This window comes from Helianthus annuus, chromosome 14 (genome assembly GCF_002127325.2).
Source record: "Helianthus annuus cultivar XRQ/B chromosome 14, HanXRQr2.0-SUNRISE, whole genome shotgun sequence".
Taxonomy (NCBI): Eukaryota; Viridiplantae; Streptophyta; class Magnoliopsida; order Asterales; family Asteraceae; genus Helianthus; species Helianthus annuus.
Window position 1 is genome coordinate 106,749,285 of NC_035446.2, and position 72,089 is coordinate 106,821,373.

The 72,089-nt window shown below is 39.0% G+C and overlaps 1 protein-coding gene and 1 long non-coding RNA gene across 2 annotated transcripts; one reads left to right on the plus strand and one right to left on the minus strand.

Annotated features, from left to right (window-relative positions):
* The first annotated feature begins 20,143 nt into the window (after positions 1-20,143).
* Positions 20,144-21,888, plus strand: LOC110939256. Its single transcript, XR_002592111.2, has 3 exons — positions 20,144-20,298; positions 21,629-21,714; positions 21,796-21,888. It is a non-coding gene; the product is annotated as an uncharacterized LOC110939256 (long non-coding RNA).
* Positions 21,889-29,618: 7,730 nt separating this feature from the next.
* On the minus strand, positions 29,619-30,362 carry LOC110943739 (protein hunchback-like). Its single transcript, XM_022185472.1, has one exon. It carries the CDS (start codon positions 30,360-30,362, stop codon positions 29,619-29,621), a length of 744 nt encoding a protein of 247 aa, XP_022041164.1.
* Positions 30,363-72,089: the final 41,727 nt, after the last annotated feature.

Genomic DNA, 72,089 nt, shown 5'->3' on the forward strand with positions numbered 1-72,089 from the left:
ATCTAACCCAAGAGCTTCGCACTTGATCATTGTGAAAAGGATATTACGCTACCTGAAGGGAACTCCATCGTTGGGGTTGTGGTATCCTAGAAAAGGTGATTTTACGCTCGAAGGGTATTCCGACTCGGATTTCGGATGCTGCAAAGTCAATGCCAAATCAACAACTGCAGGATGCCAGTTCTTTGGACCTCGCTTGGTCACCTGGCAGTGTAAGAAACAAACGTCTGTGGCGCTATCCACATGTGAAGCAGAGTACATTTCTGCCAGCAGTTGCTGTTCTCAGATCCTGTGGATACAGCAACAGATGCGCGACTACGGTTTGCAGTTTCTTAACACTCCTCTTTTTGTTGATAATGAGGCCGCAATTAATATAACAAAAAATCCGGTACATCACGCTAAAACCAAACATATAGAAATTTGTCATCACTTTATTCGCGATTGTTTCGAGAAAAAGTTGATACGAATTGAGAAAATCCACACTGACGAGCAAAAAGCTGATTTACATACCAAAGCATTTGATAGATCACGTTTTAAATATCTTTTAAAACTGAATGGTATGATGCTGTTGTCGGTGAAGGATAGGATCGTTGGCATTGATGCGGATACCACTGTAGATGATGTTGATAATCTATCTGCAATGGTTTGTCGATTTTTTACCTGTTTTCGTCTTTAGGGGGAGATAGATATATTTGTATATACTTTATAGAAAATCCAAAAACATTAAAAAAAATCAAAAAGCCAAAAACATGATAAAATTTCAAAATCCAAAAACAATAAAAAATGAAAAAGAGCAAGTGTAAAAGGGAAAATGATAGTACATCAGTTAGACTGTTACGGTATGCTAAAGATTTGTAAAGTTTTAATAGGTTTAAACAGTCTCACTAATGATGTGTCGATAGGTTTTTGCACAGTTAATAGATTTATTCGGGATATAAACTTAAAAACACAAAACGAGACATAATTTGTGGGGAACACTATTTGGATATATAGGTAACCCCTGAAATCTCGTTTGATAGGTCCCTTATTCTGAGATACTAGGTCTTTATGCTCAGTGATATCTGGGGTATTATTCTGGGACTTCTGCTGAATGGAAGTTCTGACCTAGTCCCCGAATAATACTTTACGCAAAATGCTTGAAATATAGCATCACCCTCAGCAAGCTGATGAAACAATAAAATTGATAGTCGCTGCTGTTGAAATCAAAAGATCCTCTAAAGGGGACACACCAAAAAGTCGAAGCCGTCATCTCTTTGCATATACGGAAGTATCGACCTGAGCTCTCACGGCCCTCCCATTTAACCCCTTACAGATATCATCTGTGGTATACTCACCTGTAAGACTGAATATTGGGAACTTGATACGGGAGTATATTCAATAGGTGGGACACATAAATGAGTCAAGTTAATAAGACATCTAAATCATATCCTGAATAAATTGAAATCTGTGTGAAAACTTAAAATGGATCAGTATATCGACAATCGAGGTGAATTGTTTAATCCTGAATATGAAATGAAGCTTAACGGTACTTGTAACATGTCTAAGAAACTGATATGATTCCCTGACACGCTCATCAAAAATATGTTTGTATATAGATTTCTTTCTTTACATTCTGTTTTTCAGATTTAGTTATACTTTTATAGGTTAGAGTCTGCTTATAAAACTCAAAAAGATTTTACAATTCTGCTTTATTTTGACAAACCAAAGCGGAGGATTGATCTTTAGATTCACAGTCTGATGCAAGTTGCAGGAAGCTGTTCTGAACTGAAAAACAAGTTGGGAGCTAATCTTGATATAAACAAAGAAAATAAAAAGTCAAAATGCAAGTTCATTAAGTTGAAACTTGTAAAATTTTCAGAAAAATGTTTAAAATATCAGTGTGTTTTTGCTACGAGTTAACCAAGGTCATTAAGTTGAACTTGGTCGACAAATTAAGTACCTAGGGTCATTAGCTTGGACCTAGATACTTAAGTGGATTTCTCAAACACTGATAATGTGAAAAGGGTCAAAAAGTCAAATCGGTTTGAAAGTCAAAGTGCCATGAATCGAACAGGCCAGCCGATCGGCTAGACCAGCCGATCGTACTGTCTAGCTGATTCAATGACACACTATAAATAGGAGTAAACTGCTTCATTTGTTCTTTTTCACACTCCGATTGAACCAAAAGCTTTCTCAGCCGATTCATAATTTCATATTGATCTTCATCTCTTTGCAACAATATTTTTGATTTGTTGGCTTACTCATCATCTCAAATGGCAAAGGTATGTTTTTCAAACATCAAACTCTTTGAAATACTTAGTGTTTTTCATGTTCATATTTGTCGATGCCTTCAATCTCATATTTAGGAAGTTTTAAGATGTTTTGATGAAATCTAGTTATAGGGTTTTGTTCGCAATACAAAGATCTATAAGATTACCGGATCAATTTCTGATAAAATCATACTAAATCTTGATAGATCTAGGATTAAAGCATTACGGCAGTCGGTATGTTCATTGTTAAATTAAACTCTGTTTAGGTTGAATTAGACAAGAATGAACATAGGGTTTTGATCGCGACAACATGAGGAACATAGATCTGTGCTCAATTTGTGATAATTAGCATAAATTTTTGAATCAACTGTTTATGTTCTTCAAAACTATTCTTCATCGAAGATGCCAGCCGATCGGCTAGCCCAGCCGATCAGACAGCATTCATGATTTGTTATAGTTGTTGTTGCTTTAGGAAGTTCATGTCTTGAAAAATGTGCCTTGTTTGTGTTAAGTGATTGGAATGAGGTTTTGCATTGTGCTAGCCGATCGGCTAGACCAGCCGATTGAATAGCAATGTGCTAGCCGATCGGCTAGACCAGCCGATCGAGTAGCATTAAAGATCATGTGTTTGTGTTGAGATTTGTGGTAGTTCAAAGTTAATGCCTTGAAATGTGTGCATAATATTGTCAGCCGATCGAAGAGCATTTGCTAGTCGATCGGACACTGTTGGATCTGAGTTTCTTTTTGATTGTTTTATGTGTTTGAAGTTAAGATGAAAATGGATGAGTTGTGCAGCGGAATTAAAATGAAAACAAACTTTGCATACAATCAAATGAGAGTAATACTTTAATCAAACATCTTTTACACAATGAACCGAATGATTGAATTAATTTCAACAACGATTACAAAGATAGATGTATGAATGCAAACTCCCCCTCAGCCCGAGCTCAGTAGTTTGTTCATGCAAAGAAGACGAATGATGTAAAGAGCTAATAGAACAGTACAAAGTACTGAACTATTTATAGGCACTTGCAAACTACTGAGCATCTTTGCTGACGTCACCATGAAAGTGACATCTAACCTCCTAACAAACTCTAACCTCTGATCTATACAGACACTGCTTGTGTTAACTACTGCTAATACATTCTATTACAAAACAGACTTTAGAACAGCTGCTGCAACCTTCTACTGCTGTGAACCCAGCAGCACTTGTCCGGATCAGCAGTGCTTGACTCAAGGCAGTAGATTGAATCAGTAGGACTTTAGTCTTCCATCAGATCTTTAGTTGCGCAGCAGTTATGAGTCAGCAGTTTGGTAAGATCAGCAGATAGGAGGTTATCAGTAGTTGTAATCACTTTCAAGGGGAGAGATTTGTATATCAGTATCTGCTTATTCAGAATCCACTGTTCTGATCCAGTTTTGGCTTTACTTATCTGTTCCTCTGATAGGGTTCAATCCCAACAATCTCCCCCTGGAACAGATAATGCCAAAACCCTTCATTATTTGTGGATATTTTGTTGCTTCATTAACAGCTCCCTTATCTGACCTTTAAATTGTAATTCAAAGTCAAGGGCATCTGTATCTTCATCATCCCTGCTAAGTGGAAGATCAAGGAGATCCTGCAAATCTTCAAGACTCAGGCCAAGAGCTTGTTCCCTTGATATTTTCTCCACTTCTCCACCAGACCTGAGCAAAGTCAATACGCAGGTCTGTTTGTCAGTTGCCCACTTTTGTATTTTTGAGCCTGGTGGGTTTCTTGGGAGATGTTTATTTGCAGAAGTATTTGGTGAGGCTGGCCTGTTCATCACTGGCTGAGTAGTGGTAGCAGAGTTTTCCTATTCAAGTTCTTCTTTTAACGTTCTTAACAAGCCTATTTTTACAACAGCATTTCCAGTGAGAATTTCTTGAACAGTTTCAGCTCCTAACTGGCTTTGTTTCCTTCTTTTGTAGATGGCATTACCAGCTGGAGCAGTGGCTCTCCTGATTTGCAGCTTTGATGGTCCTTTTGAAACCGCTGCTTCAGGGTAGTCAGGTTTTTGAGGAATTTTTGGATCTTTCTTTCTTAATTCCTCCAACCTTTTGTAGGTTGACCTGACCACATCTTCTTTCCATCTAGCAACTTGTCTTTTGGTGCCAAATTCAGCAACAACCAATTCTTCTTTCATTCTTTTTAGTTCCAACTGCTTTTCAGGTACATTCTTTTTGAACCTTGCCCAATCAGGAGGAGTGTGAGTGACTTTCCTTTTTATCATATCTTGAATTCTGGCTGCTTCAGCTTCAAGCTCAGGAACAGTCCACTCTTTGTACATGTGTCTCTCTCCTTTGTATTTCTTGTAAAACATAATGCTTTCAATGTAGTCCTTCTTTAAAGTTTCAGCTGCTCTTTCTGAAATTTGTTGACTGGAATTTTTAGCAAAGCGTTCTAGGGAACTGACTTGTGTGAGCAGGTACTGGTAGTATCTTGAAACCTCTTTGTCAGATTTCCCTTGTGAGTTTCTTTTCGAGATATCCTCTGCTTGCTTGGCCTTTATCTTCAAATATTCTTCAATGTTTTTGGGCCAGGGATATCCTTTGATTGAAGGCAAACTCCTTTTGACAGGGTCATCCTCAGTATAGAAGGATTTTATCTCTTCTCTGACAGCTTCTAGTTCAAGAGGAAATTGAACACCTGCAGGAGGTAAGGGTTTGTGCATTGGAACTGAAGAAAGTGGAACTGTTTTGGTATATTGACAAGAGCTAAAGGTTTTGAAGATGTTGGGGATGGTGAAGTGACATCATCTTTAGGAATTAGCCTTCTCCTCTTTATTTGAGGAGGGACTGATGATGTTTTGGATGGAAAGGTGGTTGTAGTGGCAGTGGTTTGTGATAGACTAACAGTTGTTGAAACAACTGGTGTTCCAACTACTGTTGTCTTTACAGCAGAAGTTATAACAACTGTTGTCTTCTGCCTTTTGACAGGAAGTGATTGTGATTTTGGTGGTGATGGAGGTAAAGCATTGGATGTAGTGTGTGTTGAAGTGGGAACAGCTGTTGAAACTACTGAAGTACCAACAACAGTTGATACACCAGGAGTTACAACAGCTGTTTTAGGAGGTGGTTTTTTAGCATACTTTGAACGTCTGACCGGAATGGATTTGGGTAGCCTTACTTTTCTAGTAGGCTTCTTCTTTTCATCAATGAGATTTTCATCATCACTTGACCCTTAGGGTACCCTGATCCGGATAATCCACCCTGGCTTTCTTTTTGGCCTCTCTATCCCTTTTTACACATGCAAGTGCTTCTGCAAGTGCATTTGTGGTCACATCAATGTTCTTACTCCCATCTGGCAAAGGAATCTGTTTGGTCATATTGGAATTTTCTGGTGCGAGGTAGAGACCATCTGTTATTCCTTTCCTTCTCCATTCCTGAATTTTCTCCCCCTTTTTGGCATTATCTTCGGGGAGTTGATCAATGAAGAACACTGGTGGAGGAGCAGTGCCAGTGGAGTGCAAGATCTGAGTTTTGAGAGCCTTTAGATCAGCCTGAGTGTCTTTGTACCTAGACTCCATAGCATTTCTCAATTGTTGAACATGTTTTTCATGTTGCTGATCTGCTATTTGTGCTTGATGATGGAGAAAAGGTTGAAATAGATTCCAGAGCTCATTTGTAGCAGGTGCCTGTTGGAGAGCAGGTTCTTGAGGTGGAACAGCAGTGGATTGTACCTTTTGTACTTGTAACAACTGTTGTAGCATATCTTTGAGTTCTGCAACAGAGTTATCAAGTTTTTCAACACGAGCCGTCAATTTCTGGTACTTTAAACCATCACCCAATTTAATGGGATCATCTGATTTCCCACTAACAGTGGTTTTATCAGTGGTAGAAGTAGGGAGTTTACTCCAAACCTTAACCATTGATGCCCCTTTTTCTTGGTACTGGGGTCTTCTTCCTTCAACACTTGACAACCTTTTGATGTTGCCAGTAGGATAAATAAATCCACTGGTGGTTGGCAGAGGTGCTATAAAAGGAATTGCCTCCAAGGAAGTCTTATTGATGTAACCACTGTCCAACTGTAAACCTGTAGGTTCAACAGTTGTAGTGGCTGCTTCACTTGGATTACCACAAAGAGTTACTTGTAACTCAATGGGTGTAACCTCCTCAGGTTGTGTTGGTGGGTTAGCAATGAATGATACAGCAGACTCAATCATTTGTTGAGGCATATTCTCATTGATAGGTGATTGAGAAGGACTGTATAATGCCTGGTTCAAATCAATTGCATCCAACAGTAGTTGTGTTTTTGGTGGAATTGAGGATGTGATGGTGGGTGTAGGAAGCGGATTTGCTCCGGGCATTGAGCTGTGGATGATGGAAACAAGTGTATCCAGAGCATCATAATATGGTAGCCCTTTGTGTACAACCTGTTCTTTTTGTGAAGAAGCAGGAGGAGGTATGGTTATGGGTTGAGATATTTGTACCAACTGCTGTGAGGAAGTAGCAGCAGTGGTTTCTTGTGACATTTGTGTTGTCACTGGCATTAACTCTGGTATCTCATCCTCCAGAGTTGCCTTTTTGATTGGGTTGGGGGGTTTTTGATTTTTCTTTTTGAATGGCCTTTTGGGTTTGGTAGGTGTGGGTTTCAAAACAGTTGTTCTGCTGCTTTGATCACCTAGAGTAGTAGGCTCAGTAGCAGATACCTGAGGAGCAATGGTAACTGCTAAATTCTGCTCAGGTACCCCTGCTTGTGTTTTGCAAGGTGCTAACATTCGTGAAAAAGTTTCAGATGTTAGGCAATTTATTGCAGTTATTTCACCTTGGTTTATTAAAGCTAAATCATCCTTACTGAATTTCTTTTCAAAATAGTAGCTTAAAAACCTTGGGAATAGTAAGAATGATTTGCTTTCAACATTATTAACCAAATCTTTAAAGATTTCCCGAGAATAATTATAATTTTCTTCTTGAAGAATTGCATATCCCAGATTTTGAATCTTTATAGGGATCTCATTAAAAGAAGTGGTTTTGTTTGAAACACATAGGAGGAGGGTATGAAATAGAAATCTTGGTGCAGGAGGAATGAAATTTTGAAGTAGAGCAGACTTTTGAAGTAGAGCAGACTTTTGAACAATCAGTGGTTATGGCAGACTTTTAAGGATTTTAATGAAATTTTCATTTTTAAGCTATTTTTAAGGATGGATTTTTGATTTTCTGAAAACATTTTGTTGCTTTTATTCATAGAAAAACAAGATGTTGCTTGTTATTCCATGTTTAGCATCCCAATCCTAGAGACCAAGCTTTCAAAAGTGGCTGTATCAAGTGCTTTTGTGAGCACATCTGCCAGCTGGTCTTTAGTTGGGACATGATGCAGAGAAATCAAACATTTTTCATAGCAATCCCTCACAAAGTGATGTCTGATGTCGATGTGCTTTGTGGTAGAATGGGAAACTGGATTTTTGATGATATTTTCTGCTGCCTGGCTGTCCAACATGAGTGGTGTCTTTAAGGCAGTGATACCAAAATCCAGTAACTGATTTTGAAGCCACAGGAGTTGGGCTGTACAGCTTGCAGCAGCAATGTATTCAGCCTCAGCAGTGGATGTTAAAACTGCTGCTTGCTTTTTGCTTTGCCAAGAGACTAAGCAATCACCTAGAAACTGGCACCCTCCTGAAGTGGACTTCCTTGTGGTGTGACATCCAGCAAAGTCACTGTCTGAAAAACCTGAAAGCTTGATATTCCCATTAGCTGGATACCAGATACCAAGTGTGGGAGCACCTTTTATGTATCTGAGAATCCTTTTTACAGCAATGAGATTTGATTTTCTGGGAGCTGATTGACTTCTTGCACAGACACATGTTGCAAACATGATGTCTGGTCTAGATGCAGTTAGGTACAATAAGGACTCAATCATGCTTCTATAGAGTGTTTGGTCAATCAGCTCATCCTTTTCATCAGACATGACCAGCTTATTTGTGGCCATGGGTGTGCTGCATGGTTTACAATCATTCATATCAAATTTGGTTAAAAGTTCTTTAGCATATTTGCTTTGATGAATGAAAGTTCCATTTTGCAATTGCTGTACTTGGAGACCAAGAAAGCATTGCAGCTCACCCATTGCACTCATTTCAAACTCAGCTGTCATGAGTTCTCTAAACTCTTCACACATTTTGGTACATGTGCTTCCAAAAATAATGTCATCCACATAAATTTGGACAATCATTAAATCTTTCCCTCTCCATTTAAGAAACAGTGTTTTATCAATGGTACCTCTTTTGAAACCATTTGAGAGTAGAAAGTTGGAAAGAGTTTCATACCAGGCTCTAGGTGCTTGTTTCAGGCCATACAAGGCTTTGTTTAGCCTGTAGACATGATCAGGATAAAATGGATCCTCAAAGCCTGGAGGTTGACATACATATACCTCTTCTTGCAATGTACCATAGAGGAAAGCACTTTTGATATCCATCTGAAACACCTTCATGTTGTGGTTGACAGCAAAGGCCAGGAATAGTCTGATAGCTTCCAATCTTGCAACAGGGGCGAATGTTTCATCATAATCAATCCCCTCTTCCTGTCTGTAACCTTGAACCACAAGCCTGGCTTTGTTCTTGACAACAATGCCCCTTTCATTTGTTTTGTTCTTGAAGACCCACTTTGTGCCAATGGGACTAACCTCTTTTGGCAGTGGCACAAGCTCCCATACTTGTTGCTCTTAAACTGTTGGAGCTCCTCTTGCATGGCTTCTACCCAGCTGTTGTCTTTTAGTGCCTCTTGGTACTTGACTGGCTGATGAAGTGATAGAAAACCAGCAAAAAGACAAATGTTTTGGGTTTGGCTTCTTGTGAGCACCCCTTCATTGATGTTGCCAATGATTTGATCAGGTGGATGAGATCTCAAGAGGATTAAATCTCCTTGGTATGGTATGATGGCATTTGTTGGTGAAGGCTGCAAATGTGTATCATCTGAGCTAACCACTGCTGATGACTTTGATGACCCAGCAGTGGCTTCAAAAGGTGGTGGAATGGGTGGTAATGGAGTGGACCACTGCTGACTTTTATCCACTGTTTGAGGACTTTTGTCAGCAGTGTTTGAGGATGTGGAAGCAGTGGTGAATGGGCTACTTTGGTCAACAACTGTTGATGTAGCAGTGGTTGAGCTTTGACAGATGTTTTGAACAACTGATGCTTTTCCCTTTGTGGCAGACCTTTGAGGGATGATGATTTCATACCCATAGTCTGGTGTTGTATCCTCTGATGGACCTGCACTGTTAGACTTGACAGCAATATTTTCAAATGTAAATTTTCAAGATCAAACAGTTCAGCAGGATTTGCTGGGATTTTCATTGATGAAAGTTCATTGAACTTTACATCCAAAGTCTCCTCCGCTACCTTGGTCCGTGCATTGAACACTTTGTAGGCCTTGGCAGTGGTTGAGTATCCCAGAAAATAACCACAATCAACTTTGGCTGCAAATTTTGAAATGGAATCTTTTAAGTTCAAAATAAAGCATGGGCAGCCAAACACATTGAAGTATGAGATCAGTGGTTTGATTTTATACAGAATTTCATAGGCAGTCTTTTTGTGCCTGAGGTTTATTAAAACTCTGTTCTGGACATAGCAAGCAGTGTTTACTGCCTCTGCCCAGAAAGTTAATGGCAAACCTGAATCTGCAAGCATGGTTCTGGCAGCCTCAATCAAAGTTCTGTTCTTTCTTTCTTTCAACAACCCCATTTTGCTCTGGTGTTCTAGGGATGCTGTACTGCCTTACAATCCCTTTCTTCACACAGAAGGCATCCAACTCCCTATTTTTAAATTATGTGCCATTGTCACTCCTAAAGCTTTTCACTGGAAGGTCAAATTGCTTTTCAACTTGTGTCACAAAGTCTTGCAAAATGCCTGCAGTTTCATCTTTAGAGTGCAAAAAGAAGGTCCATGTAAACCTAGAAAAGTCATCAACTATAACTAAACAATATCTTTTCTTTTTGAGGCTCATGACTTGAACTGGGCCAAACAAATCCATGTGTAGCATTTGCAAACACTGGATTGTTTTGGACTCTTCAATGGACTTGTAGGAACTTTTATGCTGTTTTCCTTTTAAACAGGAAATGCAATGTTCAGGACATGAAAACAATTTTTGTGGTAGGCCTCTCACCAAACCATTTTTTGAAATTTCTGTTATTGTCTTAAGATTTGTGTGCCCCAGTCTTTTGTGCCAAAGTTCTGTCTCTTTGTTAGAGGCAGCTAAGAACGGACAGGCATCAGCTCTGGGACACTCTTTTGACATGTCAACAACATAAACATTGCCACTTCTTTGAGCAACAAGTTTAGTTTGACCATTTTTTATTATTGCTTCAATCTTTTTGACCATTTCTGGTCCAACAATCCTACAACAATCTTTTGTGAAGAATGACCCAAACCCTTTGTCACTCATTTGAGATACACTCAGAAGGTTGAATTTTAGATTGTCTATTAGATTGACATTTTCAAATTTTACATTGCCAGATTGCACTGTTCCAGACCCCAGAACCTTTCCTTTACTATTATTTCCAAAGGATATATCACCCCCACCATGGATTTTAAAGTCTTTGAGGAGGGCTTTACATCCTGTCATGTGCCTGGAGCCTCCACTATCTACATACCAAAGACTATCAAAGCATGCAGAAGCTCCCTGCACATGAAGTAAAAGGATTAGTTCATTAAGGACTCCAAAGCCAACAGGGCTTTGGATGGAGTCTCAACAGTGTCTGGTATGGATGCAGTGTGATGGACAGTGGTTAAGTCAGGGGTTTGGACAGTTTTAGTACTGTTCCTTGCTAACCACTGTTGAGGGTCTTGCCCAATCACCTGCTGGTAACCGAAAGGATGCCTATTCACTCTGGGTTTAGAGGGCTTTTTGTAGACCTCGTAAACGTGTGGAATCCTTTGGTAGGACTCTTTTTCCTTGCCTTTTCTGAACTGATTGGCAAGAGGTGCATCAGTAACCTGAACATCTCTTTTAACAGATGTTTGGTTCAGCAGTTTTGTGACAGTTGTTTGAACTGGCACAAACAGTGGTTGTTTCTTTGTGAATTTGACAGATGGTGATGCTGATGGACTCAAGGATGTTTTAGCAAGGTACTCATTCTTTTTGATGTCAAAGTTTTTGAGATACACACATGCTTGAGTTTTGTGGTTTGTTTTACCACAAACAATGCAGCTTTCAGCTGAAACTGTGACACTTGTTTTGTTTGTATCATAAGCTTTTAAGTGGAAATAATCTTTTGTTAGATGGTTCCTTTTCTCACAAAATTCACAAAACAAGTTATCAATTTTTTCTTTCTTCTTCCTCTTTTCAGACTCCTTTGCAGCAGAGGTTTTAACCACTGCTGGGATGTCCTTAAGAGGAATGACTTTAGCTTTTGGAGCTTTAACACCATCAGTTGATGTAAAGTCCATTGGCTTGAAATTTTCAAGAATATCACACTCATCAGACCATTTTGGTTTAAATTGATGATTTTCAATCTCCTCAAAAGCAGAGGGGCCCATTGGTCTGTCAAGTGTGATTTTGTTACCAAGTTTGTCAGTGATTTTCACTTCTTGGCCATTCTTGTTTGTGGGGATGTACTCAGCAGTTACATCAGTGGTTGAAACAGATTTTTCAAAAGCAGTGTTTTCATCATCATGTTTTCTATAACCAACCCCAAATTTCACATTGCTTTTTATCTGTTTCTCAAGCATAACCTCATACCCTTTGCATGATTCCACCCATTTCTCACATGTGATCTGGGTGGATTCTAACTCCTTTTTGCAAACTTGGTATTTTTCTACCATAGTTTGGAGTTGGGTTTTGGTTATGCTTTGCTCTTCTTTCTTGCTGCTAATCTCTTTCTCTTTTTCAGCCAATTTGTTTTTAAGTTCTTTTAAAGATCTTTCAAATTTGACTTCATCAGTTAAGATTTTGTTCCTAAGGTTTTCATTCACCTCTTTGATGTTAGCAAAAGCAATAATGCAATTGTCAGAACATAGTTTTTCTAGAACTTGAGGTGATACCTTGGCAGCAGCCATCATTGCACAATCACACTGAGTATTCTCTTCATCACCAGCTCTCTCTTCTTTTTCACCTGCCTTTTCTTCTTTCTTATCTTCTTCAGACCATAGATCTGTCAGTGGTTCAATCAGGGTACCTGAACTTTCTTCCAACAGTACTTCATTAGCCACAGCAGTAACCACTGCTTCAATCACCTCATCCACTGTTTCAGAGACCAGCTGTTTCTCTTCAGATTCAACACCTTCCTGTATTGACTCTAATGCCATCAAACAAAATTCATCATGAGAAGAAACATTAGAAGCATAGAGTGCAAAGTTTTCATCACTGAGGTCTTCAGGCATACTGCTCCAGTCAACAAACTCTTGAGTAAAGTAACTTTGTTGATCTGGTTGTGTTGCTACTAGAGCAGTGGTTTGTGGTGCAGGTTGCACTTGTGCCTGGGGAGCAGGGGTTTGAACATATTGAATCTGTGGAGCAGCTGTTTGGACATAATGCACTGGCACAGGAGCAACAACATAGTGAGCAGTGTTCACATGTGCTGCTGGGGCATATTGGGCATAGTGCACAGTGTTTTGATTTTGAGGTCTAGGATTTGAACTAGGGTGAGTGATTATGGGACCAGTTGTTTGACTCCTACACTCTCTAGCAAAATGTCCTAACCTGTTACACTTATAGCACTTGATTTTCGATTTATCCAACCCAACCCTTAGATTCCCATGCAACCCTGGGAATTTTTGCCCTGTTCTTTTATAAAATTTGCTAGTTATAACACTTAGCAAGGCCAGTTGATGCAAGATGTCCATTTCCTCTAGATCAGTGGGGTCAAAATGCTGTAAATCATTTAGTTCAAAAAGCTTAAATTGTCTGACATCTGGTTTTCATTTGCAGTGAATGCATAACCTGTAGAGTGAGGATCAGGGTTGTTAAAATTTGCACCAGCAGTTATGTCAATGAAGTGATCATAACCCTGATCCTTACCACTACCACCAGATTCTTCTTGACCCAGAAGAGCAGTGTTACCGAATGAATAATCATCAACGGTTTTCCCTGACTCTTGTAACTTCCTTTTCTGGTTCAACTCCCTTTCGTAGGTCAGGAGTCGACCATGGAGTTGGGTCAAGGTCAGATCCTTGAACTCAGGTGAATTTCGGGTGACAAACGCTATTGTGTCCCATTTATCTGGCAGTGACCTGAGGAACCTGCTGTTTTGAGTTGAGTTTGTAAAAAAGTGGTTTTAACAAGCCTCAGTTCACTAATGAGACAACTGAACCGCTCAAATTGTTGCGTCAGTGATTCACCTTTAACATGACAAAATGTTTCATACTGTTGGTTCAGGATTTCCCTATTGTTTTCTATGACCTCTTCGGTACCTCCAAACTGTTCCTTAAGCGCGTCCCACAACTCTTTGGCAGTGTCACAATATAACAATCCAGCATATATTTCGTTTGGCAGCGCTGATGCTATGATACTAAATGCTTTAGCATCTAGTTCAAACTTTTGATAATCCGTTTCAGTATAATTTTCAACAGGTTTTGGAACTTGTTTTTTAGCATCTTCAGCGCTTGGCACTGTAGGAACATGAGGACCAAAGATGACAGACTTCCAACAACCTGTGCTTTGTTGAGCGAGGATGTGACCCATCCTCCTCTGCCAGATGTTGTACTCATTTCTTTTTAGCATAGGTGGTTTAAAGAGAGAACCAATGTTGTTTTTATCGTCCTGAGATTGTGACGTCATTCTTGTTGTTTTACACGTACTGAGAAATCAACTTTAGTGGTGATTAATCCTTACTCTGTTTTTCAACGACGAACAAACGATCAGTATCAACTGTTTTGAGCTGAACTATTTACGTCAAAATGATTGTTAAATCAAATTTGACTGTCCAAGCTCTGATACCAATTGTTGGATCTGAGTTTCTTTTTGATTGTATTCTGTGTTTGAAGTTAAGATGAAAATGGATGAGTTGTGCAGCGGAATTAAAATGAAAACAAACTTTGCATACAATCAAATGAGAGTAATACTTTAATCAAACATCTTTTACACAATGAACCGAATGATTGAATTTAATTTCAACAACAATTACAAAGATAGATGTATGAATGCAAACTCCCCCTCAGCCCGAGCTCGGTAGTTTGTTCGTGCAAAGAAGACGAATGATGTAAAGAGCTAATAGAACAGTACGAAGTACTGAACTATTTATAGGCACTTGCAAACTACTGAGCATCTTTGCTGACGTCACCATGAAAGTGACATCTAACCTCCTAACAAACTCTAACCTCTGATCTATACAGACACTGCTTGTGTTAACTACTGCTAATACATTCTATTACAAAACAGACTTTAGAACAGCTGCTGCAACCTTCTACTGCTGTGAACCCAGCAACACTTGTCCGGATCAGCAGTGCTTGACTCAAGGCAGTAGATTGAATCAGCAGGACTTTAGTCTTCCATCAGATCTTTAGTTGAGCAACAGTTATGAGTCAGCAGTTTGGTAAGATCAGCAGATAGGAGGTCATCAGTAGTTGTAATCACTTTCAAGGGGAGAGATTTGTATATCAGCATCTGCTTATTCAGAATCCACTGTTCTGATCCAGTTTTGGCTTTAATTATCTGTTCCTCTGATAGGGTTCAATCCCAACAGACACCATTTATAAGAACTTCTTTGTCACATTGTGTCAGCCGATCGGCTGGACCAGCCGATCGACCAGGCATTGTCAATTTATTCTCAGCCGATCGGCTGGACCAACCGATCGACTAGGAAATGTCACTGTAATCATTCTCAGCCGATCGATCAGTAATGCTCTTCGATCGACCAAACCAGCCGATTCTATAGCGTTGTCACATAGGAATGTCAATGTGTTAGAAAAATTTTCAGAATTTTCATGTTCTTGTTTGAATAATTTTCACTGAATAATTTTTACATGGACGAGGAAAAGAGAAAGACAAGAGTCATAACATCCCTTGTGAAATTGATTCTGAATCAACCACTGGTACTGTGGTAGAAAGAATGGCAACATTTTTGAGAGAAAGCAGAGTAGCCAAAGCAATGTCTGATAAAACTGTGATTTATGAATCACATGTTAGAGCATTCTGGAACACTGCTAGATATGAAGATTCAGACAAGATGATACATGCAGTTTTAAGAAAGAAGGATCAAGCTGGAAAAGATGTTGATGTGGATTTTAAATTTGATGTTGGAGATGTGAGGAGAGTTTTAGACCTACAAGATTCTGATAATGATCCAACTATCATGTCCAAACGTCTTGTAAAAGGATTGTGGTGTAGAATGGGTTTTTCTGTGCACATAAATGGAAAGATGTACAAGAGAAGCTTCTCCAAAGCATATAGGTACTTGATGCACTGTATGATAAACTCAATGGGACATAGAAAGGGTGCATACGATGAGGTTGCTGATTACATCATGAATATGGTTACAAGTTTGGTGCTGAACAGAAGATATAATATTTCACAAGTAATCTTTGAATACATGAAGGAAAATTGCCAAGCTGGAGCAGATAAGTATATCATGTATCCTAGATTCATCATGATGTTACTAAATGACAAAATCAAAGATCTTCCGAAGGATTATGAATATGTGATGGAGATGAGTGTTGTAAATAAGACAACAATAAGAAGAGTTACAAAGGAAAAGGATGAGAAAACTAAGCAGTTGATTTGTAGAATAAAAGATAAAGCGTATGTTGCTCCTGAGAATGATAGATGGAGACATGACGATAGCAACTCAGACAATGAAGACTCAAGGATGAATGAGATGGTTGAGAAAAAGACTAGGTGGTGGCATGTTAGAGATGGAAAAAGGAAAAGGACACCTAAGTCATCCCCTGCGGTTGTTATTCCTAAAGGAGAAAAGGGTATAGTGAAAGGGGGAGCATTAAGACAGTTAGATCACATATGATTTAAATGTTACTAATCTTATTGTCTATGTTTGTCTTGTAGGGTCTTCTGGAGAGCCGCAGAAGAAGCTAGTGGATGAAACAGTTCTAGAGCCATCTGTGGTGATTGAACAAGGTGCTGATTTGTTAAAGCAATCTTTGGAAAGTTTTCTGAAAAAGAACGAAGAAGTTGCAGCTCAACAAACTCAAGAAACAAATGTTCATCCTGAAAAGGTTACAAAGTCTCAACCAGAAACAGAAGCTTTAAGGAGTTCAAGTGATGAAGATTCTGAAGCTACTCAATCTGAATCCGAATTAATTCCTGAAACTGTTGGTAAAGGAAAAGTTCAGTTGAAGAAAAGATCATCAAAGAAACGAAAGGGTTCAGATGAAGAAGATTCTCCTGCAATCCAGAAAAGTCAAAGAGACAGAGAAAGAAACGAAAGGCAGCTCCAGTGGGTGTAATTCCCAAAAACGTCAAATCAAAGAAATCAGGAGCTGAGTCACAGAAAGATAAGGAAGGAAAGGCAGCTCAACATGTTCAGAAAGAAAAATCACCATCTGTTGATGTTCCAGTTGTGGAAACAGAAAAGAAGACAGATGATGATGATTATGTAGAGATCACCGGATTCAGAGCTGCTAGTCCAAAACCTGCTCAACAAAGTTTCCTCAGTCATCACAGCAGAAAGTAGAAGACTTTAATTTTGATTTTGATAATATTGGGTCGGCTACTGGTATTTTCTCTGAAGATATGCCTGAAGGGGAAAGTGATATGTTTAATGATCAGGCAGTTAAAGATCTAACTAAGAAAGTTAAAGAACTAGAGAAAGAGAAAGTAAAAGCTGAGGAAGAACGTGATATGCTGAAAAGTGAAATTGATAAGTTGATGAAAGCACACAATAAAATTGTTGCAGCATTGGTTGAAAAGGAGAAAAGGATGAACCAAATGAAGGATGATGTCGAGGGAAATTCCAAAGTGTTTGATTCTTTAACTCAAGAGATATCTTCTTTGAATGCCAAGATAAAGGATCTGGAGAATGTAAATCAAACATTAAATCAACTTCTAAATGAGATGAGTGAAGCTTCGTCTAATGAAATGAAGGCCATGAAATTAAAGATGGAGGCCATGAAAGCTGATAAAGTAATGAAAGATCAACAACTTCAGATGCTGGTTGCTGTGGTTGAAAGTCATTTGAAGATGAACATTCATGCTGCATTTGATGAAATTGATGTAATGAGAGCTAATGAAAGAAGATTGGAACGTGAACGTCAAATGGCTGAAGAAGCAAACCTAAAGAACAAAGGGATAGTTGAAGAGGTTGATATAGTTGATGCATCTTCAAGTCAACCAGAGGTTGGAGGTTCTTCTTCGCAACTTGATATTGAAATGACTGAAGAGGTTGAGGTTCAAGAACAAGAAATTGTTGAAGATGATCAAGAGATGGTGGAAGCTGAAGCTGAAGAGCCCCATGAACCAGAATACTTAATTGTCGGTGAACCTTCTGAGCCTATTATTGCTGAAAATGTTCTTCGAAGAGTTGAAATTATTCAAAGAAGAAGAAGAGCAAGGGAAGTACTACTGCTTGAGTATACAACTGACAAATTTGTGTTAGTTGGAAATGCTTACCCTGTGCCTTATAATTCTAAAGAAGTGGCAAAGTTGCTAAAGTTTATGGATCTAAAAAGAAAAGGAAGGATAGCACGTGGAGAGGTTGTGGATGAAGATTCTGATAGAGAGTTGTTCGGAGATGATGAAGAAGAAGAGGAAGATGATTCTGATGATAAAGATGATAAAACTGATGATAAGACTGATAAAGATGACAAAGGCGATGACGAAAATGATCAAGGTGCTTCGGGATTATTAATCAGTGAACCAAATGTTCAAGAAAGAGTGGATGGGCTGATGAATAATGAAATAAATGAGCAGGAGGATGAAGTTGATCATGAAGCATCATCGTCTGGAAAACAACCTGTTGATCAGGTACTTCTTTCTAACCTTACTGTCATTTTCTTATCTGGAAAACAACAAGGAGAGGTAGAGGTTAAAAGAACTCGGGCTGAAATGTTAGAGGAGTTGGGTTTGGAAGATGGAAAATTTAAATTTGATATTGAAGATGAAATTCCTCATTCACCTGCAAAAGATTTCGAGCCTAGATACCATCATGAAGCTGATCATTATGATGAAGTGATTGTTGAAAGCGCATCTGATTCAGAAGAAGATAGGGTGGATTTTCATTATGAAGGTGAAGATGTTGCATTTCCTACTTTCACAGAGTTATTTCAGGAAAAGAATGAAGACGAGTTAAGAAGAAAGATTGAAGAAAGGGTTGCTACAGCAGATATTCCTGAACCAGTTCCTAGAGAAATAACAGCTGAAGAAAGAAAACGATGGTTCAAGAATATGCCGAAAGAAAGAAAGACTCTCAGGGCTCTTCAATACTTTACTCATAACAAAGATCTTTCTTGGGGAGATATTTTATCTTGGGGATATCTGGAAGACTTGAAAGTTTATGCAATTAGAAGGGAGCAGGGTGTACAGTACTTTGAATTCTTAGCTGACATAGCTACATTACCCTGGTGGGACGTAGATGAGTTGGTGGTTACAAAGAATATCAAGCAATTCTACTACAGTCCAGAAGTTCGAGAACGTGATCAGGATTTGTGGAATTACATTAAATGGCAAGCAAAGAATAATTATCCAGATTGGAAGCCACAATATCCGAAGCAGATTGTTACTTACTTGGAGAGTGGAGAAAAAGACATTACATTAGATGTGAAGCCTCCAAGATGTTTGAAGAATATGCCACTCAGAGCCATTGAACAAGATTTCTACGATCTATTTCAAGCTTGGCTATATAATCCCTCTACAGCTGAAGCAGTAATTTCTTTGTTTGACAAGACCACTGGAGAAGGACGAACAATAAGTATTTTGGATCCTATGTGGTTGGTCAACTGTTCGAAGAAAGACATAGATTGTTTGTTTGTCAACAAGATAATCAATGATAAGAAAGACAAAGAGATAGCCATGCAGTATCAAGGCGTGATAGATGTTTTCTTCGCAAAAGAAATCAACTCAGGGAAAAATTGGAAGACAAAATGGAGAGATCTTGAAGTTGATGAATTTCTGAAGGTATATAAGCGAAGTCAAAGACAGAAAGAGATAGCTAGAAAAGCTGCAGAGAGAGGAAGAAGAAAATTTGGGTATGTGCCGCCTACAGATCAAACGCCTATCGAATCTGAAGAGAATAAAATTCCAAAGTGGGACAGAAAGCGTGATGGCGACCCAGAATACCGAAAGTGGTGGATAAATGAGGGCAGGCATAAAAGAAGGAAAATGTTAGAGGAACGAGCTGAACAGAGAAGACAAAAGGCAAAGGAGAGGAGACGCAACATGAGGAAATAAAGACTATGTTGGAAGGAACTACAGCTACATCCGAGGGGGAGTCTGTTAGTGCAATAACGTCTGTAGCTTCCGTCAACATGTAGTCGTATTTTGTATAGTTGTGTATATGTTTTGTTTATGTGTATGTAAAGCAAGACAGAATCGGTGAAGTTTTTGTTAAGTGCTGTTGATGCCAGCCGATCGGCTAGACCAGCCGATCGGACAGCCCGGCCGATCGAGCAGGCTACTCGATTGGTTAGGATGTTCAGCCGATCGGCTAGCCCAGCCGATCGGCCAGCACTCTCTTATTCTGTCTTTGCCTATAAATAGCCGGTAGGTTAGTTTACTTAGAACTTTTTTTGGACACTTTCACTGGCAACCTACCTTTTGTATGTCTGAGTTCTTTCTGGTTCTTGTATACTTTCACATTATTCAATAGAATCTCAGACGGTGATTCAGAGTAGAATATTGTCTTTGTATCTCTGCTATGTGATTACATGAATTCCGCGCATTGATCACTTTACGATTCAACTACGTTTACGAACAGGAAGATCCCATCAGAGGGACCAACACGATTCTAGTTTATATGTTGTGTTGTTGGAAATTGACGTACTAGTAAAGTTAAAATAGGATACGAGTGTGACATGAATGCAATATTAGAATGTGCGTTATACTAATGAAGTATGTAACCTTGATGGTATGAAAGTATAGGATCATGTTTAGATGGGAAAGCATGGAAGGCAAACGGAAAGGATATGAGGAAGCATGTACGAAACGGGCACTCGAGGTAAGTGATTTCCGTAATCACTTCTTATTTTGTTTAAGTAAGGTAGCGTTAGTTTATCGAGCATGATGATGATTGAGGTTTGATATGGTTTTGGTTGTATGAAATCGATAACTTTTACTACGTAGACCGAACGGGTCAAAACAAGGTAGTATTGATATGTCGGAATAATGATTAAGTAATGGCTACGGTTTTGTAATCGGGTAATGGGTAGAATTTCATATAAGAATGTTAATCGAGAAATGGAGACGCTAATGTAGACAAAAGACTCGGTTGTGAGTACTTGAATGTGTTTGGAGTCGTGTTGATTTAAATAGTCTTATTGTTGACCCGGAGTTCTTTTTATAGTTAAGGTGGTTTGATACAAATTATTGAATATGGTTCAACTTAGCAATAGCGTATTGTCTTGACGATGTTTTGGGGGTTTAAACCCATCAAAAAAAAGAGTGCAAATTGTTAATGGGTCGAGATACCCAAGTGCTGAAAATTCAGCTTATTTCCATATTTTTGCTAGTCTGTAAAAATTCACAGAAAATCAACCGAATGTCCGTTCGGGGCGTATTTTGTATCCACGGAAAGGTCTCGGAGTCACCGTTACTAATAATTTTTGTTTGAAGTGAAATACTCATTGTAAAGAGGGGAAAATACTGAATTACTACAGTTGCGTAAAGCTGAGTGAAAAACATAAATTTTATAGTACTTGCATAATCTTAAGGAATTTATAAGGAACCCATCGGATGTGATTATGTTATTGTTTTAAAACTCAATGCAGTTATATATATTTACATGAGTTAAAGTGAGTGATTTCTTGAATATGGGATGCGTATGCTAAATTAAAAAAATCATGGGTGTTGTAACCTGTATATGCAAAAACATGTGTTCATTTGGTATTGCTTATGAACGAGTGACACTTGTGTCGTTAAAACTATATAACCTATTTGAGTATGTTATGAATACGTGTATGAATTACTAAGAGTATGTTATGTAATAGTGATTGTTGATAATCGTATATGTTGTCTAATGAATTTACAACATAGTTATGCGGCGGTTTACCATTTTATTTATATTGACCGAATCGGTTTGATAATGGTTTACTTTGAAGTGTCTTTGATTCTATATTAGCAGGGACATACATGAGATATGGATAAAAAAAGGTGCGCCCAGATTAGAATAGAGAAAGTCACGAAATGTGTGATTGGAGATAATGAAGTGGTGGCTCGACATTGTTTCGTTGGGTGTTATGAGCATTGAATACTCTGTTATGTTTGATACAAAATCATATTATGAGTCCTCACTTAGCAAAAGCTAATTATTTTTGGTGTTTTCAATGTAGGTAATAAGTCATGAGAATCAATGGGGTGGCTTGAATCGGAATCATGAAATAAGAAAAGAGCTCACAAGTCGTTCACCAATAACCCGGTTCAATCAATATATTAGTAATTATTATGCTTACCGTAGTTTCTCGGTCGACACTAATGATATGGTAATGTTATATGACAGATTGGGGTGGTAGAAAGGCGAAAGTGATCAAGTCTTGGAAGCTGGTCAACGATATGAGGATTTAGTGATATTTTGTTCACTAAGTATATGGGTTTCCTTGTTGGGACAATTAGACTTAATTATTTGTATTTTGGAGTTTAAGTCCAACGTTTGTTTTAGCAATATGCTAGTATGTCAATGTGGTATGGGTTATGTTTGTTTAAAACAAAAAAAGAGAACTTTGGTTGTTAAGCAGGTTTTGTTTTCCTAAGGATTGGTCGTTTTGCAAATGGGTCATGGCGAAATTTTTCTAAATACTTGTTTGTAAATGTCTTGTTAATCTGGTGACGTGGATTCATATATTTGGGAACAGTATCCTTTATTACGTAATGTCAAAAAAAACTGGCCCTATTTTCCGCAAAGTATTTTAATATTGGTTTTTAACGTTCTGGCGTTTCCAAGTACTAACATCAACTTCAAATCTAATCATGCATTCACTATTTCAAGTAGCTAGACACCACAAGAACAACAAGACATGGCCAATTTCATCTACCTTAATGAATGCATCAATTTTTCCATAAAACCTTCTTAACATACATAAGGGTAGTCATCAAATCCCTAATCTTTAACATCAATTCAACAAGTTTTTGACTAGGGTTTGTTTTCTAGACTGTAATTCAACAGAATATCACTCATGCATGCAACATTCTTTCCGAATTTCGATTATGAGTGTTCATCCTAAAATTCAAGATATCATCAACTTACAAAATTTGACATACCTTGTGATTTCCATGACTTGGTGATCGTTTATAAGCGTTTATTCATGAATTTAAGCTCTGATTTCCCTTCCAATTTGGTGATTTAAGGAAGAACTAGGGTTTCCCCTTGTTTGGTCGCCTGGAGATCGACACACACACACACACTGTGTGTGTGTGTTGTGTGTTTAATTTTATTAAATAAAACTTGGTTCCCTTTTAATAATTTTAACCCCTCAAATTTAATTTTAACTATTATGGACAAGAACTCCATGTTTTATTACTCATTTACACATCACTAACTAGGTTAATTATTCCTAGTTAACTTAGCGGATTCAGGGAGTCATGACCCGTGTTATTTTAAGTCCCGTTAACTCGGGCTCCTTATAAACTTTATCTTCTCAATGCGTTTGTTCCCTTTTATTTATTATTAAGCTTACTTGTTTGAATTCTAAAATTTTCCGGGTTAAATCTTTACCGCCAACGGTATTTTACCCGCTCTTAAATATTTACGTGGTTTGATTATCAAACCCGTTTTTGGGGTGTTACAAGTCTACCCCCCTTAAAGAGGTTTCGTCCTCGAAACCTTCTTTATGTAGTTCATTAATTTAGACCGAACGAACTTAGTTTCGTTTTTATGACTCTCATTTCTTCGGTCAAAAGTTATCATTCAGATTGACGCATACATTTTTCATGCGTGAGGCCTCGTGGGCCATTACTTTCAACTTGTATCCTTTATCTTTATTATATCTTCACCTTTTTTAAGGTGAGACCCTATAGTTTTATTTCTTTGTATTTGTGACCCGAGGGTCATTCTGGTCCCGTGGACCTTAATACCTCTTGTAGTCTCAGAAGTCGTGACGGTCCCGTAGGTTTGTCTTTTATTTATGTCGTTCTAAAAGCATACTTTTGGTGTCGATGCACCCTTTTTAGGTTTAGAACTCGTTCTTTTTCCTTCTTGAATTCTATGGACCTTATCCGTAGTCTAAGGCTATCTCCGTTTCCTTTTTGGATTGATCTCCCGACTCTACGACTTCTTACGTCATCTACACGTTAGTTTGTTTTTCGCTTACCGTTACCCGGTTCATAGCTAAACTTCTTTACGACCCGTTATCCGGGTTCTCTATCTTAATGTTTTTTTTACATTCTTGTTTCGTTAGTATCCATTTTTTTCCCTTTTCTATCACGCATTATTTGGGTAATTACTATGTTACTTAATTGATATATGTATGAATATACACATTTTTATGCATCTTTCGTTAACAAGCGGCTTGTCTTGCTTTTCAAGGCTAGCCCGACTCATTAACATGGTTGGTGCTATAGCACCCGTTTTATAGTTTCATTGTTACTAGGACTTGGTGTCCCACTTGTCATTAGTCCTTATATGTTTTCACTGTGGTGTTTTACTAAGGTTACTCCACACATCATTTGGTTATTCCATATCATCATATGGAATTTACCCGAATCATTCATCAACACATATAATGTTTCCTTTTAAGTTGGTTTGGCCAAGTCTATAACTTGCCTTAACCATTCATACTTACTATATTTTCTGGGTTCGAGTGTAATTACACTTCCTCCCAATTCGTTCCTTAATTGTTTTACATATATGCATTCTCCGGGTTCGAGTGTAAGTTCACTCCCTCCCAATGCATTTCTTAATATATTTGCATTCTCCGGGTTTGAGTGTAAGTTCACTCCCTCCCAATGCATTTCCCGACATCTCCCACTCAGTCCTTGTTACATAAGGAGTACTTATGTTAGTTATAATAAACTCATCGTATCATGTGTTTAACACCTACCTAGCCAGGGTAAGTAATCCGCACATGGTACGCATAAACTTATTATAATTAATATATTACCTCTCATGTAAGCAAGTTTTCAGTTTGCGGTTACGTCCCTTATTTTATTTGGTAAAACCCTTTTATTATTATTTTGCAAATATTAGGTTTTTACCTTTATTTATTCACAAATCTTAAGGTGTTTTCATTCTTAAACTTATATACAATCACATTCTGTGATGGGATTGTTACATATCTATACCGTGTCTCTTATAAAATACTTTTATCTGAATGGTTATCCCCACCCCAGTTTCTAAGTCTGAATTTTTACTTATGCATCAATTATTCACCATTGTGAATGATACCAATTACCCACTTAATTTCTCTTGGATCACCATCCTGAATGAATATTTTATGGCGGTTTCCAAAGCCTAAATTTCCTTTATGCACTATCACTCCCATGTGCATATAGAACAAATATGTAATAGCTTAGGATGTGCACCTGGGTAATACTCGCCCTGATGAACCTTTGTTGTTACTTGATCATTACTCTGAATAACCTCTTCATTCATGTCCTTGATGAGTGTGTTATCATGTCACACTTTCGGCCTTTCCACCATCACATCGGGTGGATCATCATATTTCCATCATCCTATGATGCGGTCACCATATTACTGAAAATATTCACAACAATTAGTAATATTACAAATTAAGTATAATCTGTATTGTCATACTAGACTTTCAAATATACTAATCACAACAAGTGACTAATTGTCTAAACCGGTCCTTGGTTAGGCCTTTGTCACCTATTCGTTCTATCTAGTATATTTGGGGAAACATGTTATCACACGATATCTCTGACCTTTATTTATAACAATCTCAGTTTAAACCAGATCGTCATTTAGAATACTACTTACCGGAATCCATGATCAAGCCTCGAACCGAACACCAATCCTTATCAAGAGCATACGGTTTAAGTCCAAGCATAGTTTTCCCCACCATACTTGAATCTCTTAAACCAAGGCTCTGATACCAACTTATAAGACCCTATTAATATTTAATAATTTTCATATAGTTTTCGATCATAAAAGTGTAGTTAGGATTACACATTCATTTAAAATACGAGTTTCTTAAAACTTTTACATTTCAAAATCTTAACAACATAACATGTGAAATTTTGTGCTTTAATATAACGTCAATACATAATGCGGAAGCTTGCAATTTGGTTGTGTTCGGTTCTTGTTGAGCTTGATCATCGTCCGTCACTCTAAGGTATACATACATTTCATAGACATGAAATGAGTTAGTCACACGTAGTCTATAAGTGTTTAATCAAATTCGAATACAAGAACGAATAAGAAAAACAGTTTTATTTTGCCAGATAATAAGCCCCTCACTGGACGTAATAGACATCTTCCTTGTCTTTTATAATCGACCACCATAAACATTAGTTACGATAGTTACATGTCACATATAAACAATTTCGCTACGCCAAATATCAACAAAACCACCCAATAGTAAAGGGTATATTAGGATCCTTAGGAATTGGCGAAATTAAAAACAATAAACGGAAACAGTTCGGAAAGGCTACAAATATGAAAAAATTGTCAAAACAACTGGGCACTACCGTAGCTTACGGTAGCTACCGTAAGCTACAGTAGCCACTGGGCATAAAAGGGTTGTCGTAAGGCGGTGAAGATCCACCGTAACAACTTCCTCAGCACCGTAAGCTACGGTAGTCACCGTAGCTTGCGGTGACTCTGTCGCGCCCCGCGTAAGAAGATAGCCAAGTTGTCGCGGCCCGCCAGGGAGCGTATCTGCAGCAAAAATGTTGCTGTATTGCCATTTTTGACCCGTTTGTTCCATTTCACATTTTCAGATCTCAAAACATGATACAAGACTTTCAAGAATCACTTGTGAAACTTGCACCTTATTTTCCTTAAACTTATTACGACATCGTAGCAAAATTTACAACAATATTTATCATTCATGATGGAAATTTATATATGATTTAACCTAAGACATTTTTACCAATTATGTCAAAAGCATCTAGTCAATTCACATTCCTATGCGTAGGACTCAATACTCAAAATAACAATCCGTTGATTCGTCTATTATAAATCCTTATTATAGACAAATCAAACACTATTACATCTCGAACTTTCGTATATCATCAATGCGTAAAATTTACGTATTAACGATTAATAACAACAAGGTGTTTAGTCGCGTACCTGGCTCGAGTCGATGTACAGACCCATTTAAAACTTATGACAACACAATTATCCAATTCGCGATTTGCTCCTATGAACAAATGACTTGCCAACCATACATTAGTCGATTTTTGTCAAATGGTGTTATCATTACCATTTGACCTGTTTAGTCTAAACGACCAAACATCGATGTTTATAAAAACTTGATATCTTAATTTAAATTTCACGCATCCGTCCCATTTTGGATTTTACCACGTTATTTCTCTTATTAGTTACGCTATAAGGTAGCTTTAACGAAACTAATTAAATCTCATTTATTTCATGACTAAATTACCAATTGCCCCTTTTACCATTAGCCATGATTTTTATCGTTTATAGTTATTCCGACACGTATCATATCGCGTCGGAAACCACATTTCGATTAATACTTTTATCGTATTTTATAGTTCATAAAAATAATTACGTATCGTACAAAAGGTGTAAGCTTTACTTACAGTTTGCGTCCGTTCGAGCTTTCCTTGCGCACTTGACCCGTTTGATCCATTCCTTGCCAGCTCCCACTTAGCTTGACGAGATCAAACTTAACACAATACCTACAAGATTTGTTAGATTAGTCATTATATAAAATGACCACAACATCTCATGGATTCACACATACTCATTTATTAATACATTAGTTTTAGGTCAGTTTGATTTTCGTAAGTCAAACTGTCCTTGTGTATGTGACTGTGCACTAACTTAGAACACGTTTGGCATACAAGTACATATTACTTGCATAAATCATGGTATGTATTTTAGATGCCTTTAATACACCCAATTTCATAAAAATTTGTTTGAAGCAAATACATGGTACACACCACACCATTCAAGTATGGAATAAAAGCTACTACGACATACCTCTTACCAAGTCTTACAATCAAATTATATTTCCACGTTAGACACATTGCCTCAAATTAATTTATTAGAATGCCATCATTATCACATTTCTCACAATTCATCCTTTTCTTGCATACAATTTTCTTAGATTAAGTTTATCAATACAATGTGCTGCTAATGTAGCTGTTGAATCGACTCTTTTGACCACTTTACGGTTTTATTTAGCCCTTCGTGATCAAAGATGAAATGTAGAATACTAAAATATCTTTCCAACCCAAAAAGAATCAGCTCAATCTGAGCTTCCTAGAATTAATTATGATTTTCGCAAAACCAGCTCAGAAGTCAAAATGCTTCCAATCAGCTTGCTGTCAAAACAGTTCAGCCGACTTGGGACACTGTTTTGACCCGTTTAACATCAGAATTTAACAAACATGTTCAAACATAAAACGTAGTATGTTTTAATAGCTTTCTGAGCATATAAGGCTCAACCTCACAGGTCGTTCCAGTGATTTTATATGATTTTTTTAAAACTGCAGCCCAATAATTTTTAATTCCAATCAGCTTTGTTATATTTTCTTGTTCAAGCATTTTATCAAGCACCTTGTGTGCAACACGAAACATCAAATTTCTCCAGCCCATTTAAGTGTTCTAAACCCTTAAATCTCAGCAAAATTAACAAGTACTAACATCAACTTCAAATCTAATCATGCATTCACTATTTCAAGTAGCTAGACACCACAAGAACAACAAAACATGGCCAATTTCATCTACCTTAATGAATGCATCAATTTTTCCATAAAACCTTCTTAACACACATAAGGGTAGTCATCAAATCCCTAATCTTTAACATCAGTTCAGCAAGTTTTCGACTAGGGTTTGTTTTCTAGACACTAATTCAACAGAATATCACTCATGCATGCAACATTCTTTCCGAATTTCGATTATGAGTGTTCATCCTAAAATTCAAGATATCATCAACTTACAAAATTTGACATACCTTGTGATTTCCATGACTTGGTGATCGTTTATAAGCGTTTATTCATGAATTTAAGCTCTGATTTCCCTTCCAATTTGGTGATTAAAGGAAGAACTAGGGTTTCCCCTTGTTTGGTCGCCTGGAGATCGACACACACACACACACACATTGTGTGTGTGTTGTGTTTTTAATTTTATTAAATAAAACTTGTTTTCCTTTTTAACAATTTTGACCCCTCAAATTTAACTTTAACTATTATGGACAAGAACTCCATGTTTTATTACTCATTTACACATCACTAACTAGGTTAATTATTCCTAGTTAACTTAGCGGATTCAGGGAGTCATGACCCGTGTTATTTTAAGTCCCGTTAACTCGGGCTCCTTATAAACTTTATCTTCTCAATGCGTTTGTTCCCTTTTATTTATTATTAAGCTTACTTGTGTGAATTCTAAAATTTTCCGAGTTAAATCTTTACCACCAACGGTATTTTACCCATTCTTTAATATTTACGTGGTTTGATTATCAAACCCGTTTTTGGGGTGTTACACAATTTAAAATTGAAATGATATTTGCATGGTGATGTAATAAAATACATATATAAATTTCAAAAGAAATTCCACTAAATACTAAACGATTACAGAAAGTGCCCTAAACGGGTCTTTGAAATAAACAAATTGTCCACGTAGGGACTAAAGAAAAGAAACAAGTCCACGCAGGGACTAATACTGAAAAGAAATGTCCACGCAAGGACTTAACTGAAATTACAATACAAAATAAAATAAAATTCTTCTACTTCTTCTTTCCCTTGATGAAGTTCGCAAGACCCTTTAGGAATTTATCGGCCTTTCTTTCCCGTTCCTCCGCTTTTTGTTCAACCTCGTCCAACCTTTGTAAGATTTTTTTGCGTTTGAGAATGTTGAGGTGGAGGTTGAGGTTGTTGGTAAGGAGGGTATTGATACCCTTGCACGGGATACCCAGTTGGGTATGCTGGTGGAAACGGTGAGGGATAAAGAGCATTAAAGTGAACTGCCTCAAGATATAGATCATGGGAAGGGGCTTGATATTCATAACCCGTAGGAGCTTGATATTCAAACGGGTTGTACCCAGACGAACCTGGGTAAGTAGGTATTGGGTTTTCATAACCCATTGGCGGTGGCGGTGGTGCATAGGTGACTGGCGGGGGATCATTTTCCGGCACCGCGTGAGAAGGTCCACCCATTTGTGGATCTTCGAGGATTGTAGGTTAAGTGCTTGTAGCTTGTCGGGAACTGAATCTCGGTCCCCCTCGCACGGACATCCGTGCGTTCCTCCTCCGCCTTGGTGGCTCAGGAGGTGGTTGTAGTGGTTGTTGAGGTGGTTCCTCAACTGGCAATGGTGATGGAGTTACCGCCTGAAAGTGTGGTTCCTCCATTGGAGGCTGTGGTGGAGAGTTATGAAAAGAAGGGGTGTATTCCCACTTATAGGTGTTCCACCTTTCGTCCCATGAATCGGGGCCTTGGTATGGCGATCCTGCATATGAAGAACCGCTGGAAATCCTGATGGGATGCGTAGGCGTCCCAGTTGGTGGCATTGTTGGATCTGGATCACTATCCATATCCATGTCCTGCGAGAAATGATCTTCGGGGCCCAACGAGTTATAACCCGGTGGTTCATTGATATAATCATTTGGGTTAAATTGACCCGGTGAATAAGAATGGTGAGAATCAGAATGGTGAAATGAATGTGAGTGTAGCGAGTGATGTGAGTGGTGAGAATGGTGAGAATGTTGGGGCTCGTCTTGTATAGGCGGCCCAAAGGAAGGGTGATATGAGGGTGATGTACTTAGTGAGACGGATCGCCTCATGGGTTGTAAAGATTGCCTCCAATCATCATTTGAATCGGAGGTGCTAAATGACGCTGATGGCGTGCGTCTGTGTGAAGGTCCTGCGTGACTAGATGGTCCTCCCCTCATAGGACCTTTTCCTTTTCCTCTGACACCTGGCGGCATTTTATAAAACCTGTCAAAACAAGAAAAACAATATATAAACGACAAAAGGAAAGTTAAGAATAAATCCTAGGTCATTTGCCTAGACTCGGAAGTCTAAGGAATGTGCTATTGTGTCATTGAGATTAAACACAAAAGGCTAGTGTTTAATTCACTCAATGTTGGCTCTGATACCAACCTGTCACACCCCGATATTTCTACATATTACCGGTGGGCCCGGTGGGGAGTATCGTGACGTAGTTGATATCATCATAGACAATTATCACAATTTTATAGCACAGCGGAAGTGTAATACCCGAAAAAAAAAACAATATATACATAAAAGAAAATATAATAAATTAAATAAAGTTCTAATTAGTTTGATTATATTTGGAAAATTTAGTAAAATTTTCCCTTAATTAAATGAGATGCATATGTACATATTGAAATTCTTTTTATTTGATTTCTTGCCTATTTGAAATAGATAATTTCCATGTCTCGTTGAAGAAGAAATAAATAAGAAAACAATCTAATTATTATTATTATTATTATTATTATTATTACTATTATTATTATTATTATTATTATTATTATTACTATTATTGAAATTTTGATGAACGCATGGATTAAATGGAATTTAAATGTGGATATGTTAAAAGCAAGCATTCTTATTAGTAGTAAAAAGAATAAGAAAGATCAGTTAGTTTGACTCCGCAAATCTCATAGACGACTCCCCCGTTAACCCCATCGCTATATTGTTATCTTTCTGTTGATCTTTATCTTTGTATAACAAATCGGCCGAAGAATGGGGATGTGATCGCTAGTTACCACCAACCGTCAATCCCCTATAAACACTTGCGATCTCATTCCTCATCGTTTTTTTTTATCCGTTGAACTCGTTGCCGCACATCCACACCGATCCGACGCATCTGATTCTAAGCGGTTGATTAGCATCTCCAACTCACGTCATCAGCCACAACCGTGTACCACCACCGCTGTCTAAATCTCCGGTTCGTTTTCGCTCAGCTATTGAGGTAGCAGTCACGCTCATTTACTTATAGTCTGTTCATGGTTAAATTGTTGAAATATAGTGTTGGTGATTGTTGACTTGTTCCGGCGATGGAAACATTATTTATTGAACATTCTTTTTGGAAAGATAAACATTCATATACATGATGACGATGCAGAGGAACAATGTTGAATTCTTTGTTGCATCTTATCGTTATTTATTGAACATTGATGCTTCTGCTTGTTCTCTAATTCACCAACAAAGATGAACCTCCAATGCTTATATAGCCACATGTGTTCGAAAATAATCAACTTACAAGCAGGTTGAACTAAATACAATATATGACTTAAAGATGATAAAAAATGTTAAGTGTGATATATTATATCACACCTCTTCATATATTTTATTAAAAAAACAAAAGGTCTCTATCGCCGGGTAATCAACTAACCAATGAATGGAACCCCGGTTAATCTAATTCGACATGACTAAAAATATAGGGTCTTGGTCATTGAGGACGACTTGATTAATTGGTTTTGCTTTGTGTGCTAATAAGGTACGGATTCTGTTATCTTTTCATCGTAGTATATTTTTATTTTTCGTTACTCGTTAGTACGTATTCTGTTTTGATTACATCGTAGTATCTTAATTTTTTAGATTCGTTACTCTTTGGTATGAATTCTTTGGTCTTCTCATCGTAGTATTTATCTTTATCATATCCATTACTTTGTAGTACGGATTCTTGTCTCTGTCTTATAGTGTTATTATAACAACCCTTGGTAAAACCGACACCCTCATAATAGTTCTGACACCCTAATATATCTTAAAATGTCTCAATATGTTTTTATATGCACCCCGTATGTGAAAACCAAGCCAAAATAAATTATAATATATAAAATAAATTAAAAACCATAAATATTAAGTTGAGGCGGGCCGCATAGACCCACCCCAATTACCTACGCGGGCCGTGTGAGGGTGTAACCGGACTCCGCTGAATTCTTTAGTTCATGCGGGCCGCGTATGGTTCCGTTTAAGTTCATGCGGGCCGCGAGTGACCCAAGTTGTGGCACAGCCCGGTGATGACACGTGTCATAACGCGTGTTGAACCTAGGTGATGACCCGGATCAGCTACGCCTAGACCCCTAGGCCATGCGGGCCGCGTAAGCCCTGCCCATATCCCACGCGGGTCGCGAGAGAGTCCAGTAGCAGCCCTATAAATAGAGGCCATCGGCCTTCAGTCTGCTCGTTCAACTTTCTTTTCTCAATCTTAATTTCTGTAGTGGCGTTACTATACCCGGGCATTATACCCCCTAAATAACGAGGTTCTGCTACGATGTAAGTATTATAACCCCTGGAGACGTATTAGATACGCTGCCCGATTGATCTAGGGTTCCGTAACGGTTGTCCTTGTTCTGCCCGACATAGTCGTTGGAATGCCGTTTCGGGGAGGGTATTACTAATGTTAAAATGGGTTATTATACTAACACACGTACATTTGTGTAAATTATAGATTATTCCCAGGAATTCACTACTGAAAACCCTAAGATAGCAATGTGAGTAATCTCCTTTTTACCGACTGTTTTTACAAAACCTTAACCTTTTACAATGCAATTTAGTAGTGATTGAGTCTTTGTAATTCTACAATTACTGCTGGTATGTTGGGGTTTTGTATACAAAATGTGAGTAACGTTATCATTGGACAAAGAGTTAGCCAATGTGTAATATGACCCTCTAGTCAGCCTTGACACTACTGAATGAGTAATTGGGTAGATATAAACATTGTAATCGCCCTCAATACCGTTTAAATTAAATTAATATTTCTTGATTAAACTGGGATTCACTCACCAGTATTTTCCACTGACAAAATGTTTTTAAAACGCGTTTCAGGTAACAAAATGTGAAAGCCAATTAGAAGCCAGCTGGACAGCACTGAAGGCTTGGAAAAGTGGCTATAAAAGTTACCTAGATAAAAGAAAGCGTTTATTTCAATAAAGTGGGATTCATCCCTATAAATCAGTTTGTAATAAAAACTTGGGTTTTACCCATGTGTTTAATATTATAAAATATGGTGGTTTACTCTGATTTAATATTTCCTAACTACGGTCCTGATGAAAATTTCCGCTGCCAAATAAGTAATAACGTGATACCACCGAAACTGGCTCGCGGCCGCCCGTTCCCGGGAATGAGGGATCGGGGGTTGTGACAGAAGGTGGTATCAGAGCCATGCCACTGATTCAGCCACAGAAGTGTTCTGCTGACATCAAAATTCAAAGTGTTAGGAAATAAATTATGGAAATACATGCATAATTGTATTTTCTTGCTATGTGTTATCTGACTAATTGTTAGTTTACAGTATGAGCGACCAAGGACCCTCTGATGCGTATCGTCAATTGTCTGGTTCGCCTAGGAGCGAAGGCACCTCCTCTTCTCAGCCTGCCCTCTCAGGGTATTCTGCTGACACGGAAGATGGAATCTTTGTGTTTAAGGCTCAATCTGAAGAGCCATTTCCTCAGAAAAAGAGGGGATGGTTCAGTAGGGGAGCGCACGAGCGTAGGAAACGTATGAAAAAGTTGCAGGAACAGCGAGTGTTAGCCGCAGCAAAAAGAGAGACTGATGCTTATAATCAGGATATGCTCAATAGGGGTATCGCTAATATCCATATTTTAGCAACCACTGGTGCTGACCCAAACCTGGAACAAATGCTAGCACCCCAACCACAAAATCCTGACCAACCCATGGAAGTAGAAAATCAAATAGAAATGCCTGATTACAACCCGGAGGAGATACCTAGGGTACCTGCACCAAATCCCCTGGACCCAAATTATGACCCCTGGTGGGATGAAATTAGGGACTACGTGCAACAAAACCCAATACAGGAAAATGTGCCAATACCCAATTTAGGAGCTTACCCAGGATTAGATCCTCAAGATCCCTACAACATTAGTGATGCATATGTTAGGGAAATTTTAGAGAATCCATACCCGTACCAGGCCCCTATGCCTCCATATCAGGAACCCGCACCTCAGATTCCAAACCTAGTCCTAGAACCTGCACCCCCAATGAGTGCAGAAAATGTCCAAGAACTTAGGACCTTCGGTGAGGAAATTTTAGAAGGCAGTGAGAGAATGCGACAGGTGGGAGAACGCCTCGTATGGAAATACGACGAGCGTAATATGGATTTTTGGATGAATCCATATCAGTGAATGTGATGGCAGGAACGGTAGTAGTAATAATAATAATAATAATAATATATGTGTGTATGTGAAAAAAAAACACTACGGATGCCTACTATTAGTATTGTAGCTTTACATTTCAGTTGGTATTGTAATTTAAATTTCAGTACTAGTGTGTAATGATGCATACTATATAAATAGAGTAAAAGTCGCAATGCTCGACGTTTTTGACCAAAAAGTGCTTGTCATGTGATTGGCTATATTCAAATATTATTTGTGATATTAATATTTGGTAAATGTTTAAAATTCAGATGGCCGATGAGGGAAATCAAGATAATCTGAATAACGATAACCAGAGTAACATTAACGTGGTTAATGAGAATCCGGACAACAATAATGGAAACCAAATGGATAATAGTACCGTTCAACACATAGTGGCACAAGGAATTATAGATGCAATGCCATTTATTATTCAAACGGTTCAAGAAGCAAATAATAAAAGTAAGCATAGTAGTAAACGACCAAGTGAACCGGAACACAGCGTGAACAATGGACTCATATTTCAAGCGCCCATTCCCAAAAGAAAAAGAACCATACCATATGGTTGTTCTTACAAAGAATTCTGGTCCTGTAATCCAATAGAATTCTCGGGCAATGAAGGACCCATTGCAGCTCTACGCTGGATAGAGAAAACTGAGGCTGTTTTGAAAATAAGCAAGTGTGCTGAAGAAGATAGGATAATGTTTGCTTCTAATTTATTTAAGAATGCAGCCTTAGAATGGTGGAACACTATCCTCCAGTCAAGAGGAAGTGATAGAATTTATAGCATGGAATGGGAGGAATTCAAAAATATGATAGAAAGGAAATTCTGCCCTCCCAATGAAAAGGAACAGATAGCAAATAAGTTTCTGAATCTTAGAATGGTCGGGGTAGACAGTAAGGGTTACACTACCACATTCTTTGAATATGCTAGGATAGTACCAACCCTTGCATCACCTGAACCGGTACTAATCTCCCGTTATATCTGGGGATTAATTGGGGAGATTAGACATGTAGTCAAGGCAGCTAGACCTCAAACCATAGAAGACGCTGTAGAACTAGCCAATACCTTGACAGATGAGTTAATCCGTACTAGAGAAGAAGATCAGAGGAGAAACTTAACTCAAAGGCTTACTCAAGAATTCCGTTCTGGGAATTCCAACCGTAGGAAGGTAGGTTCTACATCCGCACCTTATTGCAAGTATTGCAAAAGGAAGCATTCTGGAAAATGCTCCATTTATTGCAATTTCTGCAAAATATCAGGTCACAAAGAAGAAGACTGCAGGAAGAAAGCTAATAGCAGGGTGTGCTTCAACTGTGGGGAACAAGGACACATCAAGACCAACTGTCCGAAATTGGCTCCAGCTACAAACAAAAAGAATACTAAAAATGCTAGAGCATTTGTTTTAACTGCAGATGAAGCCAAGATGATCCCAGACGTTATTGTTGGTACGTTTTTAGTTAATGATATTTTTGCTAAAGTATTATTTGACTCTGGTGCAAACCAAAGTTTTATTAATACTTCATTTTGCAAACTCCTAAATCAATCATTAACTAAACTACCACAAGAATGTCTAGTAGAAACCGCAAATGGAGAAACCGTTAAGATTTTTGAAATCTTGCAAGGAGCAAGAATAGAAATTTTTAATCAAAAATTTATTGCAAACCTTTACCCAATGAATCTGGTAGGATTTGATGTCGTGTTAGGAATGGATTAGTTAATAGCCAATAAAGCCAATATTTTATGTGATCAAAAGTCAATTCAGGTAAAATCACCAAGAGGTGAAAAGATCACAATTAAAGGAGATAAACCACATCCACTAAATTCATCTCTGTGATGAAAACTGCGAGTTATATAAGGAAAGGATCTATAGTGTATTTGATTTCTATAATCACTAACACTAAAGGAAAAGAATTAAAAGACATCCCAGTAGTGTCTCAGTTTTGAGATATCTTTCCAGAAGAATTGCCAGGACTACCGCCAGACAGGGAAGTTGAATTCAGAATTCACCTGCTACCAGGAACAGCACTAATTGCCAAAGCACCTTACCGTTTGGCACCCGCGGAAATGCAAGAACTGAAGAAACAACTAGACGAATTGTTGGAGAAAGGATTCATACAGCCAAGCTCATCGCCATGGGGAGCGCCGATTTTATTTGTTAAAAAGAAGGACGGATCAATGCGTATGTGCATTGACTACCGTGAATTGAACAAAGTTACGATTAAGAATCGATATCCATTACCGAGGATCGATGATTTGTTTGATCAACTTCAAGGAGCTCGATTTTTCTCTAAAATTGATTTAAGATCAGGATATCATCAATTAAAGGTACAGGAAGAGGATATTCCTAAAACCGCATTCCGAACAAGGTATGGTCATTATGAATTTACTGTCATGCCATTTGGTTTAACCAATGCCCCAGCCGCATTTATGGACATGATGAACCGAATATGTAAACCATATTTGGATAAATTCATAATTGTCTTCATAGATGATATTCTAATTTACTCTAAAAGTAAAGAGGAGCATGCAAAGCACTTGCACTTACTTTTAAGTTTATTGAGAAAGGAAAAGCTTTATGCTAAATTTTCAAAGTGCGAATTTTGGTTAGAACGGGTACAATTTCTCGGACATTTAGTTAATCATGAAGGAATTCATGTAGATCCAACAAAGATCAAGGCAATTACCAGATGGAAAACCCCTGAGTCACCAACTGAGGTTAGAAGTTTCTTAGGATTGGCCGGTTATTATAGAAGATTTATCCGAGATTTTTCTAGAATAGCCATTCCTTTAACTAAGTTAACCTGTAAATCTGTTAAGTTTGAATGGGGACCAAAACAAGAAGAAGCTTTTAGAATCCTTAAGCAAAGATTAACCCATACACCCATACTAGCGTTACCGGAAGGAACTAAAGACTTTGTAATCTTTTGTGACGCTTCTAAGTTAGGTTATGGATGTGTATTAATGCAATGTCAAAAGGTTATAGCTTATGCATCTAGACAGCTTAAGAGTCATGAAGAAAATTATTCAACCCATGATTTGGAATTAGGAGCTATAATTTTTGCGCTTAAAATTTGGAGACATTATCTTTATGGTAGTAAGTTTACCATATTCACAGATCATAAGAGCTTAAGATATGTTTTAAGGCAAAAAGAACTAAATATGAGACAAAGACGCTGGATGGAGTTACTTAGTGATTATGATTGTGATATCCAGTATCACGCAGGAAAAGCAAATGTGGTGGCTGATGCTTTAAGTCGAAAGTATCACGAAAAGCCAAAAAGTGTACGTTCTCTTAAATTAAATCTACAAGTAGATTTAAATGATCAGATTAAAAAAGCACAAGAATCAGTAATCAAAAAGGATACTGAAAAATTAAAAGGAATGATTAAGGAATTAGAACAAGGAATAGATGGAATATGGAGATTCCATAAAAAGAGAATGTGGATACCTAAATTAGGAAATTTACGTCACCGTATATTAGAAGAAGCTCATAAATCTAAATATACGATGCATCCAGAAAGTGATAAGATGTACCAGGATTTAAGGAAAAATTTATGGTGGATAGGGATGAAAAAGGACATAGCAGCTTATGTTTCTAAATGTTTAACTTGCTCACAAGTTAAAGCTGAACATCAGAAACCCTCAGATTTGTTACAACAATTAGAAATCCCAGTTTGGAAATGGGAATTAATAACAATAGATTTTGTTACCAAATTACCCAAAACCAGAAAAGGTAATGATACAATCTGGGTGATTGTAGATAGGCTAACCAAGTCAGCTCATTTTCTACCAATGAAGGAAACCTTTAGTATGGAACAATTAGCTAAATTATATGTAAATGAAATTGTTTCATTACATGGAATTCCTTTATCAATTGTTTCTGATAGGGATAGCCGTTTTACTTCTCATTTTTGGTCAAGTTTCCAAAAAGCAATGGGAACCAAGTTGAGCTTAAGCACGCTTATCATCCTCAAACAGACGGGCAAAGCGAAAGGACAATCCAGACAATGGAAGACATGCTTAGAGCTTGTGTAATTAATTTCGGAGGTAATTGGGACGAACACTTACCTTTAATAGAATTTTCTTATAATAACAGTTATCACACAAGTATCAATGCTGCACCATTCGAAGCACTTTATGGACGAAAGTGCAGAACCCCAGTCTGTTGGGCAGAAATTGGGGAAAAGCAACTATCTGGACCCGAGATAGTACAAGAAACAACTGACAAGATCATTCAAGTCAAGGAACGACTGAAAGCAGCACGTGATCGACAGAAGAGCTACGCTGATAACAGACGCAAACCATTGGAATTTCAAGTAGGAAATAAAGTATTATTAAAAGTCTCTCCTTGGAAAGGAGTAGTAAGATTCATCAAAAGAGGAAAGCTAAGTCCCAGGTATATTGGACCTTTCAAGATTATTAGAAGAATAGGATCTGTAGCCTATCAGCTACAACTGCCAGAGGAAATGGCAGGAATACATGATGTATTTCATGTATCTAATCTCAAAAAGTGTCTAGCCGATGAATCACTCATAGTACCTCTTAAAGATATAGAAGTAAATGAACAACTCAAATTTGTAGAGAGACCTCTACAAATTGAAGATAGGAAAATTAAGAATCTCAAGCATAAGAGATTAGTTCTGGTCAAAGTGAAATAGGACTCCAAAAGAGGACCTGAGTACACATGGGAGCTTGAATCAGAAATGCAAAAGAAATATCCACACTTGTTCCAGTAGATCTCGAGGACGAGCTCTAAAACAAGGTGGGGAGGATATAACAACCCTTGGTAAAACCGACACCCTCATAATAGTTCTGACACCCTAATATATCTTAAAATGTCTCAATATGTTTTTATATGCACCCCGTATGTGAAAACCATGCCAAAATAATTATAATATATAAAATAAATTAAAAACCATAAATATTAAGTTGAGGCGGGCCGCATAGACCCACCCCAATTACCTACGCAGGCCGTGTGAGGGTGTAACCGGACTCCGCTGAATTCTTTAGTTCATGCGGGCCGCATATGGTTCCATTTAAGTTCATGCGGGCCGCGAGTGACCCAAGTTGTGGCACAGCCCGGTGATGACACGTGTCATAACGCGTGTTGAACCTAGGTGATGACCCGGATCAGCTACGCCTAGACCCCTAGGCCATGCGAGCCGCGTAAGCCCTGCCCATATCCTACGCGGGCCGCGAGAGAGTCTAGTAGCAGCCCTATAAATAGAGGCCATCGGCCTTCAGTCTGCTCGTTCAACTTTCTTTTCTCAATCTTAATTTCTGTAGTGGCGTTACTATACCCGGGCATTATACCCCCTAAATAACGAGGTTCTGCTACGATGTAAGTATTATAACCCCTGGAGACGTATTAGATACACTGTGTGACACTCGAGGTTTTTCCGAACGATCACCTTGTAATATTTCGTGTGTATATAAATATTATTAAATGGAAACGTGATTTTTGCATGATATGTGATGTATGTATGTATTATATATATATATATGAGAGCCGAAACCACGACCCGAGACCATGACTCGCAACCGGGCGGTTGCGAGTGGGTCACTCGGTCTCGAGTGGGCCGTTGAGCCGAAACCGGTTTGGGCCGAAACCCCAAGCCCAACCCGAAACCCCCCTTAGTCTTGTTGACACTTGGTATATATCCCACCTTTCCCCCACTTCTTTCATTTTACACAACACACCAACACATACACTCCTTATTTCTCTCTCAACTAGAACACCCCAAAACAACATCCCAACCTTCTCCAACTTTCGGATTCAAGCAAAGGATTTCGGACAAGGACTCGGTCAAGCTCGGATCACTTGGACACTTCATCTTCTCTCATTTTCTTCCCTTGTCTTCGGCTCTTTCTTCTCCTAACCGGTTAGTGTCCTAGTTTGTGTATAGATTTATGTGTAATGGATGCCTTGTGTATGCTTGCTTGAATGATATGTATATGAAATAGAAAAATGTTTGGTTAGTAGTTTATGTATGATTATTAGGTTGTTTTGGAAAGTTTGTGAATATGTGTAACATGACTAAAATGACTTGATATTGGTAGTTTACAAGTGTTCATAGCCAACTACACTATGCTTTAAAGTTTCTTGCAAAAAATGATGTTGATAAACATAAGATTTCGGCTATATATTGTATGTTCTTTGTTCTTGCCATGATAATCTTGTCATAAATATGTGATTTTTGGTTCATAAAAGGTATGATTTGCTATAGTGAAAACCCTAGAAAAATATGAATATAGGATGAACTTGTTGAATGAGGGTTTGAAGATTCAAAAATGGCAAAGTTTGATCTATCTTTACTAGTATTCAGATTAGGAAAAGTGTTAGTGAAATATTATTGGTAGTTTCCTAATCTGGGTCTGATTTTATGCGTACAATTTGGACTGTCATATCTGCATCATCACGTGTGTATGAAAGTGACAGATTACGACTCGCAACCACGGCATTACGACTCGAAACCACACGGTTGCGACTCGCAACCAAAGCATGACAAGTCGAAACCACGAGATTGCGACTCGAGACCACGCCGTTGCGACTCGCAACCAAAACGTGACAACTCGAGACCACGGTTACGACTCGCAACCATATCGTGACAAGCCGAAACCACCTAGTTGCGACTCGAGACCAGCTGGTTGCGAGTGGGCTGTTCATTTTAGTTATTGGGCCATTCTGTGTTGGACTATCTGTTAAATGGACTATGTGTTGCTGTGTTCTGTTTGACTGTGTTACTGTTAGGGCCGGCCCAATAACCCCACGACTATTTACTTGTATGCATGTTATGTGCCTGTATATGTTCTTACGTGATTACTTGTACACCGAACCTGACCTATACCGGTAACCATGTTAGGACGTGGTGACCAACGTGATTGACAAGTAACCTAAACCTACCGAGCAACCCAAGGTGAGTTCACAACTTAAAAGCATGCGTCCCGGTGGTTTGGGACACGAGACTAACAACTCCATCCCCTGGTAAAAGGGGATACCATTTACATACCTTCCCTAGTTATTGGGAACAAAACTTACTTTTCCTTCCCGGGTATTGGGAAACCTTTTGGTTAATTACTGTTTATACGGATTGCAACTAACGGCACTAAACGAAACTCTATCACTCAAGTCCCTACTACAAATACCGATTAGTCGCCGGGTTAGGCGAACGGGTTATTAGTTGATAGCGCTATTTAGGTGTTTACCAGCCTCACACCGTGCCCTGGTTTGGGACGGGCGTGAACTAATGAACTCAGAAATCCGTCAATGATGATAGAACATTGACATCGGGGCATCCTGCGGATACGCAACGGTTACCTAGTGTTCGGTATTGGAAAAACAGTTTAGTCGCTAACTTTTGGGGTAGCTCCCCAGGGCATGTATAAACGGATAAATTAACCGGTGAAACAAAGTTTTTGGTAATTAAAACTGGACAACTAGTGAACTCACTCAGCATTATTGTTGACCCCCTTACTGCATGCTTTGCAGGTAACCAGTGACGAAGGAGCTTGCAGCTTGGGGACGTGTAGTGTCTGTTCACCCTGGTGTTGGGTGTTACCTTATTTTGAATCATGAACTTGTTTTTAAACTACCGTACTTATGCTTCCGCTACTTATGACTGTTTTGAAACTTAAAACTTTAAACTCTGAACTTATTATTTGCTAAGCTTATGAATAGTAAGTATTACTTTTGTTATCAACTTAAGTTTTCGGTATAATTGGTGGCTGGATCCTGGTCAGTCACGCCCTCGAAGCGGGTGTTATCCGCAGGTGGATTTTGGGGGTGTGACAGATTGGTATCAGAGCCATTGGTTATAGTGAACTTGGTTTTAAAAAGGGGAAAATCTCTTTGGAGAAAACCAGACTATAACCCGTAACTCGCGACGACACTACACTCCAAGTGCAAGGCTCAACACTTTTGACCTCATAGCTCGGACCAGTGTCTACTTGTTGCTTACTTTATGTTTCCTGTTATGCTATACGTACTAGTGTGCCTAAACTAGATAGATACACCTCTCTCTTCTATCTCATTCTCGCTACACTACGACATCACACTCATACTGTGTTTTCTGGTTATGAAGACAATGAGTGGACGTGGAAGGGGAAACATCAACATGACGCAGGCTCAGTTCACTAACCTGCTCAACACAGTGGCTGCGGCTTTTGCAGCTCACCCTATAGGTAAGCTCGTTGTTTCAGGATGTATAGATCCTACCGCCACATCGACTTTTCGCCTCTAAACCTATACGCTTCGCTTCTCCCGAACAGGTCAGCATGCACCTGCGCAACCACCCGTGTGTACTTTCAAAACTTTCATGGATTGCAAGCCTCTCCCTTTCAACGGCACTGAGGGTGCCATAGGTCTTCTGCATTGGATTGAGAAAATTGAAGCTGTTTTTGCCGTTTGCGAGTGTCCCCCTGCAAATTGGGTGAAATTTGCTACTGCTACGCTCGAAGGAAGCGCGCTTTCTTGGTGGAAGGCGCAGATTCAGATGTTTGGGTTGGAAACTGCAAATGCTACGGCATGGGAGGATTTCAAGGATATGATTAAGGAGGAATACTGTCACCGGGATGACATCCACAAGCTTGAGAATGAGTACTATGAACTCAAGATGGTTGGGTCGGAAATTGAAACATACACCAAGCTGTCAAATGACTATGCCGCTCTTTGCCCAAACATGTCACGACCAATGTACCGAAGGATCGAACTGTATATCAAAGGTTTGGCTCCAGAGATTCGAAGCCATGTCACTTCAGCCAACCACACTACCATTCAGCCGATTGTTCGACTTGCTCACAAACTCACTGATCAGGCTGTAGAGGAGGGCAGGCTGCCCAAAAGGATCAGTGCTACCGTCGGAACTTCTAGTGACAGCAAGCGCAAGTGGGAAGGAAGTCAAAGCAAGGATGCTAACCCCACTCAGGCCCCAGCGCAGCAAAGGAAAACTGAAAGCAACAAAGGCACTCAGCAACAGGGTGGCTACCGGGGAAGCTACCCTAAGTGCAACAAGTGTAACAAGCACCACAATGGGGCATGTAACAAGGGCCAGTGTCAGCGATGCCACAAGATGGGGCACGAAGCCAAGGATTGTAGAAGCCAGTTCCCAGCAAGACAGAATCAGCAACAACCCCAACAGCAACAGCAGCAGGGAAACAACAGGGCATGTTTTAAGTGTGGAGCTGAGGGGCACTTTAAGAAGGATTGCCCTGAACTGAATCAGAACCGCAACAATAATCAGGGAGCTGGGAACAACAATCAGAACAACAATGCTGGGAATGGTGCTAGAGGAAGGGCTTTTGTGATTGGAGCTGGAGAAGCAAGGAATGACCCCAATGTCGTGACGGGTAAGTTCCTACTCGATGATCGTTATGTTTCTGTGTTATTTGATTCCGGTGCCGATGCTAGTTATGTATCCCTACGTATTAGTAAGAAGCTTAAGCGTCCGCTTTCGTTACTAAGTTCTCCTCATATCGTCGAGTTAGCTAATGGTAGAAACATCGAGGCCTCACACGCTGTCAAGGGTTGCAAACTAGAGTTGTCTTGTCAGACATTTAGTATCGATCTTTTCCCTGTTACTCTTGGAAGCTTCGACGTCGTTATTGGTATGGATTGGTTATCCAAGCATCGCGCTGAGATCCTCTGTCAAGAGAAAGCAGTTCGTATTCCTCGCCGTTCTGGCAAACCCCTCATTGTACAAGGTGGCAAAAGCGGAGAAGTCTCCGGCATTATCTCGTTCTTGAAGGCCCAGAAGTGTTTACGAAAAGGGCACACCGCTATCTTAGCACTTGTTACCAACACGCAGGAAAAGGAAAAGAGGATTGAAGACTTTCCAGTAGTGCGTGACTACCCCGAGGTATTTCCTGAGGAACTACCTGGACTCCCTCCCCATCGTCAGGTCGAATTCCAAATCGAGCTAGCTCCCGGAGCAGCGCCTATAGCTCGTGCACCTTATCGACTAGCCCCCGCAGAATTGAAGGAACTCTCTACTCAACTACAGGAACTTTTGGATAAAGGGTTTATCCGCCCTAGTTCATCACCCTGGGGAGCACCGGTACTCTTTGTTAAGAAGAAGGATGGCACGTTCCGAATGTGCATTGACTACCGTGAGTTGAACAAGGTTACCATCAAGAATCGTTACCCTCTCCCGCGAATCGACGATTTGTTTGATCAACTGCAAGGATCGAGCTACTATTCTAAGATTGACTTGCGATCAGGCTACCATCAGTTAAGGGTCCGTAATGAAGATATTTCCAAGACTGCATTCAGAACTCGTTATGGTCATTATGAATTCCTCGTTATGCCCTTTGGAATGACCAACGCGCCTGCAGTGTTCATGGATCTCATGAACCGGGTATGCAAACCCTACCTCGACAAATTTGTGATCGTGTTTATAGACGACATCTTGATCTACTCGAAAAGTCAGGAAGAGCATGAACAGCACCTACGCCTTATCCTCGAGCTCCTTCGCAATGAGCAACTGTATGCCAAGTTCTCGAAATGCGACTTCTGGCTTCGAGAAGTCCATTTCCTTGGGCACGTGGTTAACAAGGACGGAATCCACGTCGACCCGGCTAAGATCGACTCTATAAAGAATTGGCCTACCCCTAAGACTCCGACTGAAGTTCGCCAATTTTTGGGATTGGCAGGTTACTACCGCAGATTCATTCAGGGATTCTCAAAGATTGCACAACCCCTCACTACGCTCACTCAGAAAGGCGTCACCTACAAGTGGAATGAAGCACAGGAATCTGCTTTTCAGAGGCTTAAGGATAACCTCTGTAGTGCTCCTATTCTCTCGTTGCCTGAAGGCACTGACGACTTCGTGGTTTATTGCGATGCATCTATTCATGGGCTCGGTTGCGTGTTAATGCAACGCGAGAAAGTTATTGCCTATGCATCCCGACAACTCAAGACACACGAAAGGAATTACACTACGCACGACTTAGAACTGGGAGCAGTGATATTTGCGCTTAAGATATGGAGACATTACCTGTACGGTACCAAGTGCACCATTTACACCGATCATAGGAGTCTCGAGCATATCTTCAAGCAGAAGGAATTAAACATGCGACAACGCCGATGGGTTGAACTTTTGAATGATTATGAGTGCGCCATCAAGTATCATCCGGGCAAGGCCAATGTCGTGGCAGACGCCCTCAGCCGAAAGGACACTATACCACGGCGCGTGCGAGCATTACAACTTACCATCCAGTCTAGTCTCCCTACCCAGATTCGAAATGCTCAGATTGAAGCACTGAAACCGGAAAACATCAGGGCTGAGTCCCTGCGAGGATCGAGACAACAACTAGAACAAAAAGAAGACGGCGCCTACTATGTGGCAGGGCGCATTTGGGTCCCACTTTACGGAGATTTACGAGAGCTTGTGATGGACGAAGCCCATAAGTCCCGTTATTCAGTACATCCTGGTGCAGATAAGATGCACCACGACTTAAGGACCACTTACTGGTGGCCTGGCATGAAAGCCCACATAGCAGCCTACGTTGGCAAATGTTTGACCTGCGCAAGAGTCAAGATCGAGTATCAGAAACCAGCAGGCCTACTACAGCAACCGGAAATCCCGAAGTGGAAATGGGAGCAAATTTCCATGGATTTTGTTACAGGGTTACCTAGATCTCAACGCGGGAATGATACCATTTGGGTGATAGTAGATCGATTGACTAAGTCTGCACACTTTCTGGCCATTAAGGAAACGGACAAGTTTTCTACCTTGGCAGAAATCTATTTAAAGGAAGTAGTCTCCAGGCACGGGGTGCCAACTTCTATTATTTCCGACCGAGACGCTCGTTTTACTTCTGAGTTGTGGCAAGCTTTGCACAAATCCTTTGGCTCACGTTTGGACATGAGCACCGCTTATCACCCGCAAACGGATGGGCAGTCTGAACGCACCATCCAAACCCTGGAAGACATGCTTAGAGCATGTGTGATCGATTTTGGCAAGAACTGGGAGAAGCATCTACCGTTGGTGGAATTCTCCTACAACAACAGCTACCACACTAGCATCCAGGCGGCACCTTTTGAGACATTGTACGGTCGTAAATGCCGATCACCTCTTTGCTGGGCGGAAATAGGTGACAGTCAGCTCACAGGCCCAGAACTAGTGGTAGACACAACAGAAAAGATTTCCCAAATCAGGCAACGCATGGCGGCAGCTCGTGACCGTCAGAAAAGCTACGCTGACAAGCGTAGGAAACCGTTAGAATTCCAGGTCGGGGACCGGGTTCTACTTAAAGTCTCACCCTGGAAGGGTGTGGTTCGTTTCGGTAAACGAGGCAAACTGAATCCACGGTATGTTGGACCATTCGAAATTACCGAGAAAATCGGTAAGGTTGCTTATAGATTGAACCTGCCTGCAGAGCTGAGTGCAGTGCACAACGTTTTTCACGTATCTAACCTGAAGAAGTGTTTGTCGGATGAAACACTTGTGATTCCTTTTAAGGAACTGACTATTGATGAACAGCTACACTTTACTGAGGAACCAATTGAGATCACGGATCGAGAGATCAAAACCCTCAAACGTAGCCAGATACCCCTTGTGCGAGTTCGTTGGAACTCACGGCGCGGCCCAGAGTTTACCTGGGAGCGGGAGGACCAGATGAAGTCCAAGTATCCCCAGTTGTTCCCAAACGAAAACCCCAGCACTGAAGCTACAACCGAATTTCGGGACGAAATTCCAAACTAACGGGGGGATGATGTGACACCCCGTTAAAACACGCTAGCTTGGCAGTGGCTGCTTCAACTTTCGGGACGAAAGTTCTTAAAACTTGGGGATAATGTGACACTCGAGGTTTTTCCGAACGATCACCTTGTAATATTTCGTGTGTATATAAATATTATTAAATGGAAACGTGATTTTTGCATGATATGTGATGTATGTATGTATTATATATATATATATGAGAGCCGAAACCACGACCCGAGACCATGACTCGCAACCGGGCGGTTGCGAGTGGGTCACTCGGTCTCGAGTGGGCCGTTGAGCCGAAACCGGTTTGGGCCGAAACCCCAAGCCCAACCCGAAACCCCCCTTAGTCTTGTTGACACTTGGTATATATCCCACCTTTCCCCCACTTCTTTCATTTTACACAACACACCAACACATACACTCCTTATTTCTCTCTCAACTAGAACACCCCAAAACAACATCCCAACCTTCTCCAACTTTCGGATTCAAGCAAAGGATTTCGGACAAGGACTCGGTCAAGCTCGGATCACTTGGACACTTCATCTTCTCTCATTTTCTTCCCTTGTCTTCGGCTCTTTCTTCTCCTAACCGGTTAGTGTCCTAGTTTGTGTATAGATTTATGTGTAATGGATGCCTTGTGTATGCTTGCTTGAATGATATGTATATGAAATAGAAAAATGTTTGGTTAGTAGTTTATGTATGATTATTAGGTTGTTTTGGAAAGTTTGTGAATATGTGTAACATGACTAAAATGACTTGATATTGGTAGTTTACAAGTGTTCATAGCCAACTACACTATGCTTTAAAGTTTCTTGCAAAAAATGATGTTGATAAACATAAGATTTCGGCTATATATTGTATGTTCTTTGTTCTTGCCATGATAATCTTGTCATAAATATGTGATTTTTGGTTCATAAAAGGTATGATTTGCTATAGTGAAAACCCTAGAAAAATATGAATATAGGATGAACTTGTTGAATGAGGGTTTGAAGATTCAAAAATGGCAAAGTTTGATCTATCTTTACTAGTATTCAGATTAGGAAAAGTGTTAGTGAAATATTATTGGTAGTTTCCTAATCTGGGTCTGATTTTATGCGTACAATTTGGACTGTCATATCTGCATCATCACGTGTGTATGAAAGTGACAGATTACGACTCGCAACCACGGCATTACGACTCGAAACCACACGGTTGCGACTCGCAACCAAAGCATGACAAGTCGAAACCACGAGATTGCGACTCGAGACCACGCCGTTGCGACTCGCAACCAAAACGTGACAACTCGAGACCACGGTTACGACTCGCAACCATATCGTGACAAGCCGAAACCACCTAGTTGCGACTCGAGACCAGCTGGTTGCGAGTGGGCTGTTCATTTTAGTTATTGGGCCATTCTGTGTTGGACTATCTGTTAAATGGACTATGTGTTGCTGTGTTCTGTTTGACTGTGTTACTGTTAGGGCCGGCCCAATAACCCCACGACTATTTACTTGTATGCATGTTATGTGCCTGTATATGTTCTTACGTGATTACTTGTACACCGAACCTGACCTATACCGGTAACCATGTTAGGACGTGGTGACCAACGTGATTGACAAGTAACCTAAACCTACCGAGCAACCCAAGGTGAGTTCACAACTTAAAAGCATGCGTCCCGGTGGTTTGGGACACGAGACTAACAACTCCATCCCCTGGTAAAAGGGGATACCATTTACATACCTTCCCTAGTTATTGGGAACAAAACTTACTTTTCCTTCCCGGGTATTGGGAAACCTTTTGGTTAATTACTGTTTATACGGATTGCAACTAACGGCACTAAACGAAACTCTATCACTCAAGTCCCTACTACAAATACCGATTAGTCGCCGGGTTAGGCGAACGGGTTATTAGTTGATAGCGCTATTTAGGTGTTTACCAGCCTCACACCGTGCCCTGGTTTGGGACGGGCGTGAACTAATGAACTCAGAAATCCGTCAATGATGATAGAACATTGACATCGGGGCATCCTACGGATACGCAACGGTTACCTAGTGTTCGGTATTGGAAAAACAGTTTAGTCGCTAACTTTTGGGGTAGCTCCCCAGGGCATGTATAAACGGATAAATTAACCGGTGAAACAAAGTTTTTGGTAATTAAAACTGGACAACTAGTGAACTCACTCAGCATTATTGTTGACCCCCTTACTGCATGCTTTGCAGGTAACCAGTGACGAAGGAGCTTGCAGCTTGGGGACGTGTAGTGTCTGTTCACCCTGGTGTTGGGTGTTACCTTATTTTGAATCATGAACTTGTTTTTAAACTACCGTACTTATGCTTCCGCTACTTATGACTGTTTTGAAACTTAAAACTTTAAACTCTGAACTTATTATTTGCTAAGCTTATGAATAGTAAGTATTACTTTTGTTATCAACTTAAGTTTTCGGTATAATTGGTGGCTGGATCCTGGTCAGTCACGCCCTCGAAGCGGGTGTTATCTGCAGGTGGATTTTGGGGGTGTGACACGCTGCCCGATTGATCTAGGGTTCCGTAACGGCTGTCGTGGTTCTGCCTGACGTAGTCGTTGGAATGCCGTCTCGGGGAGGGTATTACTAATGTTAAAATGGGTTATTATACTAACACACGTGCATTTGTGTAAATTATAGATTATTCCCAGGAATTCACTACTGAAAACCCTAAGATAGCGATGTGAGTAATCTCCTTTTTACCGACTGTTTTTACAAAACCTTAACCTTTTTACAATGTAATTTAGCAGTGATTGAGTCTTTGTAATTCTACAATTACTGCCGGTATGTTGGGGTTTTGTATACAAAATGTGAGTAACGTTACCATTGGACAAAGAGTTAGCCAATGTGTAATATGACCCTCTAGTCAGACTTGACAGTACTGAATGAGTAATTGGGTAGATATAAACATTGTAATCGCCCTCAATAGTGTTTAAATTAAATTAATATTTCTTTATTAAACTGGGATTCACTCACCAGTATTTTCCACTGACAAAATGTTTTTAAAACGCGTTTCAGGTAACAAAATGTGAAAGCCAATTAGAAGCCAGCTGGACAGCACTGAAGGCTTGGAAAAGTGGCTATAAAAGTTACCTAGATAAAAGAAAGCGTTTATTTCAATAAAGTGGGATTCATCCCTGTAAATCAGTTTGTAATAAAAACTTGGGTTTTACCCGTGTGTTAAATATTATAAAATATGGTGGTTTACTCTGATTTAATATTTCCTAACTACGGTCTTGATGAAAATTTCCGCTGCCAAATAAGTAATAACGTGATACCACCGAAACTGGCTCGCGGCCGCCCGTTCCAGGGAATGAGGGATCGGGGGTTGTGACAGTTATTTTCACGGTTCGATACCTATATTCATTTGATATGTGATACATTATAGGAGTCGGTTTGTATTTGTTTGTTTATTTATTAGTGTGTTGTAGCATGCCATACCTCAGACTTGCATCATGGTCGCATGTTCCTATTAGTATTAATTTCAGTTGCCTGTAAATTATTTATAAGGCCTTCGTATTTGTACTCTGTCACCCAAGCATGTCTGGCTTGTCGTTTGGGCGTCAACGGCATTGCACTTATCGTGACAGTGCGTAATCAAAGTTCACGGCGTCTCTAGCTTGTGCTTGTGTAGCACCTTGGCCACTAGAGGCGTATAGATCAATCTTAGCTCTGAGTTTGAGTTTGTGTTTGTTTGTCTGGAGATTGGAATAATGGGTGCACGCCACACTCACCATCTCATAGGTGCATGGACTAGCTAGCTGTGTACCAGTCTGTTTCTGGCTTTGGGTGCTTCTGTGTTACACGATTATTTTGTTGATATATATACATCTGTCGTGTAAGTTAGTATATGTTTCTGTATGTGAATATGTTCAATATCTGAATAGATATATCTGATATGTTTGTACGCATCTGGTATGTTCCGATAATGTACCGAGTTAGTTATGCTTGATTATGTTTAGTTTCCGTTCTGAAATGTGTGATATGTTTTGTACGCGTCTGGTTATATTTCCAATCATGCATCTGGGTATGTTTCTGATTACGTTCCATATCCAGTTCTATTATATATTAGTTATGCCTGTTTCAACTCATTATTTGTTCCGGTTTGTATCAGTTTAGTCTAAGTATCAGTCTCAGTCTCAGTCTGGAGTGGGATTTAGATTTCGTGTGATACATTTAGTTTGTACCTGTCAGTATTCTATTCAGTGTCTGTTCGATATATTTGTCGTTGAACCTGTCTTTGTGTCATGTAGATTTTTCTTCTGATCGGTTTAAGAAATTTCGTAACGATTTAATTATTCTACTTTTAAACTTAGGTTATCCAGATTATTTTGGTTATTAAATATGAATCTCCAAAGCTATAAAAATTGTTATTTAATTAAATACTAACTTATGAAATTTGATTAATTAATAGAGATGGATTTGAATCTTGACATTTATTTAAAGATAGTAGTTTGACAATTCTGTTCTTTTAAAGATTATGGTATTTAAAATGTTTCGGCTTAGCTATTTGTATTTGTTTTCGTTTCCCATGTCATTTTACGGAATAGGCGAAAGTATTTCATTTATAAATCCAGATTGTTTAAATTATTATATTACTAAATCTAACTTTTCAAAGTTAAAAATTAGTTCTTTTTGGCTAATGAAGATTTGCTATGAAATGTGATAAACTATTTTATTTTGATAAAATTCAAACGTTCAATATAAAGAAAATAGTTTTGCCAAGTATGTTGTTATGGAAGTAATAGTATTATTAAACGTTGTTCAATATATTCGATAGCTATTAGTTTTTGATTTGTTCAAATGTTTTCATTTATGAATGATAGGTTAGAAAATTATCTTATCATACGTATACCAGATTATTCTATTGTTTAAATGATGTTTTAAAACAAGTTCGTTTATACAAAATAAAATGCATTAGCCATCATGGTCAACGATGTATCAGTCTTTACATCGTTTTGTGTTGGGTTTCGTATCAGTTATGAATATGACTGACTTTTGTTTTCATATCAGTTTCCGTTACATTTCCAGATCGGTTCATGTATCGGTTTTGCATCAATTTTGTGTCTCCATCTGTTTTTAGTACTCGTGTCAGTAACCGTTTCAGTTCAGTCTCAGTTATGTTATGTTGTGTTTTGCTTCCGCTGACATGACTTTACTTGTACTGTTAATTTCTCCGTTACTGGGCAATTTTTGGCCCAGCCGTATTTTTTTTTGTCCTATTTGTTTTACAGGTAATATGGGATGTTCTAGGATTTTAGTGAGGAGCGTTAGGAAGTTGCTAGCCAAGATTATTTATTTCAATAATGTAATAAATGTAATTAGGATCTTTTATTTAATGTTATGGATTGGTTTTAGTTTTGGTATTTGTAAGAGTGACACGTCAGCCCTATTCGGGTCGGGGTGTTACAATTATGGTATCAGAGCCAAGGCTATTTCCTGTAGAAAACTTAAACCTTTAAAACTAAACCTGTGAGTTATGGGTAGACGTTGGGTTAGGATTTCCTCTTCAATTCAATCTTTATACTCAATAATTGTGGCCTTTGGATCTACCTTTTTGGGACATCTCTTATGTTTATTACTATTGGCCTTATCTGTATCTCGACTATGTTGAATAATAAGATTATTCTATCATTATTGCGGTTTCATTTTTGAATTCCTGGGTATGGTGGATCACATGATTGAAGCGACTACGACTTTGAACGAACTCAACTAAACGCAACAAGGACCTTACTACCATACGTATTTCAAAAGGTATTTTACGTCTGTTATAAATCCTAGCGGAAACAACACATATGCTTTAGTTATCATCTCGTTGTTTCTTTGAGGTCTAGCAATTGATCATGATTCTTTTATCATCCTCTTGCCATCCTTAACTTTCGGATAGGTAATTAAGATGCATGACAGGAGATTCGTTAGGGCATTATTGTAAGGTAATTGACGATTATGGTCATGAACATAATCGTGAATTACAGGTACATACGTGCGCTTTTAGATTCCTGTTATGTAAGTTAGTGTCTATCGATTTTTTTACAATCCCAAGGCTCCATCGTTCATAACGTTTTCGAAAAATCCATGCTCGTCGTTCAAATTACATACCTGCATGCTTACGATGTCCATGTCAGTAGAGCCGATAACCTCTCTTCAGTTTCAATCTCAAAATATTACTAATCTTGAAATATTGATTATGATTCGTATTTGAAGTTATGACATTCAGAGTCTGTTTTGCATGTATTATATCTGAATTTGCTCGTAATTTATACTTAAAAATTTGGTTGACAAAATTTTATCTACAAAGATATATATATCATGAAGAAAAATAAATAAAAGTTCTATTTGTTTTTGAAATTGATAATTTAAATATCGATGTACTAATGGAATTTTATTAATCACATGTATAAGTTGACTTTTGTTTTTAGAGAAAATAAATATTTAAAGAATATGAAAGCCAGCTAGTATTTTTGTTTTTAAGACATGCAGACCGTGCCACCCAAATTCAACTTGCTTGAGACGGACCAAAGATCAATTTGATTTTTACTCTCCATTCTTGTTCATAGCATTATTGTTGGCTTCATGTATTTTTCTTCGATTTATCGGAATTCCGTATAACGAACCAACCAACAAGTAATGGATGTTTGGCTCCGTGTGAAATAGTATTTCGTTCATTCACCTCTATTCCACCTGAATCTGAACGATACCCTCAGTTCGTCGGAGATAGGCTGCCTTAACCACCACCACGTCTAGCCGCTATTCAGACCATTGCTAGCTCTGCCACCACGCTACTCCGCTGTGATCACTGCCTCATTGGTCAGCCCAGTTCACCACATCAGACCCGTCACCCGCATTCCGTTCGCACACCGTTAACGCGTTTTTGTTTTACCATTCTTGTTTCACTCTTTGAATTGTTTCAAATTAAGAACACTTTGATTATTGATATAAGCCTTCGGGTTTCGTCACTAACTTCATTGTCACAAATTTGATTAGTATAGAAGATGAAAGTACCAAAATTTTGATACAATGACACATGTTTGTTCCTTTGTTTCGCTGTTAATCATAAACTTATATCCACACAGACTGTTAAGCGTAGAAAACAACAATGGGAATTGGTAAACACGATTCATTTCCATTACTCAGATCTGTTCATGTCTTAGTTCTCTGCACTTCAAGTTAGTTGCACACACTTCATTTGCGTATGAAATTTAATCTGCTTCAGTCCTAATTAGTTTGATTATATTTGGAAAATTTAGTAAAATTTTCCCTTAATTAAATGAGATGCATATGTACATATTGAAATTCTTTTTATTTGATTTCTTGCCTATTTGAAATAGATAATTTCCATGTCTCGTTGAAGAAGAAATAAATAAGTAAACAATCTAATTATTATTATTGTTGTTGTTGTTGTTGTTGTTGTTATTGAAATTTTGATGAACGCATGGATTAAATGGAATTTAAATGTGGATATGTTAAAAGCAAGCATTCTTATTAGTAGTAAAAAGAATAAGAAAGATCAGTTAGTTTGACTCCGCAAATCTCATAGACGACTCCCCCGTTAACCCCATCGCTATATTGTTATCTTTCTTTTGATCTTTATCTTTGAATAACAAATCGGCCGAAGAATGGGGATGTGATCGCTAGTTACCACCAATCGTCAATCCCCTATAAACACTTGCGATCTCATTCCTCATCGTTTTTCTTGATCCGTTGAACTCGTTGCCGCACATCCACACCGCTCCGACGCATCTGATTCTAAGCGGTTGATTAGCATCTCCAACTCACGTCATCGGCCATAACCGTGTACCACCATCGCTGTCTAAATCTCCGGTTCGTTTTCGCTCGGCTATTGAGGTAGCAGTCACACTCGTTTACTTATAGTATGTTCATGGTTAAATTGTTAAAATATAGTGTTGGTGATCGTTGACTTGTTTCAGGGATGGAAACATTATTTATTGAACATTGTTTTTTTTTTTTTGGAAAGATAAACATTCATATACATGATGACGATGCAGAGGAACAATGTTGAATTATTTGTTGCATCATATCGTTATTTATTGAACATTGATGCTTCTGCTTGTTCTCTAATTCACCAACAAAGATGAACCTCCAATGCTTATATAGCCACATGTGTTCTAAAATAATCAACTTACAAGCCGGTTGAACTAAATATAATATATGACTTAAAGATGATAAAAAAACAAAAGGTCTCCGTCGCCGGGTAATCAACTAACCAATGAATGGAACCCCGGTTAATCTAATTCGACATGACTAAAAATATAGGGTCTTGGTCATTGAGGACAACTTGATTAATTAGTTTTGATTTGTGTGCTAATAAGGTACGAATTCTGTTTTCTTTTCATCGTAGTATATTTTTATTTTTCGTTACTCCTTAGTACGTATTCTGTTTCGATTACATCGTAGTATCTTTATTTATTAGATTCGTTACTCTTTGGTACGAATTCTTTGATCTTCTCATCATAGTATTTATCTTTATCATATCCATTACTTTGTAGTACAGAATCTTGTCTCTGTCTTATAGTGTTATTTTCACGGTTCGATACCTATATTCGTTTGATATGTGATACATTATAGGAGTCGGTTTGTATTTGTTTGTTTGCTTATTAGTGTGTTGTAGCATGCCATACCTCAGACTTGCATCATGGTCGCATGTTCCTATTAGTATTAATTTCATTTGCCTGTAAATTATTTATAAGGCCTTAGTATTTGTACTCTGTCACCCAAGCATGTCTGGGTTGTCATTTGGGCGTCAACGGCATGGCACTTATCTAGACAGTGCGTAATCAAAGTTCACGGCATCTCTAGCTTGTGCTTGTGTAGCACCTTGGCCACTAGAGGCGTATAAATCGATCTTAGCTCTGAGTTTGAGTTTGTGTTTGTTTGTCTGGAGATTGGAATAATGGGTGCACGCCACACTCACCGTCTCATAGGTGCATGGACTAGCTAGCTGTGTACCAGTCTGTTTCTGGCTTTGGTGCTTCTGTGTTATACGATTATTTTGTCGATATATATACATCTGTCGTGTAAGTTAGTATATGTTTCTGTATGTGAATATGTTCAATATCTGAATAGATATGTCTGATTTGTTTGTACGCATCTGGTATGTTCCGATAATGTACCGAGTTAGTTATGCTTCTGATTATGTTTAGTGTCCGTTCTGAAATGTGTGATATGTTTGTACGCATCTGGTTATATTTCCAATCATGCATCAGGGTATGTTTCTGATTACGTTCCATATCCAGTTCTATTATGTATTAGTTATGCATGTTTCAACTGAATATTTGTTCTGGTTTGTATCAGTTTAGTCTCAGTATCAGTCTCAGTCTCAGTCTGGAGTGGGATTTAGATTTCGTGTGATACATTTAGTTTGTATCTGTCAGTATCTTTCGTATTCGGTACTTGATTCAGTGTCTGTTTGATATATTTGTTGTTGAACCTGTCTTTGTGTCATGTCGATTTTTCTTCTGATCGGTTTAAGAAATTTCGTAAAGATTTAATTATTCTACTTTTAAACTTAGGTTATCCAGATTATTTTGGTTATTAAATATGAATCTCCAAAGCTATAAAAATTGTTATTTAATTAAATACTAACTTATGAAATTTGATTAATTAATAGAGATGCATTTGAATCTTGACATTTATTTAAAGATAATAGTTTGACAATTCTGTTCTTTTAAAGATTATGGTATTTAAAATGTTTCGGCTTAGCTATTTGTATTTGTTTCGTTTCCCCATGTCATTTTACGGAATAGTCGAAAGTATTTCATTTTTAAATCCAGATTGTTTAAATTATTATATTACTAAATCTAACTTTTCAAAGTTAAAAATTAGTTCTTTTTGGCTAATGAAGATTTGCTATGAAATGTGATAAACTATTTTATTTTGATAAAATTCAAACGTTCAATATAAGAAAATAGTTTTGCCAAGTATGTTGTTATGGAAGTAATAGTATTATTAAACGTTGTTCAATATATTCAATAGCTATTAGTTTTTGATTTGTTCAAACGTTTTCATTTACAAATGATAGGTTAGAAAATTATCTTATCATACGTATACCAGATTATTCTATTGTTTAAATGATGTTTTAAAACAAGTTCGTTTATACAAAATAAAATGCATTAGCCATCAAGGTCAACGATGTATCAGTCTTTACATCGGTTTTGTGTTGGGTTTCATATCAGTTATGAATATGACTGACTTTTGTTTCTGTATCAGTTTCCGTTACATTTCCAGATCAGTTCATGTTTCGGTTTTGCATCAATTTTGTGTCTCCATCTGTTTTTAGTACTCGTGTCAGTAACCGTTTCAGTTTGGTGTCAGTTATGTTATGTTGTATTTTGCTTCCGCTGACATGACTTTACTTGTACTGTTGATTTCTCCGTTACTGGGCAATTTTTGGCTCAGCTGTATTTTTTTGTCCTATTTGTTTTACAGGTAATATGGGATGATCTGGGATTTCAGTGAGGAGCGTTAGGAAGTTGCTGGCCAAGATTATTTATTTCAATAATGTAATAAATGTAATTAGGATCTTTTATTTAATGTTATGGATTGGTTTTAGTTTTGATATCTGTAAGAGTGACTCGTCAGCCCTATTCGGGTCGGGGTGTTACAGGAAGGCTTGGTAGATAATTACTATTACAAACCATAATGTCCGAGTGTCCGAAATAAAAGAATATACAGACTGGTTGTAATAGAGATCCACAGGCGGATCATAAAAACAAATACAAGAAACTGAAATAACAGACTTTAGGCATCTAAGGATTTGCAAGATCCTCTTATTTGACACCTAGTAGCTCCAGCCTAATTTCTAGAGGTACCTGTCACTTAGTCTTTGGAAAATACGCCAGTTTTCACTGGTAAATATAATTAACCGACTCATTTGAAAAGAGTTTATGAAAATTGATTTAGGCGCACAAGGCACAAAACCATTTATAACTTGGGACAATTTTTATATAAAATCTTGTATACAGATTTACATGTTTGTAATACATATGGGGCCGGTTTGGAAGCCGGTCATGATTAACCGACTCACCACTATAAAACCCACAAAGGAGTTATCCCCAACGTGTGGGTTTTTTAGCATTTGTATCTGTCAGGTGTATGCCTACACCCCATGCATAGGTCGTGGCCATTTTCAAATGAAATGAGCTGAGGATATCCAGGACACGGTCGTATACTCGTATTAACCCCCAATGTTTATGTTATCAAACAAAACAGATTAAAACGGGTTATGTAATTTATTAATTACAATCCGATTAAATGATTCCATTCCTGACCAAGCGGTATTATTATTATACCGTATCCGAAGCCCGTATAAGGGAAAATAAGTTAAAAGTATTTACCTGAGCTATATGTGCAACGATGCTACTCAGCCGTATAATTCCTAAGACCTTATGCAAATATCTTCTAACGAAGCTACTTAATCTGTATATAAGGTTTATTATCCTATTAGGATACTAACGGGTCTTTATTTAAGTCAAAGACTTAGACCGGTTAGTTTGAAAGATACTTTACGGTTCGAAACGCTAGATTAAGCGGAGACCGGAATAGAATGTGATTTAGACCCGACAAGTTTGGATACTTGTATAATATGGGTAAACTAAACACATTCTGGATTTTGAAGTTAAAATGATAAGGTTAAACCTATTTTGACTAATTTATGTAAACTAGTTACATAAACCTAACCGAACGCATAAATGCATAACGGGTAACCAAATGAACCATATACAAGTCCCATATGTTATTATGCTCAAAATATGTTAATACATCAGTAGGATGAAAACATATATGCCCAAAAAGTATTTAAAACCAAATTAAGTCCCATAAGGGCATTTTGGTCATTTTAATATTTATAAAAGAGTTTTTAAAGTAAACTGGTGTTTTGGTCTAAAAGATTCTGTAAAAGTATTTATTTTATGATGTTATAACAGTAGAATATCATACATATGTGTGGTTTACCATTTATGGCCAAACTATACCCCGAAAGGGTATTTTGGTCATTTCACATATGCTTTTAAGGACATAATTGGAAGTCTGAGTTCATGACTTATACCTACTGTAAAAATATTAAAATTTATTTATAAATTCAGTAGGTAACAAGTCTTAGGTGCTAAATATGGTTTTAAACCATACTATGCACCTAATTAGCATAAAAATCGATAATTGACGATATTTTTGATGTTTATGTGATTCTGAGATTTTGATCAGCCTTGAATGTTTAAAATATTTTATTTTTCATATCAAATCAGTAGAAAAAGGTTTGGCATGTTAATTATGTGTAAATCACATTTTATTAGCAAAAAGAGCATTATCGTCAATTATAGAATTTATACAAGGACTCTAAGTTATGGTCAGTATCTAATCTGACCCAACATTCCAAAAATTCCTAAAAATGATATCATAACTGTAGGTAATGAGTTTTGGGTCAAAATCTATGTTTAAACATGTATTATGCATAAAAGCGTAATTTAATCTTTATAAAAGCTAAATTTGCGATATCTTGCATAACATCATTTTGAGACCAGAAAATAATGTCAAAACAATTCAGACATGTTTATATATCAGTAACAATGTTATTATATGATCATATATTCAGAAATCTCAATTTTTGACTATAAGGGCATAATGGTCAATTATAAGCATAATAACGGAAACTAGCATATAATTCAGAATATTAAATGACCAGGTAATATAACCTCAGAGGGTTATACTATAACATAACATAGTCCTAACGGAAGCTTAAAACATAAAGGATTTAAGCTTATTTGGGTCAGAACTGAAAGTCAAAGCAAAAGTCAAGCTTTTGCGACTTTCGATTGCGAACCGACCTTAAACTCAGAATTGTCGGGTTGAACATGCTTAGACATGTTCTAATAATATTTACCAAGTTATTTAAGTGATAAAACATGGTTCATAACTTCTACATTATTAGTTTTAATTATTTTATGAAAATCTGACTAGTTTGACTTTTTGACTAGTTACTTTGACCCGACAATTAACTAAGTAAACGTGATAATTAGGAGGTGCCCTTTTGATGGATTAACACCTACCTAATTTCCATCACGTAGCCATATTCGCCTCGAACAATGGCTGGACCATTTAGGTCAAAACCGAAAGTCAAATCGTTATTACGACAATTTTGACTTTTGGTATAAAAACTAAACTAGAGTGGCTAAGGACACTTACAACAGGTCCTTGCACGAAAATTGAACTAAAGTGGGCTCCCTCTTGCTCAGGAATCCCAGAGAAGTGCTCAAGCAAGTGAGAGAAGTGAGAATTTTGAATGTGCAAGGAATGTGGTGCAACAATAAGGCTTATTTATAGTTGTAGAACATGATATCAAGATCATCCCAGGTGTTATGGAGTGTCTAGGATCATCACAGGTGTCCTAGCAGCAATTTAAAACCATCAACAAGCTCCTGGTATCATGTTTCAGGTGTGTAAGTCGGTTAATATGCAGAAACTTGCAGCTAGCAGTCTTTTTCTGCGCTGGGGACTCTCTCGCGGGCCGCGTAGATACAAGGGAGGGTTTACGCGCCCCGCGACACTCCTTCGATCAGCTTAAATAAGTTTCAGGTTTGGCAGTTTCAGTCCCTGGTCCTTTATAACCTATTTAACTTTCGTTTTAGGCACTTTTAACCCTTGTAGTTAGTTTATAGATGATCTTAGGAGTATAATCAAACACCGTTAGGTCCAGTTTCGTTAAATGATTACCGAAAACACTAGTTTCTGCTCGTTGACACTTTTAACCCTTATTCTTCGGAATTTGCGTGAATAACAGATAACGATCTCGAAACCTTGTGAATTTGTTATCACTTATTCTTGGGAGTATAATCAAACATTACAAAGCCCCGGGTTCGTTAAAAGGTCACTCAGAGATAAGAATTAACATGTTGACATGTTTAACCCCTGTATCTTGTAAACTTTTGTTTAATTTCACAAATGGCTTCATATGTCCGACAATTTACTCGTTTAAGAATATATTCATCGTGTGTGGTCAATCAGAGGCACAAGTTTGGCATGTTAACACTTTTAGTCCATTCGCATACATATTTTCATCGTTTGACAACTTTAGTCCTTCAAACTCAAACTTTTACATGTTTAGAGTTTAGGACACGTGTCTTTACATAATTGCACACGTTTTTACGAGGTGTTACATAACTTCTATGCTGTCGAACCACTCCAGCATTGCAGTCACCCCATCACTGCCCGTGAAGGGCTTAGGGTTGCAAGAGACAAAGTGTTTGTAGTTGAAGCTCACAGGCTTGGGCTGGACTGCTTTAGAGTCAACAGAGGAGGGAGGAGTGTTTGATCCCTGGATTTCAGTGACAATTTGGGAATAATACGGGCTATCTGATCAGCCATGAAAGACATCATCTTCTTCTGAGTGTTAGCCTTTGACCTCTTGCGAGGGTTGGAAAGACGACTTGATGACATCTAAAGAGTCAGAATAAGGATCGGGTGAGACTCGTAACATTGCGTAAAGTTTTACATGAACACAAAAAGGCTCAAGTTGTTTCACGCATCATGAAATGTTCAACATGTTTTACATATTTTAATCAAATTGTTTCATGTAGCAAAAAACGTTCAACATGTTTCTCATAGTTTAATCAGGACTGCCACATAGTATATCATGAATGAATAAAGCATCATAAAGTTAGTTTGTTCCCGAGAGATTATTATTATTATTGTTTTAGATTGTGGAGATAGTGCGATTCGTGTAACGGTTTCGAAATGAGCAAAGTATCAAGTATAAAACCACATATAAATCGAGATAACATAAAAGATAGGCTTATAAACCACAGGATTGTTTCAGGTAGAGAAACGTTGACAAAACCAAGGTAAATCGAGCCCCTTTTCGAATTAAGGTAACGGCCTACTAGACAAATACGCTCATCGATGTTAGGCCTACGATATTTGTCCTTTCGGTTACTACACGTCCTTAATCTATTGGGAAAATTCGAGACTTTGGCGAGATCGAAAAATCGAAGAGTGGGTCGGTACCTATCAAAGATAAGACCACTAGAATAACATATGGAAATTTCCCTTCAAGGTTTGGATGCCACTCCTAACTTGAGGGTAAATCACGTGCAAGATATGAGCATCGCTGAGTGAAAGTCTTCATCAAAGGCGGGAATCACCCCTGTTTTGATGAGTCGTTTCGATTTTGTTACAAGAGTGTTTTCAAAGCATCCAAGTATGTATTGTGTTATCCTTAGGAAAGGCATGTAAGTTTAACAAATAAGAAGAATTGCTAGGAAGCATGTAAGGTAGAATGCAAAAGTTTTAAACAACAAATAAGAGACGAAGTTCCTAGAACTATAGACTAGGGCAAAGCATTCCTACTTATTCCTAATTCCCTATAGTTATGGCTCTGATACCAATCTGTCACACCCCAACCGATGGCGGAAACATCGGGGCGTGGCACTAAGCGAATCAGATTGCTCGAGAGAATCCATAACACTACTTGTTTCGATTAATCAAAATTTCATAAACAAACTTAAAGAAACACTAGATAAATGGTCGGAACCGAGATATCTAGGGGGTTTGAATCCGCATAAAAGTTTAGTTCTCTCTCAATTGATTCAGTTGTAGCCGAGTTCCTTCTCCGGTGATTCTGGAAAACAGAGCACCGTTAGCCTCATCAAGGGGAGAAGAGGGTTCTATCCTTGACCCGACTCTGGTGTGAGAATAAGTATTGGTAACGGAGAAGATAAGTATTTGAGTAGTGAAATGTGTTCTGAGTTTATACCTGAAGGGTTCTCCTATTTATAACCGGGAGTTTGGGAGGGAAAATCTGTTATTGAAAAGATAACGGAAGATGCTAACGCTGTAGCGGTTATTTTTCCTTCCGTTAAGTCCTTTTAATCCTCGTTAAGTTGCTTTGATCCTGATGTGAATGCACACGGATCGTGACTTGATCTATGGTTGGGGAATTGCCACGTGGAAAGTGGTTTAAGTGGAGATCATTCTCCAATTACATACTATCGTTGTGATTTCAGGACGTTTGTGATAATGACACGTGTCCAGACGGTTATAACCGTCTGGGTGGTGCACGATCATATTCCTTCTAGAAGATTACTGCTGTAATCTGGTGTGACACCTTATGGTGTGCATACAGCTGCATAAATCCCAAGTCTGGGTAAAATGGTATCCAAGTTTAGATATTTGGGCGGAAGTATTGTTCTTAGGGTTTTTAACCCTTTGCCAATGGAAAGCGGCGCAAGGATTTTATGCTTTCCTTTAGGCGCGTGACTATCGCTTGTTGATCTCTTTCTTCCTTTTGTAAGACCAATGCGCGGCCGCGCAAAGTTAGAAGGTTGAAAGGCCAGTTGGTGGTATGGTCCCATATCCTTTTTATGAGGTTTTTGGGACCTTACCCCTTCAAGTCCCCCCAGTCTAGTGTTGTACTTATGCAAATAAGTGGAGCACTGGACTTAGGAGAGAGAAATGTTTTTTGGGCGCGAAAAATGAGGAATCTTCTATGAGAAGATTTAATTTTGTAATGATTTTGATGATTTTTTTTATATGTAAAAAGGAAAAAATGTGACTTGTAATCATGCCCTGTCATGTAATGACGTCACTTGTCAGTAAGAGTGGGTATTTTCCTCATTGGTCTTGAGATTTGTAATGGCGCTTTGTCAGGCTTCATTAATGAAGAAGTGACCCAAGTTCCTGTAGCGCCGTTTGGATGTGACACAATTCTGACAGTTAATGATGGATTTTTCCTTTCTCGAAGTTTTGAGTTCTCTTTATATATATGTATGTTTGAGACACTTGATCTTCTTAGTTAATTTTTGTCAAAGAAGATGAAACGTTCTTACCACACTCGTCTCCTGCTAGATGCTCTTAGAGTGTACGATGCTGCCGAAGGTCTCGTTCTTCTTTCTCGTTCACCACCTCTCATCATTGCACCAGTGAAGAAACTGATCGAGCCTACTTCCCATGTAATTGCTGATTCCGACTGCAAGGTCCCTCATCACACTAACGTTACTGCTGGTGCTGATATTGTATTGGATGTTGATGGGTTGACGACCCGGTTTCCGATGCTTCAGAGAGGGGGATGTCGGTTGGTGTATCGACGTCGGAGGATTCGTCGGAGTAGGCAGGTGTCCACTGTTGATGATGGTTCTGGTGCTGATTAGATATTCAAGCCTAGGGCCTGTCTCTGGCCTTTGTTAATGCTTTTTTGTTGTAAGCTTTGGGTACTGGACAGGATTTTTGAAGATCATTGTTATGATCTTGTTAAGTGTTCATGTTACACTTTTTTGATAATGTATATTATGATATACTTTTTTGAAGATCATTGCTATGATTCGTATATATGTGGATTACAATATGTTGCATGTGTATAATTACTTTTGAATAGGTAAGGCGAATGAGGGATGGTATTGTGCTCATGTGTGAACGTTTGTCAACAGCTTGTCTGTTTTTAGACTGTTCATGAGGTGTACAATGTTTGACCATATCGTTTTCGCGCGAACCGAAGAAATTTCATGCAATTTGTAATAAACAGTGATGTAAGCAAAAGTGATATTTGTATTGATAAGAGCGCAAGGCTCGTGATACAAGATAAGATAAGGAAATACATTGCCTGTATGTTCTTTTTCGCTTTGTAGGCTTGGTTCACATGTAACACCTGCGCAACTGTTGCGCGTTCCAGGTGCGGGGAACTAGAGTCCCATCGACCCTTTTTAGGGTATATGCCCCCTTGCCTAAGACTTCGTTAATGACGTACGATCCTTCCCACCTTGGCGCTAATTTCCCGGGTTTTTCGGCGTTTGAAGCCTCGTTGTCGCGCAAGACAAAATCTCTGGGGACAAAGGTGCAAATACGCACACGCGCGTTGTAATATTTCTCTAGCTTGGATTTGTACCTTGCTTCTGCTATGGCCGCGTTCTCGCGCCTTTCTTCCAGAAGATCCAAATCCAGCCTTCGTTCTTGTTCATTGTTCTGTTTCTCCATAGCCAACATGCGTGGTGAAGGTAGGCCTACTTCAGTTGGAATGACGGCCTCTGACCCATAGACTAGACTGAACGGAGTTTCTCCGGTGCTAGTCTTTGGCATTGTTCGATGCGCCCAGAGGATGCTGGGAAGTTCGTCAACCCACCCTCTGCGCGCTGTCCCAAGTCGCGCTTTTATACCGTCAACGATTTGTTTGTTTATGCTTTCTACCTGGCCATTTGCTTGAGGATGCGCGACGGAGGCGAAGCTGTGCTCAATGTTCATTTCTTTGAACCATTTTTGATGGTCTTCCGCGGCAAAGTTTGTACCATTGTCAGAAATAATGCGCAATGGTAACCCGAATCTGCTAATGATATGTTCCCATATAAATTTGCGGATTACCATTGCTGTTGTTGAGGCCAAAGCTTTAGCTTCCACCCATTTTGTGAAGTAATCCACCGCAACGATGATGAATTTTACTGCACCTGGCGCATCAGGAAATGGGCCAACGAGATCGATGCCCCACTGTTGGAATGGCCATGCGGAAGTAACGGGAATTAGCGGATTTTTGGGTCGAAGTGTCTTTGGTGCATGGCGTTGACATGCCTCGCATCTTCGTAATAGATCAACTGCGTCCATGTGCATTCCTGGCCAGTAGTATCTGGCGCTCATTATTTTTGCCACGACCATGCGCGCTCCTGCGTGTATCCCGCATAATCCCTCATGGATTTCTCTGACCAGATACTGAGCGTCCGTTTTATCGACACAACGTAGTAATGGAACCATGAATGATTTCCGATAAAGGATGCCATCCGCCATCTCGTAGTTTATTGCCTTGTGTTGTATTTTTCGGGCTTCTGCCTTTCCTTCCGGGAGTTTTCCGTGTTGAAGGTACAAAATAATTGGAGACATCCAGGACGGATTTCCCATCTCTATGACACTTACTTGTTTCAGGTGAATGGAAGGATTGGATAGTACCTCTATGCGCACTTCCTTTGCTAAGTGTTTAAAGCTGGTAGCAGCTAACTTGCTTAGCGCGTCAGCATGTTTGTTCTCGCTTCTGTTTATGTGATTGACTTTGAATGTCTAAAATTGATTGATTAACATCCGTGCTTGTTCAAGGTACAACGCCATAGCCTCGCCCTTCGCGTCATAACGACCGTTAACTTGTTCAGCTACTAGTTTTGAGTCGACGTTGGCTTCAAGGTTTTTTACCCCCATCTTGAGTGCTAGACGAAGACCTGCTAAAAATGCTTCGTATTCTGCTTCATTGTTGGTACTTTGGAAATCTAACCGGATAGCATATGTGAGTTCGTGATTATCCGGGCTGACTAATCGGAGACCTGCTCCTGCTCCGTCGTCATTGGAAGCACCATCGGTGTGTAAGGTCCAGACTCTGTCGTCAAAAACAGGCGTCGGGTTCTGGATTGGCTCACATTCTTGTACTTTATCAACGGGAACTTCAGTGGCGAAGTCTGCTAGAACTTGCCCTTTGATTGCTGGTCTTGGTTTGTAAAAAATGTTGTAGCCTCCTAGCTCGATGGCCCATTTAGCTAATCTCCCCGCTACGTCGGGTTTTGACAAGATTAGGCCCAAATGGTAATTTGTCAGTACTGTGATGACATGGCCTGAAAAATACCTGTGCAAACGTCTGGATGCGTGTACTAGCGCTAGAACCAGTTTTTCTATCATTGAGTAACGAGTTTCAGGGCCGGTGAGCATTTTGCTAATGTAGTAGATTGGAGTCTGGATATTTTCCCGCTCTACCATTAATACTGCGCCTACTGCTACCTCCGCGGCTGACAGATATAAGATTAATGGTTCTTTTTCTTTTGGCGCAGTCAGTGTTGGTAACTGGATTAAATATTCTTTCATTTGTTTGAATGCTGCTTCTGCTTCAGGTGTCCATTGAAAAGGAGTTTTCTTTCCGCAGTTTCGCAGCGTACTGATAAATGGATAAGATTTTGCCGCATGATTAGCCAAAAATCTATTCAGAGCTGCTAGTCGCCCAGCGAGCCTTTGCATTTCCTTGACTGTTGTCGGTGATGGCATTAGCTGAATGGTCTGCACCTTCTCTGGATTAACCTTAAAACCGTCTTTTGTAACTATGAAACCCAAAAACTTTCCTTCTTCCATGCCGAAGGAGCATTTTGTCGGGTTCAACTTTAAGTTTACGCTTCGTAAGGAATCGAATGTGCGCTGGATATTGTTGAGCATTGTCTCTTCCTCATGGCTCATGATGACGAGGTCATCCATGTATACTTCGACAGTTTTGCCAATATCCTCGCTAAAAATTGTGTCCATTAGGCGTTGATACGTTGCGCCTGCGTTGCGCAACCCAAACGGCATTTTTGTGTAGCAGTAGATGCCCTTATCTGTGCGGAATGCGGTTTTTTCTTCGTCCTCTTCTTTCATCTGGACCTGGTGATAACCCTTATAATAGTCGAGAAAGCATTTCCATCTGAATGATGCTAAAGAATCGACTTTCTTGTCTATCTCTGGAAGCGCGTAGCAGTCTCTGGGGCATGCTTTGTTGAGGTCTTTGAAGTCGACACACATTCTCCACCCGCCGTTATGTTTTTGTACCATGACTGGATTGGCAACCCATGTATGGTATTTCACTTTACGCAAGATTCCCGCGTTGAGTAACTCTGTTACTTGCTCGTCCATCGCTTTTGCTTTTTCTTCGCTGAAGCTGCGCCTCCCCTGAACAACCGGATCGACTGATGGTTTGATGTTTAAACAATGTTGCGCGATGTCGCGTGGAACTCCAGTCATGTCTGCTGGACACCAGGCAAATATATCTTTGTTGTTAGACAACAACCTTTTCAGCTGTATTCGTATTGTTGGTGACATGGCTTGTCCTAGCAGAATGGTTTGCTCTAGGTATTCGCCATTCAGAACCCATTTCTCTGGTTCGTTTGGTGCTGAAGTTTTGACTGCCTTTGCTGGTGGTTCATCATCTACGGACATGACTTCTTTGCTTGAATAGAGAATTGCAACTCCGGTTTCTATCGGAAATCCACAAGCTGCGTGTGGAATGGAAGTGATCATGCTGAATTCTCTGTGTGACCTTCTCCCGAGTAAAATGTCATGTCGTGATGTTGCTGGTATGACCATGAAATTTACTGTAACTGTTCGTGAGTGTTTGCCATCTGATAAGATCACCGGGAAAACGATTTTCCCTAACGGGAAAACAGCTTCATTACAGAATCCGGTGAGGGGAAAATCGACCGGTTCTAAACGTGCTTTATCTTCCGGATCAAGCTGCTTAAAACACTGTTCATATATGATGTCCATCGAGCTACCTGGATCTATGAACATATAGTCCGTTCGGTAATGACCAAAAATATAATCACTGGTCGTTCTTCCTGAGGGCCCCCAAGAACAACAGGGAACACGACTTGCTGTTCTCTCCAGTGTTGATCATAGCTTCGTTTATTTGATCTTCGTGACGGTCCTCCTTGAACCATGTGTATTTGTTTCTGATGACTGCTATCTTTGTATTGGCTGGATTGGACGTTTCCCCAAGGTGGGGCTACTAGGTCCAATTCTGTAATGTTGATTCTTTCTCCAAATCTGATGTTTGGGGAGTCAGATCTGGTGATTGCGTTTAAAGCAGTTTGGCATCTGCTAACCCCATGTTCTGGGAATCCTTTTATTTGGAAATTATTTCCGACGTTTGGTCGAGGACCAGGCCGTCGGTGAGAAGATGAATTTTCTGCCATGTGCAAAAACAGAAAAATGAGATGAAACTGAATCGAAATGAGATAGAAACTAGAAAAACTGAGAAAACGGTGGGCGCCAATGAAGAAACACTAGATAAATGGTCGGAACCCAGATATCTAGGGGGTTTGAATCTGCATAAAAGGTTAGTTCTCTCTCAATTGATTCAGTTGTAGCCGAGTTCCTTCTCCGGTGATTCTGCAAAATAGAGCACCGTTAGCCTCGTCAAGGGGAGAAGAGGGTTCTCTCCTTGACCCGACTCCGGTGTGAGAATAAGTATTGGTAACGGAGTAGATAAGTATTTGAGTAGTGAAATGTGTTCTGAGTTTATACCTAAAGAGTTCTCCTATTTATAACCGGGAGTTTGGGAGGGAAAATCTGTTATTGAAAAGATAACGGAAGATGCTAACGCCGTAGCGGTTATTTTTCCTTCCGTAAAGTCCTTTTAATCCTCGTTAAGTTGCTTTGATCCTGATGTGAATGCACACGGATCGTGACTTGATCTATGGTTGGGGAATTGCCACGTGGAAAGTGGTTTAAGTGGAGATCATTCTCCAATTACATACTATCGTTGTGATTTCAGGACGTTTGTGATAATGACACGTGTCCAGACGGTTATAACCGTCTGGGTGGTGCACGATCATATTCCTTCTAGAAGATTACTGTTGTAATCTGGTGTGACACCTTATGGTGTGCATACAGCTGCATAAATCCCAAGTCTGGGTAAAATGGTATCCAAGTTTAGATATTTGGGCGGAAGTATTGTTCTTAGGGTTTTTAACCCTTTGCCAATGGAAAGCGGCGCAAGGATTTTATGCTTTCCTTTAGGCGCGCGACTATCGCTTGTTGATCTCTTTCTTCCTTTTGTAAGACCAATGCGCGGCCGCGCAAAGTTAGAAGGTTGAAAGGCCAGTTCGTGGTATGGTCCCATATCCTTTTTATGAGGTTTTTGGGACCTTACCCCTTCAAAACTTAAATTGTCATACAATCTAAGACATGATCAAAATAGTATCAAAGTATCATCGACATTCAACAAGTTTCAAAATATTGTCTTTCTAAGATGAGTTTCTAAGGTCATCCTAGCTTGATTTCTTGTTTCTTCTGCCTATCAACCTGAAACATGTATTAAAATAAAATCAACAAAAATGTTGGCGAGTATACAAGTTTGAATACATAGCATAATAGTTTAATGTATAAAACTCATATCCAACATGAACAACATATCACAAGTTTCAGCATGCTAGTAAAGGTGGTTCATATGATAACCCAAGCCTCCAATGCGTTAACGTACCTTTCCTACTTCGTCGCAACGAAGAGGAGGTAAAAGAATCAAAACTTAACAATACTCCCCAAGACTCAAAAAGCAGTGCGTTACCCCTATAGCGTTATAATTGTTAAGGCGAGCTACACATAAGAATCAAACGTTCACATAGCATAAAAGTCTCAAGTATCACAAGTATCATGGTTTCATGTTTCATAGCGGATAGAGTAAGTTTCAAATAAGTTTTAAGTGTCACGTGTTTTCATATAGAATACATGTTGCATCCCAAAAGTGTTTAAAACAAAAAGTGATCGAGTATACTCACAGTGGGTGCTTAAAACCAAACACTGCCTATTTGGATCGAAGGGAGCGTTGGATCAGCCTGCGTGCGGGGAACAGAGTATAAGTCCTCTAAGTGCTGACCCGGTCGGGAACAGAGTGTCGAATCGTGTAAAATCGAGTTAAAGTGTCTGACAGACTACCTGAGCGGATGGTCATCCGAATGGATGGTCATTCGAACGGATGGCCATTCGAACGGATGGCCATTCGAATAGTGTGTAGGTGTCTGTGAAATTGGATGTTTAAGTTTTTTTATCATAGTGTCGAAATTGGCCTTGAATCGCGATTAAAGTGACTGAGAGTGACTTGAGTGCAGGTGGTCGGATAGCAGAGTGAAAGGTGAGAATGAAGGGTCAAGTGTCATATTTATAGGTGACAGTGACAGCTCCAATCGAATGGCATCGATCGGATGGGGTTAAGTCGGTGGAGAAGTGTCAGGGGTCGGATGACGTTTCAGTCGAATGGCCATCCGGTCGGATGGTCGTCCGATCGGATGTCCATTCGGACAGCCGATTCTCGTTTGCTAGTTTTCCGACTTTGGTTCGTCTTGCGAGCTATGTTAAGTGTTACGTTGCGTATTATTGTGAGTAGCCATTATGTTGTATTATAAATGTCACAAAAAGTTTCCGTGTTTCCGGTTCGCGTTCAAGCTAGTTTCTCGTTCATTAAGTATCAAAGCATAACAAGTGTCAAGTTTCTAGAAGCATCGCAAGAGTCAAGATTCACATCGTTCATATATATAAAGCATCACAAGAGTCAAGATTCACATCGTTCATATATAAAGTATCACAAAAGCATCACATAGTAAAAGTCTCACATAGTTTAACAAGATTTAAGATTCAAATAGTGCCATTTCTCATTATGATCGATCGTCTCGAGTGTAAAAGCATCACTAGATAGGAAGTATGACGAGTCTTGCCGAGATAACGAAAGTGTCTAAACACTGGGCGTTACACTTTAACCTAGCATGTATCCTATAAATAGCCTAAGCTTCTTTGTAATTCCGTTAGGCTTTTGATTTATTGATTCTACACCATCAAGTGTGTGTTGTTTTTATTTTAGCAAAGTCGTGCTCGTTTGTAAACATTTCCGACTATTATCAAAGCTTAATCATTTCTTTTATCTATTGTACTTTGTTCTTAAAACCGTTTATGAGTTTTCAATCATTGTCGGGTCAAAACATCAAATCAATTGATGTTTCTGATCTGAATGTTGTTAAGAAACATCATTAGACTAGTGGGTGTGGGTGTTGGTTTTTGGTGTTTTGGCCCTTTAACACCGGCCCCTCCACCCCGAGTTGGCGGTGGGCATAGCGTTGCCCCTTTGGCGTGGGGATTGAGCCTGGCGTTGGGCGCGGGAGGGGGGGGCTGGATGACATGGCTGGCTTTGGTTGGCTGGATGAAATTTTAAATAGTTTAAACAAAAAAATAAAAAAAATCCACATGGCTAGCCACGCCAAGCTAAGCCACGCCACATGTAATACCCCGAACCTTAATGTGCTGGTTATAAACGTGTGAAATATGTAATTTATATTTCATATATT

Coding starts and splice junctions, on each gene's coding strand:
- LOC110943739 (XM_022185472.1), bottom strand. CDS start 30,362: ATGCCGCCAGGTGTCAGAGGAAAAGGAAAAGGTCCTATGAGGGGAGGA.